The following is a 72,089-nucleotide window of genomic DNA, read 5'->3' as shown; positions in this document are numbered from 1 at the left end:
CCTTAAGACAAGGAATGGAATGTCAGGACAGGAACACAAGTTTATTAACGTTCCTAGAGATCTGAGAGCCCAGGTAACTGTGTACGATAATGGAAATGTGGATAGGGATATGTGGGAGGAGTCAGATGACGTGACAATCTGAACCAGCATGCCTCTCCAAAGGACTTCTGCTTATGCCCCTCCCTTATCCTGTGGGACTAATGTGTTAAAGTCTTCTTTCTATGGTGGTGAAGTCTTCTTCCCTAAGTACTCAATTAGAATGTGACTCAAAGCAGGGACAACATTCTACAGTAGATGATAAAGACTGCCAGTAAAAGTTCATATGCAAGAGAAAGCCTCCCAACTGACAGAACTAGATGCAGCCATATGGCTGACCACGAATCTCACTCCCTGATCAAAGAGGTAATTCAGAAAATTTATCTCCATGAGCTCCATTCATCCTCTCAATGACTTTACTATATTTGTCCAACCAAATGTGATTTGTGGTCTGGATCAATGATCAGCATATGCTCCGTCATCTTTCCTCCTTGTTTTTTCCTGGTAAAGTTTATTGCCATTATCCTGCTTTTCTTCCACTGTTGTATATTAGTATGTTTGAGAATCCACAGAACAGAATGGTTAAAAGTGTCGATTCTGAAGCAAAAATGTAAGGATCAAAGTCCAGGGTCTAGCATAGACTAGCTGCATGAACCTGGGTGAATTCTCTAATATTTTGACATCTTATTTTGTTCACCTGACAATACAGGTAATGTGGATCAGAACATAGTATCCCATGACGTTATTTCTAGATGCCAAACCTGAAAATGACTTGGTGTTCCTTGGGTCATTCCCAAACATTTATTAGGTTCCTACCATTAGAGCCAGATCCTGAGCTAAACAACAAACTAGACTCTGTTTTAATGAAGATATAAGCTAGTGGGGAAAATAGACATGAATCACATAATTGTACAAAAAAAAGAATAAAGCTACAACTCTGAGAGCTGATATTAAGACCCACAGTGTGAAGATTTTTGCTCATTTAAGGTAGGAACGTTTTTAAAATGTGTGTGTTGATAGAACACATGATTGGAAACCAAGAGGTAAGCTCTCGTGAACAAAAACTGCTTTGTCTGCCTAGTTCTACCACATTTCTGGGAACTTCTCCTTTTCTGAGATCTGTCCCTCCCTCCCTCATTTATAACTGCATGGTCGTCATAAGAGATTCTGTGTGATTACACAGTATGATCCCAAACCCTAGACACAACGAGTCATTTCATAAATTAGTGTCTCCCTCAAGTTGGGTTAATAAAAAGATACTCAGGGAAGACGAAATCCATCTAAGAGATGACAGTTAGGCCTGGCTACTCTCTTGAACTTGAGTGATGCAACCCAGAGGATTTTGGCTGCTACCGTTTGGGGTTTTTTTTTCTGTTTTACAGATTCAGGAACAGAGACAATTAGCTTTCAACAAGAGAGAATAAAAGAGGAAACATGTGGAGAGGCCCAAAGGTGAGACCCAAAGAGAGAAAGACATGGTTCCAGTGGTGGCTGCGGTGTTGGTGGACCCCATTCTTGGGTTGTGTGAGATACTCTATACCCTAATTATAACTTTCTTTTTTAGTTTGTGAGTTATTCAATTTGGGTTTCTGTTGCTTGTCACTAAATTATAGAGTCCTAACCAATCCTCAGTAAGAACAGTTTCAGTGAAGTGTTAAGACTGGAAACCAGGCTGAAGTGAATAAAGAGTTACCTGAAACTAAAGAATAGCATGAATAAGCAACCTTTCCAAGAAATGTACAAGTGAAGCTGTACAAGCGATGCTAGGGCAGAGCTAATGTCTAAGTGGTAAATTAGAGACAGCTAGTGACACCCAAGCAGAGCTGTTCCCCTTCAATGGTGTAGATTTGTTACTTGAAGCAGCTGCCTTGCAAGGATGAGCTGTGGGTTTGCTTCCTTTTGCTTGTATTATTTTATTGTGTTAAATTAATAGTGAAGACCCAAGGGCATGCTTGAATACTGATGCGAAGTATATTAGTTTTGCTTTCCTGCATAACAAGTCAATCTAAACTTAGTGACTTAAAACAATATATATATTTTTTCCATTCCTGATTCTGAAGATTGGCAATTTGGGTTGGGTTCAACCAGATGATTCAGCTAGGCTGGGCTGGTCTCACTCATATATCAATGGTCAGCAGGCAGCTTCTCATTTTCTGGGTCTGGATAGTGTAAGATGGCCACATTTCATGTGTGCCAGTTGGCTTGCTGCCATGTAGGTTGATAAGACAACTGGACTACATGCTTTTTATCATCTAATAGGCTTGTCCAAGCTTGCCACACTCAGGATTCTAAGAAAGGGAAGAGGACAAGCCCTAATGTGCAAGCACTTTTGAAGTCTTGTTTGTTACTACTTTTTGACCAAAGCAGGGCATACGGCCAAGACTGGAGTCAAGAGTCAATATTGAAGGGCACTACCAAGGGTTGTACATTCAAGGAGGCTTGAACAAATCTGGACCATTAATGATCCATCCACCACAAGAGGAATAGTGAATGAATGCAGAAGAATGAAGTGCGCTGACTATATACAGCCTTCAGGTCCATTATAGCTTGAAAATGGAAGGCAGATTTGCGAATAGTTCAACAATTTAAAAAGCATCATTTTGGGGGCATTTCAAATAAAATGTTGGTGGCCAATGCAGTATTTCATTTTCTTAGATTTCAATCATTTATTTCTCGAAGAAGGATTATACAGCTGCAAAAAGAGGATTTTCCTTTCAGAAATCAGGACAGCCCACTGCAAGCAGTGTACTCCACTCAGCTCTCTAATTACTGTCATGCTGATGGAGGTTAAATATTTATGAAGAATGTGCTTTTTAATCACCCAATCTAATTTTTAAACTCAGATTCTCTAATCTCACTGAGATGCTCATAACCTGTGTTTTTCCCCCTTTCCTTTAGATTTTTGGCAGGAGTAAAAGATCTCTCTGCTGTCATTTGTTTGGTAAAGAATCACATGTTGGTGGGCATTGTCCAAGAATGGGGAGCAATAGAAATTGACAAGAAATTACCCTCAACTCAAGCAAAAACTTGGTTCACGCAGAATAAGCAACACTGGAGAGAAGAATTTGCACAGTTTAACTAGTTCTGCCTTTCCTCAGCATTGTGACCCTTTGACAAATTAGCCTCTCTGAGACTTGGTTTCCTCATTACTAAAATGAAGATGATTTTTTTTTTATACCTGACTCCATGAATAAGCTTCCTATGGCGTCTGTAACAAATTACCACTAATTTAGTGGCTTAAAACAGCACAGTTTTTTTTTTATCTTACAGTTTTGGAGGTCAGAGGTCTAAATGGTTTAGCAGAGGTGGCTCTCTCCGGATGCTCTAGGAGAGAATCCATTTCCCTTCCTTTCCCACGTTCCAGAGCCTGCCCGCATCCCTTGGCTCATGGCCACACTTCACTCCAACCTCTTCTTTGATCATGACTTCTCTCTCTTTATCTCTGAGCTTCCTGCCTCTTAAGGACTTTTGGGATTATAGTGGACCCACCTGGATAATCCAGAATATATATCCCCATCTTAATATCTTTAACTAAATCACATCTGCAAAGTCCCTTTTGCCATGTAGGATAACATTAATAAGTTTGGGGGATTAGGACACGGACATCTTTAGGGATCGTTGTTCTGCCTGTAACGTCCCATATGGCTGTTATGAACATGGCATAATCCTTGTAAAGCACCTAACACAGTGCTTGGCACCTGGTAAAGTACGAATAAATGCTGCTCTCCCTGACTTGTCTCACTGCTGTTTCCTGAATCCTCCTATGTCTGCAGGAAAATGTCCCAGCTCCCTAGTACAGCCTGGGAAGTACCCAGAGACTCATTCTGACACTGGATGTCTTGAGTTAATGCTCCAGCTACTCAAAATTTACTATGTCCCATTCAACCCCCTTCCTTATGCATCAGACCTCCATGCTTTTGTTCAAACTACCTCACAGAATAATCTTTCCATCTTTATTAGATGATATAATTCCATTAATTCTATAAGACTCAATTCAGATATTACCTTCTTCTGAAAGTCACCCCTGAGCCCATACCTGGCCTGTTTCCTCTTCCCTATCCTGGCCAAATTCTTCCTCTGAGCTTTTCCAACCTTGAGCTCTTCCTCCTCTTCTCTTTGTCGTGGGACTTAATATCATTTCCTCAGTGGACTGCATTTTCTTGAGGGCGGGGCCATCTCTGCATCCTAAGTGCATTTCAATGTTTGGTGCACCATTTTGTGCTCAAGTTTGTTATTATAAACACCCGCCAGGCAGTGGATGAGTTGTGTTTCTATCCAAGCTGCTGTTCTAGACAATCAAATAATAGCAATTCTAGCTAGTGGCAGAGGCCACATCGGGGACCTATACTGACTTACCGAACGCTTTAATATTGAGACAAAAAACCTGAAAGACTGATACCAGCAATGTATGACATGGGGATTCCAAGGATGTCAGCAAACATTGGGACAATAAGGAGGGTGGATGGTTTTAGATGCAGTGTAAGTGAATGAAAGTCTATACACTAACAAGATGTGTTGGGATTTACCAAATGGTAAGCCCTGCTTTCCAGATAGGCAATCTTTGCTTTCCAGGTTCCTATAACCCCACTGAGGAAAATAAATATGCACACACTAAAATGGCAAGGAATGGTCCAGGTGTATAAATTATATGGAATTGACCGTCAGTAACTGAGGCCCCAGGAGAGCAGTCACATGGCTCAGTGACAACACTCAGCTTTAGCGGCTTCCAGATCTGAGTTTGAATCATGTTTCCTCCACTTGCTCAATATAAGACCTTAAAGGAGTCTCAATACTCTCTGAAAGATGATGTAATACATTTGAGCTGTTTATTTTCTACGTGCCAGACACCACGCTCACTACCTTACCTGGGTTGATTTACTTAATCCTTACCTTCACTCCATGAGATTACGTTCCTCTTCATCTACAGAAGAGAAAACTAAGGCACGAAGTGATTCAATTATGTTCCCAAAGTCATGACCCCAGTATGGAAGGAGCAGGAATGTCACCCCACACCATCCCTCTGTGTCTCTGCCTCTGTGCCGTGCTCATCTGACCACCTCTCAGAGCTGTTGCAAAGGCTGAACAGTGCAATGGATGTGGAAGAAGTTGTGAGTTCTTGGGACATACCCCAATGCAGAGAATGACTCCCATTTCCCTCCCTCAACCCCTTCCTCTCAACCTCACTTTGTTGGCTTAGGTTGATAACCTTAGGATTTGATCTGATCTGAACCATGCATAATGATATTGTATATGACTTTCCTACTTCCAGTAGCAGCTGTGAGAAATCAAGTGAGATCACAAAGGTTAAATGACTTAGTCGTAGGAGCTGAACACATTTTTATTGATGTAGTTAGGTGTTCATGTTTCCACCAGTATTCTAGCTTCTCTTCTTTTATAAAGGTTCCAAAGTTTTCCCAGACCATTCCAAAGGTTTGTAAATCAACTAAGTTCTTTCACTCACTCAATCATTCAGTCATTCATTCAACATGTGATTATTGCCTACTTTTTCATTCCAGGTACTGGGGGGTTGGTATAAACAAGACAGACAAGGTTTCAGTTTTCACAGAGCTTACTTTATAGTAGGGTGTCCACAGACAACATACAAGTTAGCAACTAGATAAACAGGGTAAGTTCAGATAAAGGCAACTGCTAGGAAGACTCTACAATAAAGAAATGTGACAGAAAATGGTCTATGGGAGCAAAAATATGTTAGCGGCAGGGGTGTGCACACGCCTTTCACAGGAAGTGACTCTGAAGCTAAAATCCAAATGGTGAGAAGGATGCCCAAGGTCGGGGCGTTTGAGGTACAGAAGGAAAACCAGGGAGCAAGGGAGATGGAGGTCATGTTGAGGTCAGAGAGGAAGGCAGGACCCAAATTAGGGAGGGCTTTGCAGCCAGGTCAGCAGAGGAGTGTTGTGATCCGAAAAGAAAGTTTAAAAACTCCCTCTGGCTTTTGCATAGATGGTGCATGTTGGCAGTGGGGTGGGGCATGGGGAGGGAGATGAAGGTACTGAGACCAATTAGGAGGCTAGTCTTATGCCCACATGAGAAATCATAGATTGGAGTCGGTGTGACAGCGATGTCTTCAACACATAGTGTCTAGTGTTTGCAAGTGATCTTTTCCTGTATGGCATGAGCTCTCGCCTGGAATGTCGAATCTGTTCCATCCAAAACCACATCAGATACTTCCTTCTGTCCCCACATAAGTATTTGAGCATCAGTCAAGAGTGAAAACTAAAAAGTTATCTCCAGATGAATTTTATACTCCCATCCCATAAGCTCAGCTTTCTACTTCAACAGACCTTTAGATGTTAGGCTTTGCCAGATGTGTATATGTTGAGCAAAAGGAGAAGCAAAAATTAACAAATCTAGTGTAAAATGTGTTGCCACCATTTCATCTCTCCTTCCTCAACAGAGCAGAGCATGCCACACTGACTTTAGAGATTAACTTTGGTTAATTTTTGGTGATCTTACCAAAGTGCATTAGTTTCTACAGTTCTCTCTTTCCCATCCATGGGATTAACTTGTAATGTTATATTTGGGGAGCAGCTCCACCCTCTACTCCTAAATTACCTGCTATCCCTCTGTGCGTGTCATTGAGGCCCTGGGTATCCCTGTAGAGCTTTGGAGACATCTTTCCTTTTATGGGTTTCGCCTCATCATCACAAAATGTATTGGTCATTCTAACCTTTCTTCAAGAGGCAAAGAAGGCAGGAGTCCCTCCAGGGACTGTTTCATTTTTTTTGTTTTTTGTTTGTGTATAATTCTCAACCTGTGGGCCATGGGGATGGGAGGCATAGAGTGATCTCAAGAGCTCTTAAACCATATATGTGGGCTTCCCTGGTGGCGCAGTGGTTGAGAGTCCGCCTGCCGATGCAGGGGACACGGGTTCGTGCCCTGGTCCGGGAAGATCCCACATGCCGCGGAGCAGCTAGGCCCGTGAGCCATGGCCCCTGAGCCTGCGCGTCCGGAGCCTGCGCTCCACAATGGGAGAGACCACAACAGTGAGAAGCCCGCATAACACACACACACAAAAACAAACAAACAAACAAAACCGTATATGTACTATGCTTTGTCTCTACCCCAGATAAAATGCTTTGCCCTTTATAAGTTCTAATATTTTTTTCAAATGCATATTAATGATTGTGAAATAAAATCCTGACACATTTTACATTTTTATTAATACATGACAGTCTTGTATTTTTTTCAATACTTGGATATTAAATTGCTAAGCACTTTCCTGCGGTGGTTGCAAAACAGACTTGTAAAAAGGTCCTTCACTGTCCAAAATGTGATCATTCTCTGAGGTACGGACTGGGGAGTCAGGCACATGGGTTCTTGTACCTGGCAGACAGTGGACTCCATGAGGGCAGAATTATGCCTGATGTTGTCTATGTTTCGCACATCGCTGAGCACAAGCTCCGTGACCACCTAGGAATGAAAACAAAATCACATTCCTGGGTGTTCACACACTCTGTGCATTAGACTTGGGAGGCTGACACAATTCATTTTCTGAAACCCAATGAAGGAGGTATTTTCATGAGGATGATTATTGATGGTGAGAATCTTCACTTTGTAGATAAAGAAACAGGTCCAGAGGAACCTGGAGCTCAGAAAGATTAAGTAACCTCCCCCAAGCTCACAGAGCGTCCCAGAAGCAGAGTCCAGACTTGAGCTCAAAAACGTGAATCAGAAGCTCTCAGTAAAACCTCATGCTGTTTCAAATAGAAGTGTGTCAAATCAGTGAACGAATGACTCACCTTACAAAGCCGAGTCCCAGACATCTCAAAAATCTCCACTTTCATAGCTGGAAACTGGGACCCTGTTCAGGGTTTCATGCCAGCCTGAGAAAAGGTGGAGATGCAAGAGGAGGGTGGGGGGAGGAGGAAGTGTGGGATGCTATTTGCTTCTCTAATAGTCCTGTGACACCAATATTTAATTTTCTCACTGAGGATATTTCCCATTGTGTCAGCAGAGCCAAGGAAATTGCTCATTGCAGAGAAGGGCCATATTTATGCTTCTGTTAGGGAAAGAGCAGAGACATGCTGTTCACTGATACAGCTGGTGCCCTCCGTTGAGAACCGACAGCAGCACTGATGTTTATTATTCACTCTTTCATCCATCCTCCCCCTGGCCCTGCAGGACAGGCAGCCGGTACTGGTACTCTCCTAGCCCTGCTCTAAATGAGGAGCCAGCTGTCCACATATTCCTGTATGCCCTTGGGCAAGTCACTTTCCTTCGCTGAGCTCATTTTATTTTTCCATCTGTAAAATAAGAAAATTAATCTTAAATGACTTGGTGATTTTGAGGATTAAATAAGACGTCAGGTAGAGAGTTCACGGTATTGCGATAGTACCTTGTAGATTTGACTGATTTTGTCATAGGCATTGGTAAGTAGTGACATGCAGGTAAAAGCATGTGCTTGGAGCCAGTTCTGCCCAAGATCAAGACTCCAGTCTGTCACTTACCAGATTTGTGATGGTGTCACATCTCTGAAACTTGTCATTTGCCCCTGGGGAACCACAGTATGGCCATTTCTTGTCTCTAGAACCCTTCACTTGCCCCCCCACCTGCAGGCCCAACTCTGGGCTAGGTCAATACTCAGGGTCCGGCATTTGGTCAGCAGGTTCTGGGCCTACTCCAACCTGCAGGTCGCCAGGTATCCGGAGTTGCTATATTTTCCCTTGTGATTTAGGTCTTATCAAATGCAGCAGCCTCTTCCCCAGAGGCTGCAGCCCTATTCTGCTCTTACCATCGGGGATACTTACTGATTGGCTAAGGAGTGTCCATCACAGGGAGGCAAAAGGTGGACAAAACATGGTGCCTGCCCTCCACAAGATCAGATTTTAGGGAAGAGAAAAATAACGGAAAAATACCAACCATTTATTTGGATGTTTACTGCAGGCCAGGGACACTATAACACCTTCCTTACAGCCAGTTCTGAAACAAGACTTATTTTTATAACACAAATGTTTTCCAGCATAATTGATATATCAGGGAACAATTTGAGCATAACACAAATTTTGTGTGTGCTTAGCAGAATTTTGTCCACAAGAAGCATTAGATAAACAAAGAAAACTGCATCCATGTGAGCAGAGACATATGAAAATTAAAAAATGAACACAAAACGTACCTCGGACATCTACCAACTACCCAGTCCCTCACGTGTGTCCTAAGCCACACTCTCCCATCCACATCCTGTGTTACGACTTTCCATCCAATTTTATGCCTCTCCTTCCTCACTTCTCCATGACTCACAGTATACAAACTTCAGGTCTTTTTCAAAGACCTTTTTCAAGGGCCATATTTATCGAAGTATTTTATTTCTTATCTACTTACTATGTGTAAAGCTGTGCCACCACTTTTATTAAGTTCCTATCTGTTTTTCCTTTAAATGTACCAGTGATGAAGTTTTTGAGTGCTGTGCCAATAACTCCATGCTTCCCTTGAGCCCAGTCGTTTTCATTGCGTGATTGAGCATGGTGTAATGATTTTCAGGGACTCGTACGTCACATCACAGCAAAATTGACTGTATATAGTCTCATTTAATTTAGCTTCATAGTAGCAGGTGTGTATTATGTCAGTATTTACTAGGCGGATATTATTTTCACCAATAACATCTGTGGGAACTAGGGCTTCGCTTAATCCAGGTTTCCAGCTACTGCTTGGTAGAGCTGAAATTAAAACCCAGGTTAGTCTGATGCCCAAGCATGGCTCTTAGCCATGGTGCTTCCAGAACTGAAGAAATCTACTTCCCTATTACTCAAGAGATTCACAGAACCAGAATCAGGTTTTCACAGAGCGTTTGAAGATTTCCAGCTAAAATTTTCAGAGCTTGGATGCTATCCAGGGGAAAGTAAAGTGTGACACAGTCCACTGCTTCTGTTTAACCTCCACACCCAGGAGTTCTCTTCCTATCCTCCCGCACCCTCGGGGGCCGGGGGCGGGCGGCTGTTCAGAGCATCTTACCCCTTATCACGCCCCTTTGCCCCATCCCCAGCAGCCAGCATCCTTTGAAATGAAAAGGCTCATGGGTGTGTGTCCCGCGTGACTCCAGCAGACTGGCTGCCTGAGCAGCCAGGTAGGACAGGTTCACCCAAGTCCACCGGCCTCACACTTTCCTTCTCATCTTTAATCAGCACCTGAAACAGGGAGGAGCCGTCAGCGAAGGCGGTAACCACGGCGAGGGAGCCCCGCGTGCTGACCATGAGCGTGATGTGTGGCTCCAGCTGGAGCTGGGTTCCCTAGTCTGGAGCCAGTTCTCCTTCCTTCTTTCCCTATTGCCCCTGCCATCTCCTGCAATTGCGGAAGTGGAAGTCTGCAAGCATTTGGCTGAAGTAAAAGCCGGGCTTCCATTTCAATCAGCTTGTGGCAACATCAGACAGAGTGGGGCAGAGACTTGGAGCCAAAAATAAAAGGTTTGTATTGTGGTCGCCCTACACCTAGACATGGCAATTTTATAGCACATAGATGATGATTTTTTTAGTTGAAGCTGAAATTCACAGAAATACAGTTAACCATATTAAAGTAAATAAATCAGTTGGTTTTAGTATATTAATAATGTTGCACAACCCCCACCTCTCTCTAGTTTCAAAGCTTTACATCATCCCATAAAAACATCCGGTACCGAGCAAGTAATCGTTCCTCATTCCTCACACCCCCTGGTAAATGCGTATCCATTTTCTATCTCCATGGATTTGCCAATTCTGGCTAATACATATAAAAGGAATCATACAATATGTGACCTATTGTGTCTGGCTTCCTTTATTTAGCATAATGTTTTGAGGTCCACCCAAGTTGTAACATGTATCAGTACCTCTTTTTTGGCCTCATAACATTTCCTTTAATGCATATACCACATATTATTTATTCATTTATCATTGATGGGTATCTGAGTTGTTTCCATTTGGGGGCTATTATGAATAATGATGCTCTGAACATTCATATATAAGTTTCTGTGTGAATATATGTTTTCATTCTTTTGGGGGGGTGGGTATATACCTAGTATTGGAATGGTTGGTCAGTGATTCTAGGGGCAGGGCAGGAATAAAGACACAGACATAGAGAATGGACTTGAGGACATGGGGAGGGGGAAGGGTAAGCTGGGACGAAGTGAGAGAGTGTCATGGACATATATATACACTACCAAACATAGGGTGGATAGCTAGTGGGAAGCAGCCTCATAGCACAGGGAGATCAGCTAGGTGGTTTGTGACCACCTACAGGGGTGGGATAGGGAGGGTGGGAGGGAGGGAGACACAAGAGGGAAGAGCTATGGGAACATATGTATATGTATATGTATATGTATATGTATATGTATATGTATAACACTGAGATCAGCTCGGTGCTTTGTCACCACCTAGAGGAGTGGGATAAGGAGGGTGGGAGGGAGATGCAAGAGGAAGGAGATATGGGGATATTTGTATATGTATAGCTGATATACATTGTTATACAGCAGAAACTAACACACCATTGTAAAGCAATTATGCTCCAATAAAGATGTTAAAAATATTTTAATATTAATTATGTATTTATTTTAATGTGTATTTTATATGTTTATATATAACACAGTAAGCCCCTAATTATATATATTGTTTCTCAAGACAACTCTAAGTAAAATTAAATCAGTTTAAAGAAAGTATCAAATACAAGGAAATACAAGTGGTAGGTATATGTGGCCCAGACTGTGTAGGTGATACAGGAATTATTTGGGAAACACTTAGGCAGACAAATAGCTCAATGGAAGATATTCAGTCTCCTCGTTCTTAAAATAGGACATAATAACTACCTCATGGTTTTTATAATGTTGAAATTAGATGACAAATGTGAAACCTCCCCAGTGTTCTCAGCTTAAGGGTACAGATGGAATCCCGTAAGCATCATTTACCTAACTTTCCAGCATAATCATATGACCTCAGTTCCCTTCAAAGTGCCCCCTATGTTGCAGTATTATTTCTGGGAATTTTTTGAGCCACTGACACCCAGGATGGAGACATCGTCCAGGGCATCTCAGACCTATAAAACCCTCAGGTGCCCAGGTGGCTTGGTGCAAACTTCTGGCTCCCCAACATGCTTCCAGAGAAGAGTTCCCTTTAGCTTCTGCTCCAGATTCTTCCACTTCTAAGTTTGGCCCATAGTCTGTGACTATGGCCATAGCTATGACTCCCCCAATGCCTATTCCTACTCCTCAGACTTCAGCCAAAAAAGGAACAAGTCCAGTGTGAGCAAATTGATGCTTGCAGCCCAACCCACTCAGCCCCTTTTAGATAGAGCCAGGCAAACCTGAGTTCCCCATAAGAGCAACTAGAGTCCTACTGGCACATGGTAGGGGCTTATCAAAAGTTCTTCACTTCCCTTATTAGGGTTTGAAATCCAGGTGCCCTGACAACCCCTCCAGGGCTCTCACACGCATGAGGCATGGTGACATCTCCCTGGCCTAATACCCATAAGTAGCACTTGGGTAGTCACAAAGTACCTTTCCATATGTCTTCAAAAATTCTCATATACCTCCTGGGAGGTTTGCAGTATGAGTTTCATTTCCTCTCACAGATGAGGCAACTGAGACTAAAGAAAGGTCAAATAAATTTGCCATCACTAGAGATAGTCACTGGAAATGCCAGATATTATAAGCTGAATTGTGTCCCTCTCCCCCAAAATCCATATGATGAAATCCTAACTCCCAGCACCTCAGAATGTGACTATGTTTGGAGATACGGTCTTCAGAGAGGTAATTAGGTTAAAATGAGGTCAATGGACTGGTCACTAATCCAATAGGACCGATATCCTTATAAGAAGAGGAAATTTGGAGACAGGTATGCACACAGGGAGAATGCCATGTGAACATAAAGGCAGAGATCAGGGTGATGCTTCTATAAGTCATGGGATGCCAAAGATTGCCAGCAAACTCCAGAAGCTGGAGTTTATTTCTCACAGTCCTCAGAGGGCAGCAACCCTGCTGATACCTTGATCTTGGACTCTGGCCTCCTGAAAGGTGAGACGATAACGATACATCTCTATTGTTTAAGCCCTTAGTTCACAGTATTTTGTTTTGGAAGCCCTAGCAAACTGATACAGCAGGATTCAATCCCAATCCTATTTTAAAGCACAGCACTCACCACCCACCTACAAGTGGGCTGAGAGCAAAGAATATACATATGTGTGCGCGCGCGCACACACACACACACTCACACACGCACACACACACTCCCTTTAAACCACCAAAAAATTTCAGAAACTAAAGTTCATGTACCTGTTAAGTTTTATTTTGCTCACAGTTCTAAGTAGTTTGACAATATATCTTCCAGCCAGTTAGGAAAGAGATGAATTAACATGTACCAGGTACTGTGTTTATGGTTTACAGTTACTGTAGACCATTTGCATCCAACAAAGCTCCTCTGATTTAAAATGTTTATTCCAATGTTTATGATAAGTTGTATCTAAGAAGAGAAAGGGATTCCAAAAAAATAGTACCCCAGAGTAAATAAAGGGAAAATATTACGTACATAAACATATCCTCAGGGGACTATGCATTTCAATGCAACTTAAGGGTACGTACGATGATTGTACAAATATCATGAACATGAAAATAATTTTCAAGGAAAAAGTTTTTCCATCTAAGAACACAGGAAAATGTGCTTCATTGCTATGAAAGAATCCATCAAGAATGGTATCATTCTAAATGTAAAAGTTTAAAGGAACCAAGTTTTACCAATTCCAAGAAAATGATTCACTCTAGAAAATGTAGTTTCCTGAGATTGAAGACGGTAAGCTTGTGTGAACTCACATTACCATGTTCTCTCCTGTATTACTTAGGCATAATCACCTGGAGAACAAGGCAAAAGAACTTACGTTACAGTGGTGTAAACAGTGTTCCTAGGAAAGTCTCACGCTCCTAGGTCTCCAAGATACCAGAAAGGACATCTCCTCCAGTCCACCATGGTATTTGGAAATAAAACATAACCCCTGTAGTCATCTTTCACAAATGTTCCCTATTTGATGAGTTATCAGGAACCAAGTACAACATAAAACAACAAAGACCCAAGAGAATGACCTGAAGAGAGACTAGGATGAAACAACACAAGACAGGAACAACTTTTCTCAGGACATAAACTTGGGTGCAAAATAGGCAATTTTATTTTTCTAGAAATCAGCTACATCTTTATACCTTTGCACCTGGTGGCTGAAAACTCCACCTAGGCACTTCCGGGTAAACATTGTTGTGTTAGTTTTCTGTGGCTGCTGTCAAAGTACCACAAGGTCTTTTTATTTTCTCATAGTTTTGGAAGCTAGAAGTCCAAGATCAAGGCATTGGCAGGGTTGACTCCTGGCTGTAAGGGAAGTATCTGCCACTAGCCTCCCTCTTTGGTTTGTAAATGGGTGCTGTCTGGGTGTCAATTGTATCCCCCCAAAATTCATATGTTGAAGCCTTAAACCCCCAGTACTCCAGAATGTGACTGTACTTGGAGATAAAGAGGTGATTAAGTTAAAATCAGGTCCTATGGGTGGGCCCTCATCCAATAATATGACTGAAAGAGGAGAGTAAGAGACAGACACAAACCGGGAGACTGTGTGAAGACACAGGAAGAAGACAGCCTTTGACAAGCCAAGGAGAGCGTCCTCAGAAGAAATCCACCCTGCTGACATCTTGATCTCAGACTTCTAAAACAGAATCATGAGAAAATACACGTCTGTTTTTCAAGCCGCCCAGTCTGTGGCACTTTATTACTGCAGCCCAAGCAGACTAACAGAGTCATCTTCTCCCTCTGTCCCTTTAACATTGTCTTCCTTTCACATGTGTCTGTCTCTGTGTTAAGAATCCTTCTTTTTACTGGGATAACAGTCATATTGTATTAGTGGCCACACTGATGGTCTGATTACCTCTGTAAAGCCTCTGCCTCCAAACAAGGTCGCATTAAGGGATATTGGGCATTAGGACTTTTAACACGTACCTTTTGAGGTCACGCTTCAACCCATAACAGTTATTTCAGCTTTAAACGCTGTTGAACTATTCTTTTTTCCAAACTACACAACTTGGCCAATAAACATCATATGAGAGAGGGCTTTAGTTTCTTCATCTATGAGGAAATGAAGGAAGTGAACACGTGACACCGAGCTCTGAATTTCTATGACCCGAAGCCACCGTGACTTTCCTTAAATGCTTGCACTGTTTCTCTTCAAGACAATGAACCTGATTGATTCCAGCTAGATTTAGGGAAATGGCCTCTGGGTTCCCCTTAACTTTAATTTAGAGTGATTCCAGTGTGGTAAAGGTCCCGTTCATACTAGTGCTTGGCTGAGGGCTACGTACAGTATGCTTGCTCACGAGAGGAGGTTAGGAAAAGTGCCAAGAACAGTATCACAGGCCGCAGGTTAGGGCAGTGAGTCAGTGAACAGAGGCTAATGCCTGCAGGAGGGATTTGTTGTAGAGTTTGGCTGACATCCTGCCATCAGTTAGGGCGGTTACCAGTGTTAATATCTCTGCTTAGCAGGGTGTAAGTGAAGGAAACCCAGGCTTCAGAATCAGGCAGCCCTTAGCCACGTTCCTGCTCTGAGATGTTTGAGGTCTGTAACTCTGTCCAAGCCAACTCCAACCAAAATGGGTTACTGATTCCTAACCCATTAAATGAAATGAAATGAGGTATGCTCATTGACTTTTAGTAAATGTCAAAAACGTACCAAAAAACAGCAAATCAAAAAATACTGTGTCCTTTCCCTCTCGCGCAACTTATGTGAGTCTTCACTGAAGAAGCAGTACAACTTTAGGACAGTTATAAAGAAAAGGAAAACACACTAGCTATACCTTCCTTGCCTCCATGTTCACTGTTCCTGTATTAAAAGTCTTCAATGAGGAACGATCAATATAATAAGCCATTCAATTATGAATTCATTTTTAAAGCAGGGAAAGCTGATTAATTTGTTAATGGATGAGTGTACTCACTGGTTAATAAATTTTATAACTTGGTTAAATTCTGTACCTATTCAATGAGGTTTTATTTTATGCATATTCACTTAGCACAGATATTCATTTTGTAAATGGCATTTTATGAATATTAATTTAGCAGAGTTTCCCTTTTCAGCATAGCAATGTATTTAGTGCCCCTGTATGAATTTTGCCATTCTATGGACGCAGTAAGAACGGGAGTTGTGATGCTTGTTCTGTGCCTCTACCCTCAAATTGAGGGGTCTGTTTTCAGAACATGGCCTGTTTCGTAAAAACAGAAACAAAAACAAAACACAGAGCAAGCTGACTATTATAGGAATGAAAGAAGGAACATCAGCAGCTAGGCACAAAGGTGGGATTCTTAAGAGAGAAGACCCAATATACTGTGGGTTCAAAGATTTATATAACTCAGTGTTGCATACATTTTGATATAAATTATTGAGTAGCAATGCTGCCGGGAAATTTTATTAAACACTTAACATGAATTATCTCACGTAATCTTTACACTGCCACTAATGATGGTATGATACCCCTTTTACAGATGAGATAAGTAAGTTGCAGATGAAATAAATTTCCAAAGTCACTAAAAGTGGTGAGGCTTAGCATGACCGCATGAACTCTGAGCCAGTGGGTCAGTCATTCTTTGTACAAGAATGGGGACAGGCTTGAAGCAGAGTAGATGGATTGTGACACAGTAGCAGGGGCCACCTGGGGGGAGAGAAAAAAACAATAATGATGAGAGTTTACATTTATTGAGGGATTATTATGGATCAGGCACTTTACATGTAATATCCTGGTTAGTGCTCAAAGTAAACCACTGAAATGGATGTTATATTCTCATTTTATAGAAGAGGAAACTGAGGCACAGAGAAGTTAAGTAACTTGCCTAGGTTCAAAGAGCTTACAAGTGATGGAGCCAGGATTCCAGGGTCACTTCCACTCTGCTAGACTCCCACTGGAGTCTGGGGCTGAGGCTGCAGACACGTTTCCTGTCCTGAGCAGACATAGCTCAGACACAAGGACAAGTCTTGTTCTTAAAGGATGTCCTGGGGTCCATACAGGAGCTGGAGTGTCACAGACTCAAAGGTAGGGCTTACAGATTCTTCTCAGGAGCTGAAAATAAATATTTTATTTGCTTTTAGTTTATTTCTCACTGGAAGACTCATGTGGGAAGAATGTCTAAAATGGCATACTATAGTATAGAATAGTACTGAAAAGCAATTAATGCAATCGTACGGTTCATTGAAAGCCACCAATTATCATAAGAGCACAGAGCCCTTGCACCCCAGCCATAAGTCCATCTCACTGTGATGCAGTCACCTACTCAAGAGCCAAAAATTCCCATACACTTAGTATTATGAAGGAATCATGGCACATCACGTGCATATACCTATGCTTGTCAACATCAGAGCTTGTCATGCAGAGAGACACATCAAGAAGTAAGCTAGAGACCAAAAAAAATTGTTAAGGTTTTTAGAAATCATGACATATTCAACAAAATCCCTTTTAAGAACATAATTCAGTAAGATGCATTGTTCTTCAGAGAATGGTATAATTCTTCCAGAACTTATAGGAACGGGAAAGAGTACCTGCTGTCTGTATTTCACAGTGCAGGTAATACCTGACGGACCATCCAGTGGGACTTTCCAGGTGTTCTAGTATATTCCAAAGGAGCCCTTTAAAGACCAGATAAGCAAAGAAATGAACACATCCAAAGGAGTACTGTGTGGGACCTAAAATTTGATTTCTCAACAGAACCTATATTTGATGGAGATAATTAATAATTATTTTAATTTAAAATAAACAACCAAAGGAACAAAAACCTATAACAGTCTATTAATTATATAAAACACGAGCGGAACTTCCAAGTTCGAACAGGCCATCCTAGACTTTCTTGGAAATTAAAACAGTGGAAATTCTTTGTTAGAAGTTCTTGCAAACCCTGAAGAGCTCTGAACACTTAACAATATGGAAAGAGAAGAAATGGGTACCAAATTAATGAAGATATCATGGACAGTACCAACAACCATTTATTTAGGTGTTCTGCCTGTCAGCAAGGAGGGACTTCATTCACAATTTCATTTAATCCTCCCAAGAAGAAATCCCAAGAAAGGGAACGTTATTATCCTTCTTCTCCAGTGGCAGGAAACAGACACAGAGAAGTTAAGGAAACTGTCTAAGGTCACACCGCTCATGACCAGTACAGTCAAGTTCTCACCTATGTTTTACTCTAAAGGTCAGTCCAGCCCCCAGGATAGCACACTGCTTCTCATTTTCGATTTTCAAAATGGCCTAAAAATTGTTTTATTTTTTTTTTAACTTTTTAAGATGGATTCAAGTAAAGAATGATTAGAAAGAGTTGAAAGTACAGTACTTTGTTGAAGATCAGATCATAATGAGAAAAAATTACCTCCATGACTCACTTTTTTCCCTTAGAAAAAGCAACTTCTGCCATAAGCTGGGACTGTAACTCAAGTGCTTGTATGAACTTGATTATCAAGTTCATAAGATGTTCTGGGAATGAGATAAACAAGTTGGGAAATCAAAATGAATTCTCTTGAATCCCAGGAATATAAGGGAAAATGTCAAATCTAGACAGAGCTTCTGAGTAGGGTGTCCCGAGTGTATTCATTGGCAATTTCATGAGGGGAGGAGTATTGCAAATGATAATATCTTATGCACTTGTGGGCAATAGATTCAAGAGCAATCAATTTAAATAAATCAAAAAGTGGGTCCAAATAGAGGAGAGCCGTATTATTTATAAATGGCTTTGTGGATCAGCTAGTGTCCTAGACCCTTAAATGTTCACTGAATCCTCCAAGGAACCCATGAGTTGGGAATGGAGATTCTCATTTTTTTTTTTTTTTTCATATAATTAAACAAAGCCTCAGGGCAGTCAGCGTGTCTGAGGTTTCACAGCTGGGAAATGTTAGAGCTGGTTACATCCACATCTGTCTAAGTTGCCTCAGGAGAATAAGAGTGAAGAGGCATCTGAACACTGCTCCATCATGAGGAATGAAAGGAAGTACCAGAGGTGTTTTCCTGAAGTGTAGAAGTCTCGGATCAGACACAAGAGATGTCTGACTTCAAGTCAGGCAAAATAGATAAAGAAAGCAGAAATGCTTTGGTTAAATGAGGATAGAAGGGGTTCCAAAAAGGTGTTCCTAGGCAGGTTAAGCTAGTCAGTAACACAAGAGGCAGAGTAGTAAACAGGTAGTTGAGTCCAACTGCCTGGGTTTGAGCCCCAGCCTAGGTCGGTGAACTTAGGCAAACACCTGAAACTCCCAATGGCGCATGCGTTAGTTTGGGTCCACTGAGAACCAGATGTCAAGATGGGATTGTAGGTGTAAGACATTTATTGGAGGAGTGGATTTGTATCAGCACAGGCTGCCATAACAAAATACCATAGACTGGGTGGCTTAAACAACGGAAATTTATTTTCTCACCATTCTGGAGGCTGGGAAGTCCAAGATCAAGGTGCTGGGCAACTGGGTTTCTAGTGAGAACTTGCTTCCTGGCTTTCAGATGGCCACCTTCTCGCGGTGTCCTCACATGGGAGAGAGAGCGAGAGAGAGAGAGATTTGGAACAGGGGAAGGGGATACAACAGAGTCCATAGCATGGAGGGAGCAGAAAGTAGGCAAAGCCTTCCCCCTATGTGGATCTGATATCTGTGAAAGAAGAAAAGGGAGGAAGGTTTGAGTAGGAAGGATCTTTTACTGCAGCCCACTTTCGAGAAAGGCTTGGCCAGGCTAATAAGTATTTTTTTGTTCTTTTTATAGCTTTATTGAGTTAAAATTGACATATAAAACTGTACGATGTCTAAAGTATACAATGTGATGATTTGACATACATAGACACTGTGACAGTGCCCCCATTAAGTTAATTCGCACATTCATCACATCACATATATACCTTTTAAAAATTTTTTAAAATTTTATATTGGAGTATAGTTGATTTACAATGGTGTGTTAGTTTCAGGTGTACAGCAAAGTGATTCAGTTATGCCTATACATATATCTATTCTTTTTCAGATTCTTTTCCCATTTAGGTTATTAGAAAACATTGAGCAGAGTTCCCTGTGCTATATACTAGGTCCTTGTTGATTATCTATTTTATATACTGATATAATAGTGTGTATATGTTAATACCAAACCCCTAATTTATCCCTCCCCTGCAACCTTTCCTCTTTGGTAACCGTAAGTTTGTTTTCTAAGTCTGTGAGCCTGTTTCTGTTTTGTAAATACGTTCATTTGTGTCCTTTTTTTTTAGATTCTACATATAAGTGGTATCATATGATATTTGTCTTTCTCTGTCTGACTTACTTCAGTTAGTATGATGATCTCCATGACCATCCCTGTTGCTGCAAATGGCATTATTTCATTCTTTTTTATTGCTGAATAGTATTCCATTGTATATATGTGCCACATCTTCTTTATCCATTCATCTGTTGATGGACATTTAGGTTGCTTCCATGTCCTGGCTATTGTAAATAGTGCCGCTATGAACATTGGGGTGCATGTATCTTTTTGAATTATGGTTTTCTCCAGATATATGCCCAGGTGTGGGATTGCTGGATCATATGGTAGCTCTAATAGGTGTTCTTGAGATAGTCACTCTCTGGAGGAGTCTTGCATCTCACTATGCAGTAGAGTGTCCTGTCATTGGGCTGGGAGTAGCCCAAGGGAAGTGTGCTTTTGGCACTCATGGTAGTGAAAGCAAAGGGGCAGCAGCTGGGACTATCGGCAAATTGTGCTCTTACAGAAGAAATCTTAGTGGTACATTTCCTTGGCTGCTTCTGGGCACAGATTGGAAGATACCAACAATAGAGCATAGTTCAAACAACACTTGGCAGGATGAAATGAGTTAATATAAAGTACATGGCTCAATGCCTAGTGCATGGTGGCCATTTAATATTCATCAGCTCTTATTAAAATGTACTTCTCATACACCCTGGTCTTTGGGTGACAAATGTAAAGAGGGCCAGTTACATATTCATCCCAGGTTGTGTTTGTTGATCATCAACACCCACACTTCAATTAAATATATCATTGGTTTTATTGCTTTGTAAAAATCTTCCAAAGATAATCAGTGTGAATGCTGAAAATTGTTATTGCACTGTAAGAGGAATAAAGACCTCAATTTTCCTGACTTAAGGCTGGTGATCATAATACACAATTGCAGCTGCATTGGTTATTTATATGTTTCTAGTTCAGTGGAGGTACCTTAGAATTACAAAATCTCAGAATTAAATGGAAAATTTTAAGCCATCTGGTCCCAACACCATGCTCTGCTTGGATTTCCCAAAGAAATGATCCTTCAGCCTCTCTTCACCAACAGCAATGATGAAAAGCATACTCTTTTATATGGTTCGATATTCCTTTTTTGACATGCTTTTCTCCATGAGGATGATCTCTAGGGACCGTATTCTTGTCTCCCGTTAGATTGAGCCAATAGGTTTAGCCAACATCCAGTAGGATATTGGTGGGTGAGAGGAGAGGAGTCAGGCTACTTCTCTCCTTGGGTCCTGTCCTAGGGGTGATGTAGGACAAGCGAGTCCCGGATTGAAGTCACCGCTCCTCTCAAGCTAGTGGGTGCTGATATCCATCTCATCGTGCTCTTTTACTAGCCGTGGTTATCACATTATCCTTTGTGGTTCTCCCATACCTTTGTAGTTAGCTCCATTCATAAGCCCATTTCAAATAACCCCAGTTTGAATTTGCCATGTTTTTCTCATTGGTACCCTGACTACCACGGACTGTTCTTTACTAATAGAAAGGTCTCCCTTACCAAGGTGATGGGACCCCTTGGTCCATTCCTTGGAGTCAGGCAGAAAGGGTCCCATGTATCTTTCCAAATAAAAGTTCTTCAAGTCCACAAGGCAGATCTTAATAGAAACCTAAAAATCTGGACACGTTCAGTCTGAGGCTTTTGTGATAAAGATTTCGAAAGCATTTCAGGAAAAATCAAATTTGAAGCTAAGTACTTTCCTTAAATATCCTGCTGAGCTCAACAATCCTTTGTACACCTTCCATTCAAAAAATGTCTAAGACTTTTAATAGTCTACTTATATTTTCAGTCTTCACATCTTAGGAAAACACATTCCCTTTGCTCATTCTTTTGTGATGCTAGATGCTTCCTCTGTGTTGAATAAAGTATTATAGCCTTTAATTTGCCCTCAGTTGACTATGCAAAAGCTTCCCCTGAAGACAAACTCTACATCTTTAATATTATTATATGTTTTCATTTTAAGAGACCAGTAAAAATCAGGGTTGGGGAGAAAAGGAGAAAATGGAAAAAAAAAAAAAAAAAAAAAAGAAAGAAAGACAACAACTTCACTATGCAAATCATCCAGTTAATAGTTTCCTGAATAATTTATAGTCCTCTGAATGTACAGAGGAGTATTTTTTACATATAGTAATCATATATTTATTTTTAGCCTGCATTTTCTATTTAACTTTACAAGCATTTTCTCATATTTTCATGTAGCTTTCTGAACAACTGCTTAAAGACAACATAATACACCATTGCGTGTCTAGGTCACAAGTTACTTGACCATATCCCACCATTTGATAGGTAGGTTGTTCTTATTTGATTTTTTAGAAGCTTTGAGTATTATAATATTTGTTACAATGAATATTTTTGTAAGTAAGACTTTCCGTTGTTGTTGCCCTTGTTTTTAGTTTTCTTCCTCAGGTTTCATTCTCAGGATTAACACTAAGTACCAAAATGTTTAACCAATCATCCATCTCTCCCTGGAACGTGTAAGAATTTCTGTACAACCACATCTTGGCCAGCAAGATGTTGCTATCAATGCAAACTCTGCTAGTGTTTCAATTCCAATATTTCTGGAATTGTTGTGGTCTTGGCTAATAGTGAATCAGTTACACAAATGATTACTGACCCAGAGGCTTGAAAAACTAATGGTTAGAGAGTGTTTTCTTCACATCAAGATTTATTCAGAGCTTATGCCAGGTGGGCTGATGTTTGTAAAATATTCAAGCAAGATCTCTCATTTTATATATTTTGTAATAAATACATTTTAGATTGATAGATAGCACATGTGTGTCTTAATAGACACACTTATTTGCTTTCAATATAACTTTTACAATATCTGTATTACAATATCACTTCAATGCAATCTTTGTTCATAAGTCTTTGCTTCAGGTATTGCTATTTTCTTCAAAAAGATTTATTGCAGCAGAATTAGTGAGCAGAGGACTCTACTCATTATGAAGGACTTTGATATATATTGTTCAATTGCTTTCTGGAATGTTTTCACCATTTGAACTTGAGATTGTATGAGCATGTCCTAATCTATCCATAGATCTCTATCAGTGTTAAACATTACATACATATAAATTATATATGCACATATATATTTAAATATTTAATAATTTGGTGGGTGAAATCGTCATTCACTTTTATTACAATTAATTTAAAAAATATTCCTGGAGTGTTGGAGCAATTATCTATATTTTTGTTTAGTAATTATTTTACCTCTAGGGAGTATACATTTTTCCCTCCTGCTCCTGGAATTATAGGTGGACCTTGATAGAAAGTCTCCTTACTCTACATATACATTTCTTAAATTTGGTTACACAGCCCCTCAGTTTCTCACTTTTCAAAATGAAGAGAACAAATAGCATAGGAGCCCCAGAAGGAGAATGTCCAGCTTGCAGCTGGCTGGTGGTTTTCAATGCATGTCTTGCTAATATTCTAATTCCTCCCTCTCTGGTGCTGTTTGTGGTTTTAGCTAATGCTTGTTCACTTACACAAATGGTTACTGACCCAGAGGTTCAGAGTATCAAGTTTTGAAGTGTAGCCTATTGTGGGCTTGGGATGCCCCTGGATTCAAAAGCAGGTCCTTCTCTCAAAGTGGAGAGAGAAAATATTAAATGAAGGCAGGTAGAAGAACACCAGTATCTATGAACTATCTATTAACTATTCAGATATTCTTTCACCAAAACTTTTTTTTTGCACTTCTGCTATGAGGTCGTTGCTGTGTGAGGTGCAAGGGAGACAAGGTGACACAGGAATATTGATGGACTTTGTACTTGGTCAAGGCCCCAGAATTGACCATGACACTGAATGGTCAAGCCGGCCCCACAGACAATATTCTTAGAAAGTGCTTTGAGAATGCCATGGAGGTGCTAAGTCCTTCCACCAGTGAGGACCTGGGGAAGTTAAATCCAAGAGGTGGCATATCAGCAGGGCTCTGAAAGCCATGGAGGCCACTGCTGGGTAGCAAAGGGAGGAGCATGTTTTGAACAAGGCATAGAGGCATGAAAAATTGTGGCCTGTTTGGGAATCTAGGCTAGCGTGTCTGAAACCCTTGTGTCTTAAAATGTGGCCAAGTAAGTAGACAGGTAGAGAAAGAGGACAAGAAGGTAAAGTTGGACCAATCTTGCAAGAGGCTTTAAATGTCACATTTAAAAAGCAAAAAGCAAACTTACCTTCCATCAATGGGCAGTCATCAAGGTTTGTGAGTGGGAAATAATTAATACCCCTCCAAAGATCACAGTCAACATAGATAACTTGAACTCCATGCAAATGCCAGCCAGCTACAGAAATGGAGCTCCTAACACCATCCACCTGCTTTCTGCATAGAGGTTCCCATCCCTTTATTTACTGACTTTTATCTAAACCTCAAAAACACATTCATGTTTATTAATGACTGTCTATAGTATATCACTATTGTGACATTTGAAAATCTGAAGTCATTTGAATTATGAGATTGCCAAGGAAACAACAAATTCCTCTACATTTGAAAGCTTCCCGATTCTATCAGCCCCCATGCTGTTGGAACAAGGGCTAAGGGTTTTCAAACTCCAAGCATGTTTCATAGGAAGAGGAACCAAGCATGAAGTATTTCAAACATTGTTGTTGTTTTTTACACTATGAATATGTCAAGGTCTTTAACAGGAAAGGTCCATTGTCTCTAGTGTAGTGATAGTAAAATACATAATGTGATATGATTATGCATACATTAAAATGATGCATGTGCAGGACAGGGATGAGAACAGAGCAAAAGGGAAGACAGACTCAGTGCTGTGTAATGGGGAGAGTTGACTGCAGGGTGAGGAAGTCCTGGCTCAAACCCCAGCCTCAGCGTCTTCTCCTCTAAGGAATCATTGTCAAGGTTCAAGGGGACAGAATATACCAAAGACATTAATGCTGAATCCAAGCAAGATCTCATTTACATGCAATCTAAAACCATGGTGTCATGAACCCTACTGACTTGATTACAGGCTCTCATTTCCTCTCATCAGCATCTTCCAATTCTTTATTGGACCCCCAAAAGGGGTATATCATACACTCACAATTATCAACTAGTTACCACAGCCTGGTGGGTTGTTTGTCTGGTTAAGCTTAGGTTGTATCATATAATGTAAGGTTTCTACAATAGCGACACCCCTGAATCTTAAACACTTGACACCCACTGTCTGTATGGCTGGGGAGGAAAGGGTTGGGATGTGGACACTGACATCCCCCCCATTCAGAGTCACGTTTTCACTGGATCCTAAGAAAACCTTGCTCCACCCAGAATTCCACAAAATCTCCCATGAAATCAACTCCTTCAGCTACCCTCTTCCATGTCTCTTCTCCTGCATGCAAGTCTCAGAAAACAAACTTTCAAACACCAGCTCCGTCTCTCCAACGATAAGGTATGGTTTGCAGAACATTGTAAATCCATTTCCTCTCACTAGTCCCTTGCCAGACTCCAACTCTAGACCAAGACAGCCTAACTTAGCCACTCACACCTCACCAGTGACTGACCAACACAACATGTGAAATGGAAAATTTGCATTTCTAAACCCATGCTGAAATCCTGTCTCTAAATCCTATCAGGATGGAGGGGTGACTTTTCAAGAAATAAGATTTGTAAATAGATGCTCTCAGGACAGAGGCAGCAAGGTTGTCCCCCAGTTTCCTCCTCTAAGAGCATAACAAAATGGTTATGGTTTTTAAGTGATTATTTTTCTGGCTTCTACCCAAGACAATTTCAAAAATTTAAGGTACTAATTTCAGCCAGAGCAGCCTGTTACTTAAAATCTTGGCACAAAGAAGAAGAAGAAAAGACAGAAAAAAGAAAAAGAAAGAAAGGGAAATGAAGGAAGGAAGGGAGGGTGAGAAGACAAACCTTTCTTCTTTTTCTTACCTAGGAGAAATTATAGCATGCCAGAACTTGTCAGGAACATAAAGGTCATCTAGTTCTATGACCTTTTTCAAAGAAGGAAATCTGAGGCTCACAGAGGTGAAGATATGTATGTAAAACCACAGAACCAGTGAACGGATGAACTGAAGTTTTGTACAGCAATTTCCACAGCCCCCTGTTGCCTAGATAAACAACAGCTTAGGTAAGAGGTGATTTTCTGGCCCAAATTTGAATTGCAGAATCCAGCCGCACATTTGTATAATGGTACTTTATTTTTATGCTCAGAGAACCGTGCTTGTTTGAGCTCCTGGCCACCGGCCAGAGGAGCTGGGCTCTGGACAGGCATCACGGGACTGCAGTGAATGGGAGGGAGGCGCCCAGCTGGGAGGAGAATCTTGGCTCTCTACTGAGGAGTGTGTAGGAATACTGCACAAGAAACTATTGAGAAATCCCTTTAGGATGGTAAACAGCATCAAGTGCAGAATTGTAGGCCAGCATGAAATACCGATGTGAGCAAATAGTCAGTTAAATGCCCTACTTTGTTACTCTCTTTGTTCTTCCTTCTCTTCTTCCTCCTCCTCCATCTCCTCCCCACCTTCCTCCTCCTTCTTCTTCTTATTTTCTCTTTCTTTCATAAACACTGAGGTGATTTATACTTTCAGGTATCTAAACCTTAGCTCTTTCGATGTCTACTTTACATGGAATGTGTGGTGGTAGAGTGTAGAGAAACTGTGTGTGTAACTGAGGTCTTTGCCAATCCTTCACTCTTTCTTTTAGTCACTAATCGGTAAGCTTGTGCTGCTCTGAACGGATACAGTATATAGAGCATGGAACTGGGGGTCACATAGACTCTGTCCCAGTCTAGCTATGTGTCATTGAGGAAGTGATTGGATGTCTCTGATTCCCACTTTCCACAGCTGACCATAGGGACAAACACAGACCACAGGAAATCATGAGGGTGAAGTATGAGATGCATTCCATCCCTTCATTCTCTACCTGCCAGAAATCTTCAAAATTTGTCCCCCTTTTCTCCCTGGGGTAAATTTCGATGTGACAGATTTGAAAGATCGTTTGTTCATTCATTCACTAAGTGTTAACAGTAGGGCTGAGGCACTGTTCTGGCTCTGAGGGTTCAGGAATAAACAGAAGATGCAAAGTCCCTACTCTCATGGTGCTGGGATTCTAGCAGGGAAGGGTGGTAAACCAACACCAAAAGAAAGCTTCATGACAGAAGAAACTTTACTTTTTAGTTGCTGTTGTTTGTTTTGTTTTGTTTTATTTTTGTGGTACGCGGGCCTCTCACTGTTGTGGCTTCTCCCGTTGCGGAGCACAGGCTCCGGACGCGCAGGCTCAGCGGCCATGGCTCACGGGCCCAGCCGCTCTGCGGCATGTGGGATCCTCCTGGACCGGGGCACGAACCCGCGTCCCTGCATCGGCAGGTGGATTCTCAACCACTGCGCCACCAGGGAAGCCTGAAACTTTACTTTTTATCTACTGTGGCATTCCCTGTCCTGTGAACAGTGCCTGGCCCACTAGGTGCTCAGCTAATATCCATGGAATAATTGAACAAATTACATTTGGCACAAGAAAACTGAAATAAGAGAGATGAGTAAAATATATATATTTGGGGGGGCTTCCCTGGTGGCGCAGTGGTTGAGAATCCGCCTGCTGATGCAAGGGACACGGGTTCGTGTCCTGGTCCCGGAAGATCCCACATGCCGCAGAGCGGCTGGGCCCGTGAGCCATGGCCACTGAGCCTGTGCGTCCGCAACGGGAGAGGCCACAACAGTGAGAGGCCCGCATACCACAAACACACAGACACACACACACACACACACACACAAAATATATATATATATATATTTAACCTACAAATAAATGTGTATCATCTCCAGTAATGATCAGTTCTATGACAGACTTCTAGAGCCCTGTGGTAAGCTGAATAATGACCCCTAAAGATGTCCAGACCCTAATCCTCCAGAGTCTGTGAATATGTCACCTTCCACAGCAAAGTGACTTGGTGGATGTGATTAAGTTAAAAATCTTGAGATGAGGAGATTATCCTGGGTTATCTGGGTGGACCCAATGTCATCACAAGGACCCTTGTAAGAAGGAAGCAGAGATCACCTGAATAAAAGGTGAGGTGATATGGGCCTGCTCGTCAGGGAATGAGGACCGTCTCTAGAAGCTATAAAAGGCAATTAAATGGATTTTCCCCTCAAACTTTCAGAAGGAACAGGTCCTTGACAACAGTTTTATTTTAGCTCACTGAGACTGATTTTGGACTTCTGAGTTCCAGAACTTTGAGATAATAAATACACATTGTCTTAAACCATTAATTAAGCTTACACTAATTTGTTATAGCTTCCATAGGAAGCAAATGTAAGCACCTTGATGGGTCTTCTGGCTTAAATCCACATGTAGGTGAACAACCCGTTCGTATACAAGGCAGACACTCTGATTACATATATTATCTGCTTTTGCTTGCTAAGGAGCTTTTTTTTTTTTTAATCATTTATTTCCAACTGTTTGGTCAGTTAGGCTCAACTCATGATGGGAAATTTTTGTCAAACAGAACTGACAGAGTCATGGGTTAATTTTCACTCCAGAGAGATCTGACTGATAATGCTGAGACCCCAAGTTTGTGATGTTGAACATTTCACAGGTAGATTGGGGACAATAGGATTTAGAGAGGCAGTAATGTACTTCTCAGGATGGGAGGAATTGAAAACTGTGTACAGTAGCTTAAATTATAACTGTAAATAGTTTATTTTGTCTGAAGATAAGTCATAAGTTAGGTACATGAAAAGTGGGGGTAATTAGGTCTGCTTTACATTAAGTATCATGTTGATTTTCCATCTATAAACTGATAAATAATGCAGTAATTGGAAACTAGAATTGTCATGCAATTGTTGGTGACTCCTGAAGTTAACTCTTTATGAAGGTCCTTCTGCATAAACTGCAGATGAATTAAGAACACAGCTGACTTGCTTGCAATTAAGTAAAAAGTTAATATAGAACCTAAGGTTGGATTTGTGTCCTTTTCTATATGTATCTCTCTCTCTCTCTCTCTCTCTCTCTCTCTCTCTCTCTCTCTCTCTCTCTCTTTCTCTCTCTCTCTATATATATATGGTGAGAAATAGAAATATAGCAAAACATAAATTTTAACCATCTTAAGTATACAATTCAGGAGCTTTAATTAAATTCAAAATGTACATCAGCCACCACTGTCTCTTTCCAAAACTTTGTCATTACCCCACCAGAAATTTTATGTTTATTAAATAACAATTCTTCATTTCCCCCTCTCTCTTCAGCCCCTGATCACCTCTAATTTACTTTCTGTCTCTCTGAATTTGGCCATTCTAGTTATTTCATATAATTGGAATCATACAATGTTTGTTCTTTTGTGTCTGGTTTATTTCAGTCAGCATAAAGCTTTCAAGGTTCAATGTTGTAGCATTCATTCATCAGGATTCATTTGTTTCCATGGCTGAATAATTTTCATTGTATGGATAGACCACATTCATTTATCCAGTAATCTGTTTATGGACACTTGAGTTGCTTCTACCCTTTGGTGATTGTGAATGAGAGTAAGACTGGATTTTAATAAATAGGTGGTCATGGCTAAAATACCCCTTGAAATTTAAAACTCTTTCGTTTCCTTTTCAAATTTGCCATACCCCCTGGGTCAGGGTGGAAGGGGGGAATTAAACAGGACATTGTACATTGGGAGATGGAAGAAACTGAATTTTAAAGGAATGATTTTGGTACAGATGAGAGAAATGACAGTTAATTGAAAAAGTCATTTTATGTCCTTGGCAAATAGTTAGGAGCCTGCTCTATCAAAACAGGTAAATTTACAAACTATTTAGTGGACTATATTTTCTTTTTAAATTACCTTTAATCTGCATCTGTCATGTATAGAAAAGAAAGGAAGGAAGAGGCCATTCAAACTTATCTTCTTCATTATTTGAATATTTCAGGAAAACAAATAGACTTTTATTATTCAGATAATTGTCTCAAAAGCTGTGTTTGCTTGTCAATGGCCTGGATTTATGTGAATGTTTAGGTTTAGAGGCACAACAAGACCTCAGTGATTTTGGATGTGTTGCCCTTGATGTTCATAATGGGCAGTGATACCCCAAAGGCTGTTCTATGCCAAAAGCCAGTTCTTTATCGCAGACCCTTTGGAGGGGTCCACAAAGAGGGTATTAAAAGAACAATGAATGCACATGTGTTGAAGACCTACTACACACCTGGCTGTGCTCTTGGCCTTTAAGATAAATAAATAAAAGGCTGTGCTCTCGGCCTTTTACTTAAGAACTCCTTAAATAAAATCTTATTCCTATTTAACATATGAGCAAACTGAGCCTCTAAAATAGTTAATCGAATTTGTCAAGTATTACTCACAACTAAAGTCAAGATTTAAAACCTAGTTTTCTTACTGGGAAGCAGGTAAACAGATAAACAGAGGAAAAAAAAATGTAAATCACAGCTGAGGTAGAGTCTTTAATTGTGTGGAAAATGTAAATTGTTACTAAAAATAGAACTTCCAAATTAAAGAAAGTAGGAATGGAATCTGCCATGCATTCTTTTCTGAATGTTATACACAGTTTCTAGTATGCAGTGTTAAATATCTCAGCAACTTTCTTTTGTGTTTGACAGATTTTCTAAGAGGTTCTGTAGGTCTACCTACATTAGAGGACAAAATTTTCCCTGCTGACCAGAGTCCACAATTTGTTCTAAGTATAACTTTTTCTCATATGGTTTCATTGGGCTATAATAAAAATACAGTGTAAGCGACATGGAACAAATGATTCATGCAAAAATCACTTAACACCATCACATGTGATCAAAAGATTGGACTGAAAATAGGCAAAAGCTTTAGGTCAAATTTGCTGAAATTATATAGTAGGCCCAAGGACTTGTAATAATGATAGCTTACATTTGTATAACGGACTCTAAGGTTCATGAAAGCTCATACCTATATTAATCTCCCTTTTAAATATGACCAAAAATCCATTAAGTAGGTGTTCTGTCCATTTTATTGTCAAGGAACAACCAAGCATGGCAGCCAGTCCCCCCAGTGAACTACACCTCCTATTATTCAGCTCCTTATGTAGTACTTTCCTACAGAATCTGGGCTGGCCCCATTGGAACAATACAATGTAGCAGTAGTTTCACTATGTAACAGTTGCAAATTTTGCTTCATTCTTCTAGAACAATCACTCTCATGGGAAAGTCAGGTACCATATAAAACATTCCACCAATGACATTAAGAACATGTAATAGGAATCCCAAGTTGGCCACATGGTGTGTGTGTCTGGGGGGCCGGGGAGGATGCCCAGCCAGCCCCCAGGCATTTTAGTCATTCTAGCTGAGGCATCAAACGTGTAATTAAAAAAGCCATCTTGGGCCTCCAACACAGTCCAGCCTTCAGTCAACTTCAGTCCTAGCCACCATCTGACTACAACTGTGTGAGCACCCAAAGAAGAACTGGCCACCCACAGAGCTATGAGTGATAATAAATTGTTGCATTAGGCCACTGAGTTTTAGAGTAGTTTGCTACATAGCCATGGGTAACTGTAATACCACATCTACCTAGCTTTTATTGTTTTTCCCATTGCACTAAAAACACTGCTAAATGAGGACTATAACTTTAATCAGCCACTCTCACCTAGATATCAGCTTCCTGCAAAACACTGTGAGGCACTGGTTTCATAGGAAGCGCAGGCCTTCACCTGGGGACCCAACTGTCTGGTGGGGAGTTAGACATACAGTGTGGAAGGTATTAGGAAGTAGCTCTGAGTTCTCATATAGATTCAGCATGAACAGTGACTTGACTCCTCCAAACCTCACATCCTTCTTCCATAAAACAAGAAGATCAGCTTTAATGACTTCTAAGATCCATTTCAACTCTATCGATGGATGGATAGGTATCTGCTGATGTTTACTCTCAGGTTGCTGAGTTATCAAAAAGATGTCATTTATTTTTTAATACACACACACACACATTCATGTGTTGGAAAAATCTAAAACTATACAAATCAAAATGTTGACAGTGATTATTTCTGAATAATCTTACTTGAAGAATGGTTTTCATATAATGGACATGTATTCCTTGGGTAGCAAAAAGTCACGCATTTTGTTTGTTTTCAAGAGAGAGTTATAGAAAAGTGAGTATAAACTGAGAGGATGGCTAAAAAGTAGATTTAAGTCTTTGCATTAGTTTCCTATTACATAAAAAATTACTACAAACTCAGCAGCTTAAACCAACATACTTCTACTATCTCACTTTCCATAAAACAGGAGTCCAAGCAGGCCCTCACTGGGCAACAGTCAAGGTCTCAGCCAGAAGTGTTTTCATCTGGAATTTGGGGCCCTCTTCCAAGGTCACAGCTTGTTGGAACACTTGAGTTCTTTGCAACTGTAGGACTACGGCTTTTGTTTCCTTGCTGGATGCTGGCTAAGGGACACAGTATTGGGGGCCACTGCAATCCCTCTGCTAGTCCTCTCACATAGCAGGTGAGTTCTTCAAAACTGGTAGGAGGGGGCTTCCCTGGTGGCGCAGTGGTTGAGCGTCCGCCTGCCGATGCACGGGACACGGGTTCGTGCCCCGGTCCGGGAAGATCCCACATGCCGTGGAGCGGCTGGGCCCGTAAGCCATGGCCGCTGAGCCTGCGCGTCCGGAGCCTGTGCTCCGCAGCGGGAGAGGCAGCAACAGGGAGAGGGCCACGTACTGCAAAAAAAAAAAAAAAAAAAGAAAAAGAAAAAAGAAAGAAAAAGAAACAAACAAACAAAAAACTAGTAGGAGAGTCTCTCTCCCTCCCCAGTCTGCTAAGTTGGAGTCTTAGATAACCTGATAGGTCACATCCCATCATCCTTGCTATGTAATATAACCTAATCAAGAGGGTAAACATCACAGCTTATTTACAAGTCCTGCTCATATTTAAGAGGAGAAGATTACATGGAGTGTGTACACCAGGGGCTAGAAATCTTGGGAAGACATTCTTGAATTCTGCCTACTACGTCTTTTTGCTGATTTTTATCTTAAGTTCCTAATCTCTATTTTTTTCTTCTTTGTGCTCTAGCTCTTTTCATGGGCAGATATGTTGGAGAAAGGGTTCTCTTTTGCACTGAAAGGTAGGGTAGCCAGGAGGTTAAGTATGCTAGCCATGAAGACAGACAGCCCAGGGAACAGATCTGGCTCTGCTATTTACTAGCTATGTGACTTTGGGAAAATTACTCAATATCTCTATGCTTTGGATTCCCCATCTATAGAAAGAAGTTATTACAGGTTGACCTAAAGATAAAATGAGATAATACACACCCAACTTTAATTAATACTCAGTAATTATCCCATTAGCTTCTATAGGGCATGACACCAGTCATAGGATCTGAATTACTTTTCAATATTAGATGAATTTTTATAGAATTATGATCTCTTATATTTATACATTGGTCACTAACCATGCAATACTCACAGAACCTCTGTGAAGAAGGCAAGATTTATCCTGTTTTGCAGCAAGTTACCAGAATTTCAGAGAAGCTAGTGAAATTGCCCAAGGTCACATAGCTATGAAAAATCTCTAAGTTCAGGACTTCAGAATCCAAGGCCAGTGTTTTATCCAGTGTGCCAATATGAAAAAGTGGAATGAGACTTGTTCTTCATGACACCCTGTGGTAGAACTCATTTCTATTGGAGGAAGCTATGGGAATAGAGATTTAGTTACAGGAAGTGTGAATTTTAGTAGCCAATTTGGAGATGTAATGGGTTGCCTTAGAGAATACTGGATTCTCCACTAGTGCTATATTCAGGAAGTAGTTGTATAGTACTGCATAGTGGAGAGAGCTTGGGCATTAGAATGATTCATTTAGTTAATAAATATTTGCAACTCCTATTTCAAGCATTGTTCTATTTGCTGGGGATATGATGGTAAGAAAAAAACAATGAGCTTGGATTGATTATTTCCTTAGGGTTTTCTAAGGATTAAATAAAGCAGTATATTGTGAAGTGCTAGCAGTGCCTGGCCCAGAGAAGGTGTTCCCAGGAGGTCAGATCATGAAGCTGGGATATAGTAGAGGGGATTTTCACATCAGATTGACAACTGGGTTAGAATTACAATTCAATCCACAAACAAGTACTTTCTGTCTACCATGTGCCAGGCACTGTGCTAGGTGCCAAATTGTTGCAACCAAGAGCAGAAAACATTCATGCACAAGCTCGAAATGAAATACTTATCAAACAATAGTGATACGATATCCTGTAACATAAGATAGCGTGATGCCCTTATATTTGTGAGAACCAGAAATCTTTCATGAAGTTAAAGTTTGATGTTGATGCATGAATACTATGTTGATAGTCTGATAAGCCAAAGAAGAGACAACTATTGTACTTGGTAACAATTGTGTCTATTATTGTATTTAGCTCTTTTATGTCTCAGAGAATAAAACAGACTCATTCCTTATTGTCTGTTATTTAACTGGAAAAATTATAATAACCCTGTGAGCTGGTCATATTACTCATATGAAATATAGAGAGAATAAGACATGTATGCAAGTTTACTATCTTAGGTTGTATGCCCTAGAAGCAAACCTGAGATGGGGATTCCTGTATTCTTGGGCAAGTCATTTACTAAGAATGGGATTACAGAAGAAATGGGTAACAAGGGACACAGGATAAAGTAGAAGAAACTAAGCAAAAGTGTGGTTTCAGAAGTCTAGCCTCAGCCTGATCCCAGGAGGAGTTCTGGAGCATAAGTTGTACCATAGAGGTTGCCCTGCCCAGAAACCAGGAATCTGGGCTGCTTCCCTAAGACCCAACTCCACATCCCACATCAATCAAGTGTTACTCACAGGCAACCTCAAGAAGAGTAGGAAAGAAGGGTGGGGATAACTTCCAGGTACCTCCAGGGAAGGCAGCAGCTGACAACTGAGAGAAATGCTCCAGAACACAGTACACGGTGAGCTTTTAGTAGCTAACTCTTCTGATGGTGGGGAATGGGGACACTTCCCTGGTAAACGGGTTCTGGATGGTGTGCCAACAGCAAAGGCTACAGTCCCGAAGCTGGGAAATGGATGGAGAAACCAAGGCAGTGGGTGCCTGCTGACAGTTTCAAAACCAGTTTTGGTCTACTTCCCAAAGTTCTAAATGCTCTTAACCACTAAGCCACATACCCACAGATTTTACAGTTTTTACTTATCTCATTGAATTCTCCCCCAAACAGAGTTAAGCCCATTTACATTGAGAAACAAATTGAGCTTCTGAGAATTTGAACCTAAAAATTGGTAGAGGTGGGTAGAGCCAGGTCTCCTGGCTCTACTTAATTTTTCTCTCAGGTCACCTAACTTGGAAATTTGAGGAAAATGGAGTAAACATATTGACATCAGGGTGAACTGAAGAACCAAGGCCATTTCTTACATCAAAATACTTCAGTCAAGCATCTCAATCAGAGACAGTCTGTAGCTTTGGTCCTCACCCCTTGCTTGCCATTTGGAGAGCTCCATTGTGTTGCTTTGGTCTTTAGCTCAAGCTTAGACTTTCTAAATGAATATGTGCCGGTAAGGAACATGCTTTATCATGTGTCCCTTGTATCAGGTCCCAGCCACTCTTGGCTTGAAGATGATATGATATAACTCTCCCTGTGCATTCTGGCATTCTGGATCATTCTTCCAGGCTCTGCCTAATAGACAGATGCCTATGCTTTATTTCTTCCTCCCCTGTCCCACAATTGCATAGACTGAAAAGCAGCAGAGCGTGGACATTAGACCCTAAATTCCAGTCATGGCGATCAATGGCTCTGGCATCGTGGGCAAGCCCTTTAGTGTCTGAGTTTGAGTTTCCTCCTTTGTAAAATTAGTACTATGCCACTTCCTGCTTCTCAGAATTGTCACATGGATTAGAAGCGACACATTTAAACTGCCAAGCACATAGCAGGTATGCAAAAAATGGTAGTTATTTTTATATGACAGATATACCTGCACAGGAGACAGAGACACATGGGTGCCCTCTAAGCAAGCTTCCACCACTTGGAAAGCAGAGGTCAAGGCCACAGAGAGAGTTCCCAGTGTGCTTAACTCACTCCCAGGACCAGGAGACAGTCTCTTGCCTGCATCTCTCTATTTCCTTCCCCTTCCTTATCACCACTGTCTCGATTCCTCAAGCTGCCCTGCTCTGGTTGTATCGTTTGCCTCCTGTGCTCCAGCTCTAGGGCAATTTCACCAAGAAGACTTCCTGTGGAAAGAACAGGGTCCTGTGGCCCACAAGATAAGTGATCTGGTCCACAGCTTTGCCATGCGACCTTTGGGAAGATTTCCCATCTCTTCCTACTCCTGAGTAATGGTGTAATGAAACATGTCTCTGTCATCTCTCACTTTCTGTGTATGATCCTTAATTCCAACATTCCCCATCTCTGGGACAACCATCCCCCTATTTTGAGTAGCATTCCTCTATTTATTCTAAAACAATGAGTGCAGGTCCGTTTCTTATGCCCAGTTTAGTCCTCTCTATCACAGGGCTAGCTGATTTCTCCCAGGGATGTTCTTGAATTCAATGAGAATGACTGCACCGGTCAGTCGACACACAGTTAATACTACCTGCCTGTCTAGCCTTTCCATCCTTTCCATGTGTGTCTGTTTGTTTGTTTGTTTTGTTTTTAATTTAAACCCAGAACAGCCTTCCTAGCCCTTCCATATTGCTGTTGCTGTTTTTAACTTAAACACAGAACAGTTAATGAGTATTCTTTCTTGCATTAACATTTTCATACTCCTGAGAGCTTAATACCATGCTAAGCACATAGTAGGGGCTCAAAAGAAAAATACAATTTTAATGAATGCCTGAACTCTTGGCTGTGATCTCTGATTCCACCTCTGTAAGTAGCAGGCACCCTGAGCAATGGCCTCTTCTGCCTCACACCTCCCTTCTGCTAACTACAGCCTCCCAGGATAGAAAGAGCAAGGCACTCTGTTCAGAGGCACATCTGGCAAATTTTCAGGCTGTGAGCTGATAACCAAATAGTGTTACCAGGGTTTCAGCGCTATCCAATTCCTGGAGGATGGGAGGGGGCTGTCCTGACTCAGAAGCATCAAGCGAAGTGAATATTCCAAATATCACAGCTGAGGCCCTGCTCAACTGCCCTCAGCCACCTCTCTGGGAGGCTGCTCCTGAGCCTGGACCAGTCCAGGCAGCAACCTCACTCCCTCAGCATCTCTCTCTTTGTTAATAGACTTAGTATTAGGTGTGTTTGGAGAGGGATCAGGTGCCCATCTGGCTCCTGAGTCATTGCATTTGGCGCTCTATGCAGGTGGTCTACTGCAGGACCTCCTCTGAATTTGACAGAGCTCAGATGAGATCTAAGTGCTTGGGCTAGGTCTGGAGCGATAGGCTCATACTGCTTATCTCTTCCAAATGGCTGGCTCGGGTTGTACCATAAATAGATGAATAGAAATAGCTACTGGGGCCCCCGACCCCTTGCCAATGGTGGACCCCATGAATGCATTTTTAGTCAAGACCCATACCTCCAAACCAACAATTATTGAACTTGTACCTTCTGATCATTTTAAACTGGATCATCCCCTACCATCAGCTGTGTGAGCCACAGCAGCTAGATGTGTCACCAGTGCTCGGTCCTCCCCTCCCCTCCTCCATCCCCACTCACCACCTTTTACCCCAACAGTGGAGGCTTTAAGCACACCATCCTTATCAGGGCACAGGCATGCATAGGTATTTTGCAAAGAGCACCCTCGTAGGAGTCAGAAAACACACATTGGAGTCTCTACTCTGTCACCCAATTCCTGGGCAAACTTGATAACTCAATTTCACCTTTGTTAGTCTCTCATTTTTTCAGTCTTGAATGAGTGTGATAAAAGTAAGATCCAATGATGGGCTACAGAGAGAAACACTCTGCAGATGGCCAAGTACCATGTCAACAGGAAACCTGCTATGTTTCTGCCACACCCTCTGGGGTGTTGGTTGTTTAATGACAACCTTAATAAAGGAGGAGAGAAGACATTCTCTGCTGTCTGTGCAAGGTCCAGGCTGGGGCATGGGCCATGCTAAAGTCAAGCCAGGGTGCAGCTGCAAAGCATAACCAAGGTGACTCATTTCCCTGATAGCACTGCTGAGAGAACCTCAGGCCCATTCTTGCCCTTTTCCTCTGGCTCAGGCTCACCTCCTGGGATGGAAGACATTTGGCACCAGGGAAGGAATATCTCAGGAAGAACTGTCTCTGAGTCTGGGCCTTCCCATTTGAATTTAGAAAAAATCGGGTAGAAAAAAACAAACCAACCAAAAACCCTGTGCTTTGGCTCTAAGTGGACTCTGAACTCTGGCTTATAGCCAGTGTGAACTTGAGCAAGTTCCTTATCTTCCTCATGCCTATTTCTTCCTCTTTGAACTTGCTGTAATAATTCCTTCTTCCTCGGGTTGCTTGGGGGAAATTTCAGTGAGTTCCTATATATAATGTCTATTTCATTCATAATAAGAAAAAAAATCCGATTTATTGAATTCTGTAAAAGGCTGACTGAATGAAGAATGCATGAGAAAACTGAGGCATAGAAGGGCTTATTCTATCACTTCTAACAACCCAGTTGTTCAGGGCAGAAGTGAAACTGAAATTGGGCCTCTCCCTCTGGAGGCAGGTGCAAGGGATTCTTTACCTTTTACCATTTGTTTTGCACTTTTCTCTTTTCAGTTTCAACCCTTGGGAGTTTAAATTTCCTTTCACCTTCAGGACTCCAGAGTTGATTTTTAAACATACATACACCTATGTCTCAAAGTATATGGAGTATAATATTTATATTTCAGGAAATAGATTAATAGGCTCCCAACTCAAGGAAACAGTTACCCTTTTAGTCAGCTTTTTACAAATGGGGACATGCTTAGGTTTTACAATTCCTCTTTTCTATTCTAAGTGGCTTTCCAGAGACCCACTGCCACCTGGGGCAAAGTACACAGCCCCAAGATCGTTCTGAAGGCCAATGGTTTAATTCCCTTTATTGTAGTTTCACATATTGCTGCAGTCAGAAGTAAGTGCAAGCACTCTCTGAGGCAAGTCTCTTGCTGGCTAGTAACTACTTCTCCAGCTTAATTTCTTTGTCCACTTGGAGTTTACATGGGGTTAAAATCCACATTCAGGTACTTGCTGAAGTTGAAAATAGATTAGACTATCACCTCCAAAAATAATAGGGGATCTCAATGAAGAGAAATCTCACCATGCATGACCACAGTGAGCCATTAAAATTTTTAAAAGGTAATGAAGAAGGGAGAGAAGGGGAGAGGAGTATAATAGCTATGAAAAACTTTTTTTTTTTTAAAGTAATAAAGAAATATGTGCAGTGAGTGAACACAGACAGCTATCTTGAGTTGGGGGCAAGTTAAATTACATTCAAAAAAGACAGCGTCTCCAGAATTTTTTTTTTTCTTTTTTGCAGTGAAATATTTTAGTTCCTTCATATAGAGACATATTACACATGTTAACAACCATGAAAAACAATACAAAATGCCCTCAATTTAACAAGTAGAAAAATATAACTAGTATATATGGCAATTGTGAATCTAATACTGTACAGAAGTAATTTATGGATTTTACAAATAAATTATAGCTTAAATGCCCTTTTAAAATTCTTTTTCCCCCCTAGATGTACACTAGAACTTACAATAGGAAAGGTTCCGGGCCTAGCTTATCGCAAATCAGTGCCAGTCAAATGTTCTGCCGACAAGCTCGAAGAATTTCTTATTTGGCTCGTGAAAATATTCATGCAGTTTATTGAGGAGCTTGGGGTCGACTTGGGGGTGCGCCCGGCCTTTGGACTCGTGTAAGCAGCGGTCCCGGCCGCTGTCCCGCAGGCAGTAAAAGCCCTTGGTTTTGTTAAAGTAGAAGTTCGAGGCATTGATCTGCGGCGACAGCCTCAGGAACCTCTCGACCTTTTGGATCTCGGGGAAGGGGTCCCTGATGAGGCGGTCGCCGTCCACGATGTGGATGCGGCGCAGGGAGAAGAAGCGAAGCCAGTTCTGCATGTGCACGTGGTACAGGCTGCGGTTGAGAGCCTTGTAGCCCACATTGAGCCGGCCATCACGCACCAGGAACTCCTCGATGGACGGGTAGGGCTTGTGCTTCTGCACGTGGTTGTAGAACACTTGGGTGTAGTCGGACAGCACGCGCTCTGACGGGTCCCGCAGGATGAGCAGCAGCCGGATGGACGGGTTCATGCTGTGGACCCGCTCAGGCACTTTGGGCGATGTGAAGTACGCGGGGGTCTTTTCCACCGTGAGCTGGTGCGGGGAGGAGAAGGGCATCTGGCTGAGGTACCAGCCCAGGCCTTGGCTGTAATGCTCCTCCCAGTCGAAGAAGTGCACCTCGTTCTCGGCGGCCGCCACGTCGGGATGCAGGCTGAGCATCTCCAGCAGCGCGCGTGTGCCTCCCTTGCGCACACCGATGATGATGGTCTGCGGCAGCTGCTGGGCGGAGCCGTTGGGGGCCGCGCCTTCCCGGATCTCGCTCTGCAAGGTCGCCGCTTTCCTCACAAGCTCCAGCTGGCCCAGCTCGGCCCCGGGCACGGCGGGGCGGGAAGGCACTAGCTGGAGCTGGACCACCAGCATCACCGCGCCCAGGAGCAGCGCGGCCATGCTGGACACCACGGTGGCTTCACTGGGTGGGGCGCCGCTGGGTCATGAAGAGCTGCCGCGAGGGATGCCTCCAGATCAGTGACACATGGGTGTCGCAGGCTTCCGATTACTAGGAAACAAAGGGGAGAAGTATTAACCCCACAGAAATACTGGGCTTAATCAAGCTGACAACTCTGTCGTCTTGGGCACAACATTCACCTCCTGGGGCTTTCTCGGTTCCTTTATCCTATGAAGCAGGGGCGGCAAACAGTTTCTGTACAGGCAAGAGAGTAAATGTTTTAGGCTTTGGGGGACATATAGTCTCCATGGCAACTCCAACTATGCTATTTTGCTCTAAAGCACCCACAGATGATACACAGAGAAATGGGTGTGGTAGTGACACTGACATTTGAATTTCATATAATTTTCACGGGTCATTAAATATTCTTCTTCTTTTAATTTTTTTCAAACATTTGTATTTTTACTGCTCTGTTGGCACTAAAAGCAGGCCAAGCTTTGGCCTGCAGTCATGGTTTGCCAACATCTGCTATAAAGGAAAAGGCTGGGAAGGACTTTTGGACCTCGGCAAACATCAGGGAATATCTACTAGCTGCCAGCCCCAGGCAGAGGGGCAAGTGAAATGGAAGCAGGCGTTGTTTCTGTTCCCCAACCCACTAGGGGCTCCTGATCTAACAGGGCAGATGAACCTGTTTGAAAGATTGAATGATTAACTCCAATTCTTTACTCTTCCCTGCATCCAATTCTTGCTATAGCCTATTTATAGGGGGAGTGTACTTCCCAGAAATTTGATTTTGGGTTTTTATAAATTTGCCACGAGAAGAATATGCCCTGGCCAGCCAGCTGCTGGTCCCAGGATGAAGACGAGAGACATGTGCAGTAGAGCTGCCCCATCAGTCCCCTGTGTGCAGCCCAGCCATCTCCCTCAGCAGTGAGAATGCATGCTTGTGGTTTTAAGCCAGTAAGTTTTGGGGTAGTTGGTATTACAGCACCAATTTGGCAAAGGTTAACTGATACAACCGGACTGCAAGCATCAGTGCGATATATGTTACGATCATAATTTAGGCAGAGAACTGTGAGGGCCTATGTTCATTCATTTTGCCTGAAATGATTAGGGATGTCTTCCTAGTAAAGCAAATGTTTGAAGTGGGCCTACAGGGATAAACAGGCGAGATTACTGGAAAGAGCAAAAAATCTGCATGCAAAGGTTTACTATTTATAAAGAACAGGTCTTGCAGTCTGCTCAGTGCTTTGTCATTTTAACACTACAGTGTAAGGAAGAAATGCAGGACAGTTATAGAAACACAAGGATACAAAAATTTAGTCCATTTCAAAATTCACGGTCCAAATTTAAAATTCGAAATTCAGGGCTCTTCCTGTGAACCGCCTGCTTTATACCTTTTTCTGTTTAACTGAGATTTATCACATTTGGGCATTAAAGTCCCTCAGGAACATGGGCACTGCTGGGCTAGATGGCATGGAGTTCCCAAAGACACACGAGCTATGGTTGTTGTTTTTAGGGGGCTGATAAGCAGCAATCCGTGTTCGACCCTCTCCGGAAGGAGCAGATTGGAAGCTCTCTCTTTTTTTCTTAAAGTTTATTTATATTTATTTATTTATTTATTTATGGCTGTGTTGGATCTTGGTTGCTGCGCACGGTCTTTCTCTAGTTGCGGCAAGCGGGGGCTCCTCTTCGTTGTGGTGCGCAGGCTTCTCATTTAGGTGGCTTTTCTTGTTGTGGAACACGGGTTCTAAGTGCGCGGGCTTCAGTAGTTGTGGTGCACGGGGCTTAGTTGCTCTGCGAAATGTGGGCTCTTCCCAGACCAGGGCTCGAACCCGTGTCCTCTGCATTGGCAGGTGGATTCTTAACCGCTGCGCCACCAGGGAAGTCCTGGAAACTCTTTTAAGTAATCTCTGTCTAAACACAGTTCATGAAGAGTTGCAGAGAGTCACAGTTTGGGGACTATGGGATTTACAGAGCCAGAAAAATGTTTTCTATCAAGAGGGCCCGTCATCTTCTTTATTCCAGGTTTAAAATTCACTTTATTAGCTTAAAACTTGTCTAGAATGTGTAAATAAAGAACAACAGGCAGGACTTCCGTGTTTATGATCAGATCAATTGATCTACCTCCCTCAGATATTAACTGTGATAGCCACTTTGTAAAATGTATATTAAAGATCAAGCAATTAAAAAGCTGAAACCTTTGGAAAATCACAGAACTCTAGAAAAGGGACTTGCCAAATTGCCTGACATACTTATTTAGGAAAAAGAAAAAGATTTAAGGAGGGATGGCCAGACAAGATGGGACTCAAGGCTGGTCTTACTGATTGGATGAGCCCAATTTAATGGGCCATTTGCTTCAGTCAAATGAACGTTTTAGTATGTTTCAGTGAAATTCTATTTCCTTCTCAACTGCCCATGTGGGTTGACCAAAGGGACCAGTTGTGCTTGCCTTTTACATGTTTGGGGTATGTGTGTGCATGTGCAAGTGTATGCTTGTGTGTGTTTATGTATGTATGTGTGTACACTCGTGTATGTGTGTATGTGCACGTGTGTGTGTGTGTGTGCGTGTGCAGGGGGTGGGGTGGGTGAAGTGATGGAGAGAGGAGCTTCTGCACACTAAACTGCTATACTCTCTGTGGTGGGTATTGTCATCCCCATCACACAGCTCTGCATCCAGACTTAGGAAACAACCTGATCCTGCAACATCTAAGGGTTAGAGTCAGAGCCCAGATCTGAGATTCATATTATCTGACTATTCATGCTCTTTCCATTCTGTTATGAGGCATCTTGATTAGCACAGTGCACATCTGAGATCTTTTTCCTAAAGGGAAATTACCAGCAGACAGCAGAAACAAGAAACTAAATATAGTCTGTCCTTTACAAAAAGCAAAAAACAGAAAACAAATACCCTCCAAAACAACCAAAAAATTGGGCAGTCTGTAGTTTAAAAGCTCCTCATTTATAATGTAATAGTTTCTAAAATGTATATTTACTTATTCTAAGCCAGCTACATTACATTCCAAAAATACTTGAGGTATATGGAAAAAAAAAATCTTACCTAAAGTCTCATATGTACACGTGTATGTGTGTGTGTGTGTATGAAACTTAAGCTAAGTTTTATGTATATATATATATATATACACATAGATATTATGTATGTATACACGGATATATTTGTACATCTAAATATATATAAAATGTAGTTACACACAGTGGCCACTGAGAGCCAAGTTCTTCCTGTTGTAGTTTGACAATGTGAATTTCTCAGTGGTACAGATACAATTTTTGTGCCTTTTAGTGACATTCTCAGAAAAGGAAAGATCCCCAAGCTCAGGTGAACCTGTAAGCCAGACGTCTGGGCCAGCTGATCTTGACAATGGAATTATGAGCATCAGAGCATCATGTCATTAAGTCCCTGCTTTTCATTTTATGGGTGAGGAGGCCCTGAGGTGACAGGCCCAAGGTCAGGTAGAAAATCAGAGCCTAGAACTTGTGGATCCTGAGTTCCAGTTCTGCACTCTCTCTGCTATTATTGCTATCTCCCTAGCATGCGGTCTTAAAATAATGGCAGTGTTTTCGGGATCCTAAAGAAGAAAGCCCCCCCAAAACAACTACCTAGCAGTGACAAGCCCTGGCTGCCAACTCCAGAATCAGCTGGTACACAGGGGGGTATACATATAGCACGTGGGTGAAACTCATTCACTTGTTCTACTCAGTAGAAGAGTTAAGGGAATCACACAGGCTATGGAGTCAGGAATCCTGTCTCCAGTTTTGACTTTGGTCCAAGTGCCTTAACCTCTCTTAGCCTCAGTTTCCTCATCTGTAAAGTGGTTACAATTCCACTTGCCTCAAATGGCTACTTTAGGACTGAAGTGAGATGGGTTATCAGCACTGTCCTATAGAAATGTAACATGAAGCACATATGCACTTTTTTTCCCATTTACCAAACAAATATTTATTGAATTCATGCTAAATAGCTAGCATTTTAGCTAAGCTATGGGATGAATTCCCCACTTTCACCAATACTTTCTCCCCTCCATGGCTGGAAGGCCAACCACGGTGCCTTCCCCATAGGAGTTATTCAGATGAGTTGTGTAAATAAAAAGGGTAACACACAGTTTTACTACATTCTGAGAAAAAACTCAAATCTCCATAGGTGATCAAGAGATGCTCAGGAAAGAAACAACAACCCCCCTCAAAGGTAATAGAGCAGCCACTATTTATGTAAGTCTCTGACACTTAGTCATATCTTGCCCAAAGGCAGATCATGTCTTATTGTTACTTTTATTATAGGTGTTAAAATGACCCATATATGCACTTGTACATTTTCCAGGAGCCCCTTTTTAAAAAGGCATCTTTTATGTAAGCCAGTATTTCCAAAATGTTATCACTCCAACACATAATCACTATATAAAATTAAGGAGATATTTTGCATTTTTTTTGTCTTCAAAATCCAGTGCGTATACGTTTACTCTTACAGGACATCTCAAGGCCACATGTAGCTACTGGCAACTGAAGTGGACAGCAGAGAGATATTAGAACACTGAGCAGTGTTGCAATTCTTACTCTGAAATCTCCTTAATTGTGGAAAGTGCTTTCTTAATAAGTAAGATACTCTACCCCATTCACAAATTAGGAGCTTCCCAAACAGGAAAAGGACCAGGAAGGCAAGTTTGAACTTGCAAGCAGCACAAAGATAAATTGATTATCCTCCCTCTGGGAGTAAACCAGGTATATCAAAGGAATCTTCTCTAAGTCTGGAGCCCTGAGCTGGCATAGGCACAGACAAAGACTGTTCAACAGAACCTGGAGCCCCAGCCACATTCCTCCCCAAAGCAAAGATGGCAGCTGCCATCTGCGGCCCTCGCTACTAAGCGGACACTACGCTGGCAACTTTGCACACAGGACCCCTGTGATGCTCACTGCATTCTCGATAGAACAGATATCATTATAAGAAAGTGAGGCTCAGAGAAACAGAGTGGTTTGTCTAGAAAGTTAGAGACAGTACTAGGACTCAAACTCAGTCTGAGCAGGCAAAGCCAGGAACCTCACCACCCCTTACACTAGGTGGCAACACCCAGAGTTAGTGTATAAGTAGTTACTGGGCTCCTTGGTTTGTCTTTGGTCTTGTTGAAACATCATGCCAGGCACTGATTCTTTGATGAAGAACAGAATTCCTTGGAATGACCCACACTTGCTAGAATGAGCATAAAATGAACCCCATCCTTCCCTTTGTAGATGGGTTAAAAGGTCCCCAAAAGAGATCCAGCCCACTCTCTGTTCAATCCCTTTTATCTGGGAGGCTGTTTGCTTCATCCTGCGGTGATAAACCAAGCCCTGAGTTTCAAGAATTCCAAAGACAAGAGTGTTTCCCATCAGCAGCACTAGGTGTCCTTGGGCCCCACCATGAAGATGCTGACCACACACCAGGCATTGGGAACACGTGGGAGAGGACACAGGATTTTCCAGATGGAGATTCCCTTGAATTAAGAATTAAATAGAAACTCCTCTTCAGGTCAGGGAGGAACCTAGGATGGGACCTGCCTGCCCCTCCCGCCTCACTGCCCCTTTAAGCCAAGCCCTGAGTTTTCTGTTCATTTGAATACACCAAGCTCACACCAGCTCTGGGCCTTGGCATTTACTGCTCCCTCTTTCCAGGATGCTAGCCCCAGGCTTTGCGAGGCTGGCTCTCTCTTGTCATTCAGATTTTATTTCAAATGTTGGCTTTCCGGCAATGTCAGCCCACCCACTCTCCTTTAATCACTTTCTTTGCCATCATCTTGTTTTATATTCCTCATATACTATCCAAAATTGTTTGCTTGTTTTACTGTCTGCCTCTCCACCCAGCAATGTTAATTCAGAGCTTCCTTATCGGTGTCCTGTCTCTTTTTGCTGCATCCTCTGGGGCTGGCATGACTGCTTGTACACAGTGGGTGCTAGAGATGCTATTTGCTGAATGAACACATTGAATGTTGTGGAAAGTCAGGCAAATGACTGAAGGCACTGAGAAAGGCTTTTAATTCACCAGAAAGAGAAACTTAACAGTCTGTCCATTTATGAAAAAGACTGTGTCGAAAAGTAGTGAGTTTTCCCTCCCTAGAGGGTCAAGCAGAAACCAGATGTTAAGAGGGGGCTCAAAATTTCTCATGGCGATTGGACAAGATCACCTGAGAGTCTAAAACATATTTTTATTACAGAAGGAGGGGAAGCAGTGAAATAACCCTTCAAAATATTTTAATATTCTCCTTAAGTCTTCTTACTACATAATTCACATCATGACCTAGATTTCAAATGTAACTAATAAAATATATTTGCTCTCAGTCCCACCACTGGAGTATATTCGTGGGTAAAACGAAATAACGAGAATATTTAACGGGAGGGAAATTCAGTGCATCGGGAACAGTGACGCCTTCCGTCCCTGTGTCTGCAGGTAAAACTTCCCAGCCTCTCAACAAAAGACAGTGACCCAGCTGGCACAGGTGAGAATCTCCTCGGATAACAGGGAAGGTCAAAACATGGGGACCCAAGTCGTCTAAGGGATCTGACAAAAGGGTTGGAAAGAAATAGATTCCTCCCTGGGTGCCCACTGTGTTTCAGGCGGTAGGCACTCGTGTATAAATTATCTCCTCTAATACTTGTAACGATAGTAAGAGGTGGTTAGTCTCCTTTTATTTTATATATATTTTTAAGCAATGAAAAGGCAGTGTGCAGTAGTAGAAAAGCAAAGAAGCTTTTGTATTGGACAGATCCAGGCTAGAATTCTTTTTCCTTTTTATAAATTTATTTATTTATTTAATTTTTGGCTGTGTGCGGGCTTTCTCTAGTTGTGTCAAGCCGGGGCTGCTCTTTGTTAAGGTGCACGGCTTCTCACTGTGGTGGCTTCTCTTGTTGCGGAGCACGGGCTCTAGGTGTGTGGGCTTCAGTAGTTGTGGCACGTGGACTCAGTAGTTGTGGTGCCCGGGCTCAATTGCTCCGCGGCATGTGGGATCTTCCCGGACCAGGGCTCGAACCCGTGTCCCCTACATTGGCAGGCGGATTCTTAACCACTTCGCCACCAGGGAAGTCCCTAGAATTCTTATACCTAACTGACCTCAGGTAAGTTTCTCACCTCTCTGGGGCTCAATGTGCCGTTCTGCAAAATGGGCTAAAATCTACTTCATAGGGGTGTCATCGTGACTCAATAAGATCACCCGTGCCAAAGAGACAGTGCAGTGCCTGGCACTCAGTGGGCATTCAACGAATGTTAATGGCCTGTTTCTCTCCCCAAGGCAGACATGGAAACATGCTATTAAGGTTAAATGACCTTCTCAAGGTCACAGAACCAGGAAGTGTGATGACTAAAATTCCACAGGCCATCTGTAAAGCCCACTGTGCTGCTTTGCCTTTGAATGGAGATGCCTTCTGTGGGCAGCGCAAGTGCATTCCAGGCAGAGGGGGGAGCTTACTCCAAAGAATGATAACATAGCAGGAAGGACAAGAGCTCTTGTGAGGCTCTACAAGAATTGTTTCTCTCCAAGCATCCCCGAGTACTGAGTGATTTAATTTTCTGGAATGCACAGATACCTGAGCCAAGACAGTTTGATCAGAACTGTCATTTCCATATCCAACCAAACTTCTGAGCAATCAACAGTATACGATCTTTTGTTCATCTTTAGGAGAAAAAACTGTCTTCACTTTTACCTTTGCACTGCTAACTTAACAGCGCATGGCAGAGCTGTCAAATTTCCATCCTTGGCAGATCATCTTGGAAACCAAGAAAGAGGAAACAGATTTACTCACGCCTGTCAGTCTACAGAAGGACAGTGAGATCTCAAGACTAGCATTAATATTTATTGTCTTGAAATTGCCTACACATGACACTTGTCATCCAGTGTTGACATTCACTTTTGTTTGGATTTACTTATGGTAATTGCTGGGAGGTAGGATGGGGTGGAAGGAGTCCAGGGTAGAAAAGACCCCAGGTCAGTCCACATAATGTTAATAAGTTTCTCTGGGCCACATTGGCTATCTGGGAAAAGGAGGAGTAATTGGCCCTGTTTTCCCCTTGAAAAAGATCAGGACTCTTCCAACACTCCCTCTTCCAGACTTCCTATGCTCTGTTGCTTCCATGGCACGGCAGGGAGGTTCCATGTATACAAAAGGTTACCTGCATAATGAATGTAATTCTTCAGGACTGAAGGAAGGGGGGACCTGGGCCAACCAGGGAGGGCAGCATGGTGGGGGGGGGGCAAGGCTTTAGGGCCAGAAAATTTCAGTCACAGTGTTTTGCTGAGCTTCTGAGAATTCCATGATACCATGAGCATGATAAAGGCAAACTGCCCCATAGGTAGTCTGAAGTCAACCCATACAACATTGTTTTCCCAATTAGTGAGAGATTAGGGTTGAAGCATCTAGAAAGGAGTTGCTAGTGGGAGGTGACTAAAGCATCCCCCTAGGAGCTCTGTCTGCCTCAGGACAATCACCAGAAACAGTGCTTTGAAAACTTTTACGTGCACACCGATCCGCTAGAGATGTAGTTCAAAATGCAGATTCTGATCCAAGAGTTCTGGGGAGAGGCCTGGGAGTCTGTGTTTCAATAAGCTCCCAGGAGAACTGGTCTGCCCACCCATAGCCCTCGGAATGGCAAGAACTCAGCGAGCTTGGAACAACTGTGTTCATTCACATTCAGATGATGACGCCCTGGGCCTTGGGCTGTGAAGGCTGATGCGCCTTTGGATTTTGTTTCTTACGATTGTTAGGGCAGTTTGTTTTTAAATCCAGGTTTGGAACCACCTGCGGTAGACAAAATAGAGAGGGATCAGTCCGGTCACAGAGGTGGTGTTATCTGTGGAGGGTGGGGGCAGAGGGGAGATGTTGGAATTCCGAGGATTAGAGCCAAGAACCCAGGCTCAAATCTCAGCTCTGTAACTTAAAATCCACAAGACAGTATTGGAATCTCAGAGCCTTAGATTGAATGCCTTGGCCCAATGTATACCAAGTTTGAGGATTAAATAGAACAGTCTGTGTGGTGCTTACGAAGTTGCCATATTGCCTGGCCCAAGGCAAGCCCTTCAATCGTGGTAGCTATTTTTGTCCCTAAAAAAAGAAGGCTGTGTGGTATAAATGGGAATCAAGGATGATAATTAGTCAAACGCATTTGTTCATGATCCAAAGTACTGCGGTGACTCAACCAGACAGAGGCTTACGGAAGGACAGTGACACAGAGAAGCAATCCAGGCTCTCGATCTGGGGAGGGGGCACACAGAGGGTCCTCTATGAACACCCCCTGCCTGAGGGATGCGCAGCCATATGTGTGCAGTGGGGAGGCCCCCAGGAGGGCTGAGGAGGAGGGGTTACTTCCCCTCAACATGTTTAATCTGCGGTGCTGTGCACAGAAGGCAGCAGTGACCTAAATAAATCCTTCATTAGAAGCAGAAACACACTGGCACAGGCAGAGTTCTGTGACAGGAGGGCGGACAGGGCCTCTCTTGTTACTCAGTGCGGCTGAGTGGAAAAGAGGGCTGTGCTAGCAGACAGGAGACAGGAGCCGGGCTGCCTCAGTGCACTCGGATATGCATGGCTCGATCCCTGCTCCAGGTGTGACCCGACCTCCCAACAGGTACCATCTGACTGTGAGAACCTCCCTGGCTGAGGTGGACGGTCATCATCACCCCACAGATGGCCAGCAGCCATGAAATCCATACATTTCCCCCAGAAATGGCAAGGAAAGACACACACAGCCTCAGAGGCCAAAGAACCCTGTGCTGTCATCTTGTCCTGTCCATATCCCTGTTGATGGGGAAACAGGTGGGCACAGAACGGGAACCCCAAGGTCAAGTGTGTAGGGGCTGAAATGAATCAGAAAGCAAGGTCTCCTGATTCCCATGCCACCGGGGCCCGAACACATGGGAATCTGTGTTTCTTTTGTGTTGGGACAGGGATTAGAATACTTTGCAGCTGAAAATACATATACACAAGCCAAAGTAAATTCTTACCCTGGGTGGGCAAAGGTAGAGGGCGGATTTGTCTCATTTCTTGAGCCAGACTGTACAGAGTGAATTTTGTTTCCCCCCAAAATTCAGAGGTTGAAGCCCTTACCCCCAGTGTGGTGGATATTTGGAGATGGGGCCTTTGGGAGGTAATTAAATTTAGATGGAGTCCTGAGGATAAGACCCACAATGGGGTGAGTGTCCTTATGAAAAGAGGAAGAGAGATTGGTACTCTGTCTGTCACTTGAGTACACTAGGAGACAGCAACCATCTGCATCCAGGAGAGAGCTCTCACCAGGAACTGAATCTGTTGGCATCTTGGTCTTGGACTGCCCAGACTGGAGAGCTGGGAAAAATACATTTTTGTTGTTGTCTAAGCCACCCGGTCTATGGCATTTTGTTACAGCTACCTGAGCAGACTCATACATAGCCCTTAGAAGAAACAGTAAAGAAAAAGAGTCTGCTTGGGACTGCTTCCACTGTGTAATAAGTTTTCCCAGGGGTAGCACACAGTGGTCTCCTGGATCAGGCAAGTGATATCAACCTAGGAAGCCTGCTGGCCAGTGGGGACTGCAGCAAGCAGCCATGTGTGTACGTGGTCTCTCTAAGGAGCCAGCCGCTGCCAACTCCGGCAGAAGCGGTTGGAGTCAAGAGACCCGTGTGGGCTGGTCTTTGGATTTTTCAAGATTGAACTATGGATGTTTATGTGAAAACTCATGAGTATTATTATTTATGAATGTAATAAATGGCTATCAGTTGCCAAGACAGGTGAAGATGAAAAAAAGAAAAGATTAGAAAGCAAGTCTGCCAAGACTGATGCCTCAGGTCTATACTTCACCCACAGGTGCCCCCCCACCAAACTTTTACAAGGCACCTATGATGTTTCTAAGATTGTACTCAGCTCCCGGGGACACAGAAATAACCCAGTCACCGTCCTCAGAGCACCCTGTAAAGTAGAAGATACAGGTGGAAGGGGACTTATTACCGCGTTCAGTGTGGGCGGGGACCAGGCACAGTTGCATCAGGGCCCAGGGGAGAGAGGCCACACAGGTAAGACCAGCGAGGGCCTGGGGCCATTCCACCAAAAGGTGATCAGTGGCCGGGTATGACCGGGGAAGAAGCTTGGGGTCTGCTCAGCAGGCAGTACCCCAGGGACAATCATCCCAAATGGAGTTTGTAGCAGAATCAGGGCAGGGCAGGTTGCGGGGACTCGGCCCGTGCTGGGGTTGGCTGTGGAGGTCCAGTCTATGGGGGAGGGTGACAGATATGAGGCTGCGGGAGCCAGCAGGGGTCACAACTTGAGATTCGGAAACACAGTGGAGGGAAAAGAGCCATGGCAATGGAACAAAGCAAAAAGCGCTGAGCTTGAACCCCAGCAATGCCCCTCACAGATTCCAAGATGGGGCAAGTTAATGGAAAATCGTGGAAACTACTGCTCACTTTTGGTCCAAGAGCTTGATTTTGTCTTTGCTTTGGATATGCATGTTCTTGGCTTCATACGATCATTTGAAGGCAGACATTTAAGTGAGAGCTTAGTACTGACCTTGAAATACACCAGGGGTGCAGTGAGGACTAAGACATCCCTGCCTGCAAGTCTCTGAGGGGGAAACAGGCATGGACAGAATTAAAGCATGGTGCCATGGCTGGTTTTGATTTTACATTGTCTGTATTTTTTTTTTTTTCCTTTTTTGAATTAAATTGCTGCTGTTCCTGTAACAGCACTGAATACAGCAATGGTGGTGCATGGTTTTTTCCTGCATCCCCCCCGCATACACATAGGGCTGTGATTTCTGTTCATCCCCTACTTAAACATTTCTTAAAAACACTATTCAAGTTAAATATTCCTTTATTCTTAAGCTTCAGGATTTACAAAATGAACTAGTGTCTCATTTGTCTCTGATTTGAGCTTGAACTTATCTATAATGAATTTACTTTAAACAGGAAACACCTACCTTATTATCTCAGTCATCTTGAAATCTTTAAATGCCATTTGATCTATTGAAAAGATCTTGCACTTGACACAAGCTTCTCTGTGATCTCTTGTTATCTCTCGTTATAATTTCAGTATCTTCAGATTAAATATAACACTCTACAATAAGTTCAATCATCGTCAGCCTGGTCATTTATTCTTTCTGAATGTTGCTGCAGAGTGATTTATGGTTTCTTCTTTTAAAACATTTTCAATTTATTATTACTTAAATAACATATTTGAAATGATCTGGCATCTGAGGGAGACATTCAGGAACCCTAAGATGAATTACAAGAGCTCAGAGGGGGCAGGCTGGTGGTTAAGAGTGTGGGTTTGAATCCCATCTCCACCCCTTACTCCCTCTGTGTGAGCAAGAGCAAGTTATGTGTTTTCTGTGCGCTTTGGGTTTTTTTTTTTTTTTTTTTTTTTACCTGAAATGTAGGGATATTAATTTTGTAGGATTGTCATGAGGCTTAAAGGAGATATTTACTACATGAGTGCTAAGAAGAGGGCCTGGCATATAGAAAACCCTCACCAAATGTCATCATCAGCCCTGGCAGGACTCTGTTTTCCACTGTAGTGGCTGATAAAGGTCTTATTCAGGTAGTCAATATTGCTAACATTTCGGGCACATAAAATGCATCTCCACAAAGTCACCTTTGCTTGAAAGGACCAGTGCACAAGAGTGAACATGGTGCTGAGCTGGGGTCAAGAGCTGGGGTCTAGTCCCAAGTTCTGTCCTGACTTCTGTGTGACCTTGGCCAAGACAAAGAAATACTCTAAGCCTCTTTTACAAAAGGAAACAATCGGACCACAAATGCTAAGAACATCCGCCCTCTTATATCTATTTACAACGCATTTTTGACTATCAAAGCAAGATACTATTATCCAAAATGCCAAACAAAAGAATTACTGTTAAAAATAAATCATAAAGTTTTGTCACTTGGCATCAGTCTAACATTTCATGGGTTAAAGGTAGCAACATGTCTTGAATTTCTACACTGCTAAAGTCCTTTTGATACAAGGGAAAATAATACAGCTTCTAGCAGGAAAGACTGTCCCCTTGGGTAGGGTCTCCCAAACTACCTGCTGCTCTGGTTCTATTCAGAGCGTATCCAGCATTCATTCAACAAATATTAATTGAACGTAGCACCTGATTAAGAGGTGGATCAGCTAGATTAGAGAACCATCTCCAAAGGATGCTTAGTCACCACCAGAACAAAACGAGATGAAGAAAAATAGCATTATATAAAAGGCTTCTCGGTGATAAGAAGATATACAATTAAACCAAGCCCTTCAGGCTGGGGTAGGGGCTGAAGGGTTGTGTGTGGTGAGATAAGCCTTCCCCACACCCAAATCCAAAGGGTCAGCTTCGGAACCTTCTAGGCTGGATAGAAGCAGTGAACTCTAGGGCTTTTGCTTGTGTAAGAGAGGGATGTAAGTTTGGGAGTGAGCAAAATTGCTTAAGACAACAGAAAAGGGCCGAGGGCTGTCACAGGGGTCCATTTTCTTGGTTCTGACCACACATAACACGCAGTCTCTCCCTAAATAAATGAAGATGCAACCTCTGAAGAATAGTAGGACGTGCAAAAACCCAATCATCAGCCTGCTCAGGGTAGCCACAATCCAGCCAAGCCCTAAACAGACTTGCTGTGTAACAGGCACTGGGGAATTGGAGATACTGCTTGCATCCTGTTCCTTCCCTCAAATAACTCAGGTACGCGCAGCGGTGCAGGGTGTACTGGGAGGCAAATGGAGGGAGAGGGGGCAAAATATGTGAGGACTGCACTAAGGTTAGGGCTGAGAGATGGCTACAGATATGCTGCTTATTAGCAGAAAGATTCATAGATAACAGAATAATGGGTAGACATACATCATACATCAAATTACTTTGGTTTTATTAATGTGTCAGGAGACGAGAAGAATTGTAACAGAGTTACATTTAGAAATAGTTTGTGTTTCAAAGTCAAAGATGGAAAATGGGGTGGGAATGAGTTATCATGTCCCAATAACTGTATTTCTTTCTCCAATTCTTAGTGAACAAGAAGGAAAAAGCAAAGGTATTGGAAGAGGGAGGGAACAAACAAGAGTCTTCATGTGATTTTCTACATTGCTCTTTGTTTTCTGGTGTTGATTAGATTTGATGGAACTTCAGTAGGGCTCATCCATGGGATTCCCCATTCCAGTTCCTTCTGAAAGGAATTTGCTACATAAAATTGTGTGTGTGTGTGTGTGTGTGTGTGTGTGTGTGTGTGTGTGTGTGTATGAGAGAGAAATAGCTCCAATGATGAACTAAGTTTTCAAGACTTCCTGCAACTTTCACACCCTCTCAAGGCCATCAATGCACTAATGAAGCTAACACGTGTCTTGAGGTCCTGCCAATGTGATGCTTCCATGATAATGAGTTTTCAAAGTTGTCAAAGAAAAAATGTGACTGTGTCCCCCTTGATCATTGAGTCACATTGCTTTCCCACTTTGACAACTACCTTCATTCCCCCATCAGCTGGTAGGAACATGCAGGCCTGACTTTATACTTCAAATTAGGACCAAACTCAAACTAGCATTGGTGTCCAACATGCCAGGGAAAAGGAGGGTCTTGGCCAAAGCACAAGGGTTCAAATCAAATGAGGTTTTGAAGATTGTGCTGAAATTCATGGTTTGGCTTTCCACAAGTCTCCTTCAAATGTTTAGAGTCATAGGGAGAAAGACATTTAGTGTGAGTCATTAAATTAGGTTTCAAGAAGATTTCTTTTTACACATATTACTCTCCTTCTTCCCTCAGACACCACCCAGGAGTCTGTGTGATTTGCTCAGGACACAGACACCAGGCCTCCTGAGGGCAGGTCCCTTCCGGGCATTGCCCAGGGGTACAGGAAGGAGACAGGTCCCCCCTCAGCCTCCAGGAGACCACTGTGGAAGGGGAAAGATGGATGTGGCAATATATACTTACAGCCCAATGAGATGGAAGAGGCTCTGGGGTAGACACTATTTTAGCAACTTAAAGGAGGCCATGAAGAGGAAGTTTGTGACATGCTTCATGAAAAAATACCTAAGAAACATTCAGAGGTCTGATGAGGACAAAAACGAAGCTCAACGGTTTTAACTGACATCCAGGGTAAAGTATATAAACAGAAAAATAGAGAAATAAATAGAATGGTGTGGGAAGATCAAAGCAAGTGAGTTGATATCTGCTGGGGTTTGAATCCTGGCTTAGTTATTTGATCATGGAAAAGCTACATGCTTCCCTGGGTCTTATTTTTTCCCATCCAAAGATAGGGTATGCTTCCTACCATGTTGAGTGGCTATAAGAATTACATGAGATATTGCAGAAAAATACCTTAGTCCACCTGACACAGAGTTAGACCCTCAATACATAGGCGTCCAATAAAATTAGTTCAATCAACAGTAGTATGATGAACTAGCTTGAAGAGAAAAATAAAAGGGCAATAATAGCAATTAAAATTCAGATTTTTATAACAACTAGGCTGCTAAATAATTGTCGTAAGTAAAGAAAGGAACTGCAACATCCCCAAAATTGACAAGGAAAAGCACTCTTCAGAAAAAGTGGAAAATTTTGAGTATTGAGAGCTATGCAGAGAGAGATAGATGGCACAGAAAACAGCAGAATGAAAAGCACGAAGTGGCTCAATCTAATGTTTTTAAAGGACAACAATTATGAGATAATTACCCTTTGCACCATCTTTGCAGAGGACCGTAAAGAACTATTTAAGCAAGAAAAGGTGGCAGGTGAAGGCAATTCTGAACACATGAGGTTTGTTTAAATCAGCAGGGCCTGGTGGCTTGTGTAATCAGAACCCTCACTAAGGGCTCCATGCCAACCCCAAGCCCTTCTGCTCCATCTGCTGGAATTTGTGTGATGGAGGAAGCTTGGCTGGGATCAGAGCAAGGCCAAGGCCGGCTCCACTTTCAAGACTAAACAGTGTAGAGCCGTCCCTGGGACAGGGGCCTCCCAGGCTTATGCACACAGGGCTGCCTGCAGTGAGAGGGCTCGGAAAAGGACAGATCGCCGGGTGGCACTGACTTTACACAGAGGACATTTTCTGGGGTCCCTTTCATTCCTTGGTGGGTCACTAAGGACAGCTGCCCACATGAGCTCAAAAAACCTGAACTAAAACATCAGGCTTCTCTCAAAGACTGATGTTTCTGTTTATGATAACGGTACTTTCACTTCCCAGCAGTACAGTCTGTTAAGAAATCCTGCACTGAGATCGGGGAGCAGGTGGGAGCGGGTGCAAAGCTCTAAGAGCAGTGGTTTATCCATTTCTCTGGGGGCAGCTGTTTCCTGAGGGATGCGTTTAAGCCCACAGCAATCACAGCAACGTCACAGCGCCAAAAGGAGCCAGGAGAACTGAGAATTGATCCCACATCTCAGTGCCTCCTCCCTCGGCGGCTTGTCCCAGCTTAGGTTGGTGGCAGGACTCTGCCTTGAGGCTCTCAGAGACCTAGAAAGACAGTGCAGGCCATCACGCCAGAGTGAGGAGAAAATGCACAGAACCTCAGCTGGCCCTTCAAGATCCAGGAAGTGACACTTCGCTTCCTCTTACTTTCACTGCCCACAGCAAGTCACATGGCCATCTGATCTTCAGATAGGGAAAATGCAACCCTACTTTGTGCCTGGAAGAGAGAGAGGCGCAGAGCTGCCACATGCACGTTATTTATTATGGATGGAGCTGGGTGGTGGTGGTTGGAGAGCATCCAGGACAGATCTAAGAGAAGGACAGAGTCTGGAGCTAATAAAAAAGGGGGAAGGGCTTCCCTGGTGGCACGGTGGTTAAAAATCCACCTGCCAATGCAGGGGACATGGGTTTGAGCCCTGGTCCAGGAAGATCCCACATGCCGCGGAGCAACTAAGCCCATGTGCCACTACTACTGAGCCTGTGCTCTAGAGCCTGCAAGCCACAACTACTGAGTCCGGGTGCCACAACTACTAAAGCCCACGTGCCTAGAGACCATGGTCCACAACAAGAGAAGCCACCGCAATGAGAAGCCCGCGCACCGCAACCAAGAGTAGCCCACGCTCGCCGCAACTAGAGAAAGCCTGTGCGCAGCAACAGCAACGTGCGCGGCAATGAAGACCCAACGAAGCCAAAAACAAATAAATAAATAAATATTTTAAAAAGCGGGGAGGCTGTCAGAGGCAACAGCATGGGCAAAGGGTGGAATGTCCACATTCCTGATTTTTCTGGAGAAACAATGGGCAATCCTGTGGTCAGAACACAAGGTGTGTGTCAGAACGGAGGATGGTGAGGGACGAGGCTTGAAACATTAGAATGTGAATGCCATGCTGCAGGACCTGAATTGCATCATTACTTGTATTATATTTTTTTTAAAACTAAAACAGCAAAAGAAAAGCTAGGTTTTGAGCACCCACTCTGGGCATTAAATGTTCCCTATGCACCACCACATTTAATCCTGACAAATCAGAATTAAAAACAGAATATATTGGGTTCTTAGGTTTTTTTAGTCAACAGTTATTTCCTGGGTGCCAACTGCCTACCAGGCATTGGTTCAAAATTGATCCAGGGTTGAAGCCTCCATCCTCCTATGATTGAATCTACTGGAACAGATTAAACATTAAATAAGTGTATGAAAAAACTCCATAAATAAGAATCACAGAGTATGTGAGGTTTCGAGAGACGATTACCTTGCCCAAAAGGATATTGTGATGTAGCAACATGGCTGAGCCGAGATCTCATCTATGTTTAAGTGTCCTGAACTCAAACACTAATGCTGTAAATTAAGGGGATCCATGGGACATTCTTCATCAAGGGACAGGGCAGGGACCTGATTATATTTGTGTTTTGCAAAGATTGTTCAGGTCAGGGCTGGAGAAATTAACATAGAGAAATACTGCAGATGCAAATGGTTGTAAAACTTATGGAGCTGGGGAGGGAAAGAAAAATATAACCAGAAGAATACAAGATTTGCATTTCAACTGAAGACAGAAATAAAAGATGTTATGAAGCGGAGCAGGATCCATTGCCAATTACAAGATACAAACATAACTGTAATAGTTGCTCAAAGGCAAGAGAGGGGGGGCTTCCATGGTGGCACAGTGGCTGAGAGTCCGCCTGCCGATGCAGGGGACGCGGGTTCGTGCCCCGGTGCGGGAGGATCCCACATGCCACGGAGCCGCTGGGCACGTGAGCCGTGGCCGCTGAGCCTGCGTGTCCGGAGCCTGTGCTCCAGAGGGATCAATTCGGGATGACCATATTCGATTAATTGGCCTCTTCCACAGTTTCAAATGTCTGTGCCTTAGTTTCTCCTTCTGTAATTCTGGCCTGTGGGCAAATTTTTGGCTAATGGGACCTACCAGGGAATCTTCTGCAGGCTTTTGAGAAAGGTTTCCTTCCCCGATTAGAAGAGTTCCCCAACCTTGCTCCCTTCCTACGTTAGAGCAAAGGGATGAGGGAGGCTGCTGGGGACACCACGGGCTTCGCACCACCTGGACAGGGAATCAGCGGAAGGAGGAAGTGATCTGGAAGGCAATACACAGCTAGAGTCTTAATAACATTCTTGATCTGCTTTTCACACAAAATCAGGCTTACCAGCAAGAAAAGCTAATGATCACTACTAAGTGCTGCATTATACACACTTCCTTGGTACCAGACTCTCAAATCAGTGTTTCACGTATGTTATCAAATGTGATTCTAGCAGCAAAAGGTCCATGAAGAAGTGTAATTCCATTTAACGAGGCAACCAAGGTTGGGAAAAACAAAATCGTTTTCCCCAATGTCAAACACCTCAGATAATATACTACCTTCTGGAGAAGGGGCAGTTCTTTTTTGTGACCTCCAAAGTGCTCTGGCCCCAAGGATGCTCCCACCTTGCTGAACAACTGAGGAGGACCGACCTGTCCCCCCAGAAAAGGTCAGTTCCTCTGATATGTGGTGTGGAAAGTACTTGAAGATCAGAAGGGAGGGAACCATTTCACAGGGAGAAATAGGGGCAGGAGAGATGCCACCCTGAAACTCTCTCTAATAAGAGTCCATGTTTAATGAACGGCAATGTAAAACTAAACCCAAAATAACAGACCCACCCCTCGCAGCAAGATGGGCACGGTGGCTGTCCCCTCCACACAACGTCACTGGGTTCCCTTGTGTTCAGCTGTCATCTAGGACTTTATGCTGTTACAGAGCAGGGGGAAAGGTTCCAGTTTCTCAGTTTCCATCACGTTCCACATTCTTTCCAGTTTCACCATTACAGTTCTTGCCTCCTTCCCTCAAGGTCATAGGTATTAAGTTGAGGTCCTGAGAAGCCTTGGGAGAAGGAGAAGGAGTGGGATTTACTTAAATGACTGCATCGGGATGGGATTTAACCAGGGACTTACTGTTACGAGACGTCACTGCACTTCCCTGGGCTTCAAATCCTCTGTCTTACAATCCTTTTCTGCCCTGCTTCTCTCCCTTCTCTTCCCTTCCCTCCCTCTTCCCTTTTCACTCTCTGTACTTTGTGTCTTCCCCTAACAGTAATACCTTTTCTACATTACTGCTTCTAAGCTACTGGCCCAGAAAATGAAATAATAAGATTTGTATGGATTATATAAATAAAGACTAAAGAAACAAAGGGCAAAAGACTCAGAGAGTCTCCCATGAATATGATGCATGAGATTCAGTCCATGGTCTCTGTGTCATGACACTGAGTTTGTAATCTCAAGGTCTACACTGCTTTCTTTTGTCGACTCATTAATAACATTTTTTTAAAAAGCTGACTATGAGCCAGGCACCATGTAAGTGCTTGACATTACTTGTTTGGTTTAATGTGCACTAAGCAATCCTCTGCTATAATTTTAATTGTGCCCAATTTGAAGATGTGGAGACTGAAGCTTAGGGAGGGGAAGTAACACCTCCTACTGCGTGGCCGAGAAGTAGCAAAGTAGATCTATCCAGATCTCTCTGGCTGATTAAGACTACATCCTCACCACCATGAGGCTTTGCCTTCTTTCTGGTCCATATTCCGTACAAACATAATGCTAGTAAGCAGCTCAGGTTAAATGAGGAGTTAGTAATATAAGATGCAACAGAAACTGATTATTTTGGCATGAGCAGTATCTCACTATAGAAGAAAGCATTAAATTCTGCTTGGGAAAAGTCTACAGGCAGCCAAAGTCTTGCTTATTGAATTTCCCAGCAGGTTATTACTTGAAATGGAAACACATTTTCATGGCCATCCTCAGAACAACATATTCCAGCAGTCCTGGGGAGATCTCGGACTCAATTCATAACCTGAGTTCATCTACTTCGGAGGAGTGGGTCTGAAAGGCCCTCTCACTGTTTTATGAGCTTTGGATTCATCTCTGATGAGGGAGAAATTGCAGGTGTGAGTTTTCAAAGCACAAAGTATTCCTTCAGTGTACCCAGTGGAACCCTTGTGTGTGCCTCTTAGTTCCAACTCCAGCCCTGCAGTAAATGAGCTCGGAGCAATATTGCTGAATAATGTGCTGCGTTAGTGGACTGAATGCTCCCCTGGTAGCCTCATGGGATTAAAATACCTGCTTCCCAAAGGGTATTGGGAATAATCTGGTGCATGCATGGCTTGTGTGTGCCTCTTAGTTCCAACTCCAGCCCTGCAGTAAATGAGCTCGGAGCAATATTGCTGAATAATGTGCTGCGTTAGTGGACTGAATGCTCCCCTGGTAGCCTCACGGGATTAAAATACCTGCTTCCCAAAGGGTATTGGGAATAATCTGGTGCATGCATGGGAGATACCTGACTAACTTATTAAATGCACTCAGAGATCTGACTTATCCACAATTCTGCTTCTTTTAGCAAACAAGCAAGCTTGCCTTGGTTTAATCTGTTGCTAAGCTCATCAGAGAAAACAGCCCTTCCTGCTCTCCTTGGATCCCTGGCTAAGTCATTTCACCTCCAAATTACTGTATTCCCCTCCCTGTAACTGCCTACAGCTCTGGAACTTTCACCAAAGGCATCACCCAGAACTGTCACTGCAAGAATAGAGATGCTTAATAAAATACAGGACTTCTTGGGCTTCCCTGGTGGCGCAGTGGTTGAGAGTCCGCCTGCCGATGCAGGGGACACGGGTTCGTGCCCCGGTCCGGGAAGATCCCACATGCCGCAGAGCGGCTGGGCCCGTGAGCCGTGGCCGCTGAGCCTGCGCGTCCGGAGCCTGTGCTCCGCAAGGAAGAGGCCACAACAGTGAGAGGCCCGCGTACCGCCAAAAAAAAAAAAAAAAAAAAAAGACTTCCGGTTAAATTTAAATTTCAGAAAAAACAATCAATCATGTTTTAATATTGAGTATCTGGGATATACCTATACTAAAACAGTATATGCTGTTCATCTGAAATTAAAATTTAACTGAGTGTCCTGTATTTTTATTTGTTAAATCGGGCAACTCTGCATAAGATGAATAGAAGTTTTCTTAAGCGTTATGCTAGGCATTTGATATGGGCAATCTCTTTTAATCCTCATTAGAATGCTGAAAAATCTGAGACCCAGAAAAACTGTCTATTTCTCAGGGTGATACAATCAGTAAGGAGGGGATCGGAAATGCCAACAGACATGACTTCAAAAGCCATGCTGTTTCCACCTCAAGAATAACTCCGAAATCTAATCCCAGAAATCTGTAATTGACACCTTTTCTGTCCTTCCTATCCGGGACACTGGGAAAAATCTGGTTGAAGACGTAATTTACATCAAGTGCAAGTGAGTTTTCCAGAGACAGTGCCAGCCTGCTTTTACTCCATGGCACTTGAGTATGTATTTTTCTGAGCACCGCTAGAAGAGCATGCCTTTTCATTTCAGCTGCATCTGCAATCACCTTTCTCCCACTGTATTTTAACTGCTGATGCAGGACTCTGATTTACTCTCCTAAAGAGTGAAGACATTTACATAAAGCAACCCTATTGCAGGGTGTACCTAATCTGCAGAATTCTAGGGGAAATTCAACAAGACACAAAACGCATCTCAGAAAGTGCTGAAATGGAAGTTCTTAACGAATCAAAGGAGACGTGAATGTTTGAAAGCTAAATATATTTCTTCGCTTATAGAAAACTCAGTCCTCCAGGGATTTAACCAGTCTCCACCTTGAGCGATCTGCTCACTGCGGGCGGAGAAGCACAGCCCTGGATCCAGGGTCTGCTGCCTTCGTTCTGAGGATCTAAGAAAAGTCGCTTCACTTCTGGACCTTCGTTTCCTTAAATACAAAATGAAGATGCTAAGAGCTCCCTGTCTGCCTTGAAGGACTGGGTACAGAAGAAAAGGAGACAGTGGGTATTAACGTACTAGATGGAAGTAAAGAGTTATCATTTTCACTCTTTTTTTTTTCCCATTTTTTTCAGCCTTTTAAAATCATTTTCATGCCAGAGTGCTTTGGAGCTGCCAGGATCTAATCAGGGAAGGGTTTGTGTTTAGCATGTCAGCTCGTCACCTGGGCTGACCACACTTGGAATCCCTAAAACCCACAAATGAGATCGTACCTAGGGCTTGGGGCCATATTTGGATTATCTTGTATCACCACCGTTCTTTGGCTTTTCTCTGCAAGCCTCTCTCTTTCCCCCGTGAAGCCTTTCCTAATTCCCCCAGGCAGAAATGTTGCCTCTTGTTTCTTTTCTGAGCAACTACTTGGAACCAGACACACTGTTCTGGAAGCTGGTGGGAGAAACAAGCCTGCACCTCCAGATGCCTGCTCACACAGGGTGCATATTCTGATGGGGGCGTGAGAGATAGTGAGCAAGTGAAGCAATGAAGTAATGAGAGGACTCCAGATAAACATTATGGCTACAAAACCATGCTGTGGGAGAGAGTACTGAAATGAAATAAATAAATAGGGTGATTGTAAAGAAGGTGTTCTCAAGGACAGGCTTACTTGATGACACAGGCAAAGGCTCAAACAGGATGCATTTCTCAGCTCATAAGCGAAAAAAAAAAATTGCTAATTTATCTGACTGCCGTACTAAACTGTAAGTTCCTCAAGAACAAGAACTATTTTTTAAATTTTCTGCACAGCTGCCCTGGCAACAACAGTCACTATCAATGGCTGGGCCGACTGGGGAGAGGGTGTACTAGAGTTTCAAAAATCACAGATTTTTTTAAATACTTTGTTTTCTTGACACAAGATGGAATTTGGTAATAACACAAAATGTCATGGCCAGGTAAAAAAAGCTTTAAAATATCTTCACTGATGTTGGGGTCCAGGATTCAAATAGGTTGAGAAGCACAGACCTAAACTGTTCCTGACACATATCACATGCTCCATTAAAAAGATGCTGAATGCCAGCATTCTGAATGTCAAAACTCAATAGTTATGACACCCTTTCCACCCTCCTTGCTCACTTTAGCCATCTACTCTTTTGCTATCATTTATTCATGTCTTCTATGCTCATCTACAATTTCCTTGAGGACTGTCCCTTGATTAGTTTTGTCTGTTAGTAGATTCTAGCACCTAATCCAGTGCCTGGCACCTGCTGGACACTCAATGCATGGGCTCAGTAGTTGATTTCATTAAAATTAAGATAACAGTCTGTTATTAGGGGTTTACCCGCAATAGCAACTCCCAGAATATAATCCATGGTCCAAATTCCCACACCCCAAAATCTTTTCTTTCCGACAGTGAAACCTGACTTTGGTTATGCTGAGTCAGAGACTGAACTTGGAGATTCCTGCCCTGCCTACCACAGATCTTACCCCAGCACCCTGACACTTCCTCTGATTTATTTTTATTCTTAGCACATCTCGATCTAATCTAGGATAGATTGTCCTCACCCATCTTGCTTTTCACCTGTCTCTTCCACTAGAAGCCAAGCAGAAGAGCAAGGCTTTCCCTCTGTTTTATTCCCTACTGTGTCACCAGTGAGAACAACAACTCTTGGTACATGACTGGAACTCAATAAACATATGTTAAAGGGATAAATGCAACTGGTGTAACTGCTTACAGGACAAGGAAAAGGAATACTGCAAACACAAAATTCTATAGACATGAAATTTGACTCACTGGAGCACTGTCTACACTACACTCCCAATATACCCTTGCCTCAATACTCCCAAGAACTGATCTTACTTAGCCTCATAGTCCAACCAATTTCTTTTCTATCCCCGGACCCCAGAGGCCATAAATTGGAGGCCTGTGGGATATAGATGAGGAGGCCTACTTATAGAATTGTTTTGAATTAGCGGCTGGCACTTAAAAGTCAGTAGATTCTACATAAAATTGTGAACTTGCAGCCTCTCTTGGAAAAAAAAAAATCAGATGTGGCAAGACAGGGCCTGAGGTCCCAACTTGTGTGCTGGGTCAGAGCTGCAGCCCCCAACCCGACTTACCCTGATTGTTCCCAGGCCTGTTTTCCTCAGGCTATTCCTTGCCTGGCTGCTGAAGGCACTAGAGTGAGCGACCCCTGCTGGAAAGTTACCAAAAAGCATGTAACATGAAAAAAAAAAGAAAGAAAGAAAAGAAAAGATGCCCACTGGGATCTATTTCCGTTATGTTTATGCTATTTCTTGGAAGAATAATGTATTCATTTTTCTAGAACTCTGGTGGTATCACATAACAACTGACAAACTATGGCCCAGTAAATATTATTCTAACGGCCTGAAAAAGCTATAAGCTTAATTCCCTGTGGGTAGAGGAAGCTGAGAATGCTTCATGCCAGAGGCAGGCCTGAAGACAAACTGTGAACGGCTGAAAATCAGCTGGTTACAATTCTGGCTAAATCAAACAGAGAAAGAATTTACTTGAAGACTATGAGTTACCTCTAGGAATTAATGAGAAGCTGAAAAGCCAGGCTTGGAAATGAAAAGGAATGGAGGGAACCTGGCACCAGGGAGCATCAGGATAATGCCATAGGAATGGCATAGCTGGGACATCCAGTGACATTGAGGGTGCTGCTGACACCACCTGATTCATGACCCACGGTCATAAATAAATGCTCAATTGTCTTTTTGCCCTTTAGTTAGTCTCTTGAGATTCCAAGTCTCCAGTGGTATCATCCAGCTGAGCCCCAGTTCAAGGCCTGGAGATGTGGACACAGAGAAAGAGCCCCACCCCTCCATGGAAAAGTCCCTCCATGAGGGGAGGGTGGTACGCCCCTGAATAAGAAGGGTGTTTGGTTGCTGGGAACCTTCCAAAATGCAGAAGTCCACTATGGATTAGGAGGAGATTTTAAGTGGTGATGGGAGAGAGAGAGCAACACAGGCAGTACAGTGGAATGGAATGAGAACAGACAGACCTGAACTCCAATCTGGAATCCTTTGTACCCTCAGAAAATTAATTAACTTTTCTAATCAGCAGATTCCAAATCTTTAAAACAGAAATGATGCCATCTGCCTGGGTACAGCACAGGGTTGCTGTGAAGATTCAGTTCAATCGTTCATTCACTCACTTCAAAAATACTTATCGAGCATGTATTAGCCACTTAGCTAGGTCCTGGGGACAAATTTTTGAACACCAAAATGCAATAGAGAGACACTTTATGTTGATGACAGAGGTAGACAAGGGAAACCCAGGTCATCTCCTGAAACTGATCATGTATCACTTTTCCCCAACTGATACACTCATCTGCAAGTTCCTCCTTTTTTGGTTAATCAATATCAGGGCCCTTCCTGAAACATATATTTCCTGAAGACATATGAAATGCATTAAGATAAAAAAAAAAAAAAAACACTCAAAAATTTAACTCTGGTTCTACAAACAAGAAACTGATAGTTCTCAAAAGCCAGGAGCCCTGATGCTGGTGAATTTCAGGTGGCATAATCACAAGGAGATATTGGTCCATTATATGGAATCCTCTCCCTCATTTAATGTTTAGCATAGGTAATTCACACAGACATTCACAAATTATAATGAAATTTAGCATTAAAATAGACCAAATGCAATTGGCAGGAAAAGCAAATTAAGTAACCTTGTACATTTTTCACCAGTGTTTGAGAACTGCCCAAATGCTCTTCACATACATTTCTCACTTTCTCATAATCTTTCAGTCTCTATTTTGCAGAGGAAAAATCTGAGGCTCAGAGAGTAAAAAATAATTTGCTTAGGGTCCTGGGGCAAGAAGCTGGCTCCAAATTCAGCTAGCACTCTTGCCATTCCCCACTGGAAAATGTTGGCCTTTCTAAGAAGCACTGGGTCATTAGTGAGGTTGAAGGAAGATACTTACATCAAAGTGATGGGGAAAAACACAGATCTTTTCCAACACCAGCGGGAAAGTTACTGCATTTCCCACAGAGCAGCTAGAAGGTTGCTACTCTCCAAAGTTGCTACAGGCCTTTACTCCTCCAAGACTGTCTCTCACACAAGGACCCTGGCTTAGAAGCATGCCCTGGAACCTGGATTCTCAGCTGTGACCCTGAATACAGGCTCAGTTCCATCAGGACATCACTACCGTTTACTGTTCCTCTCTCCAAACTGGCCTCAATAGAGAAAACATAACTCTGTACTCCCTGTGGGTATAGGCCACCCTGGGTAGATGCCCTGTTCTGGGAAAGGCACTGCTTACCCATCAAGCAATTTTACCTGAGCCAGTCCACATCCCTAGCCCATTTCTATTCGCCATCAAATTTTAGTTCAAGGTAAGAAAAGCTTCCACTTTGTGTTTCCCTTCAAGGAGAACTCCAGACTTCTCCAGTAAGAGGATTTCTTCTTTTCACAACAAAAGTGCATCTCCAATTATATTGTGGCGTCCAAGTGTTCCTGAACATCTACAAAGTGGAGGACTTGAAATTTCACACGAAGCACACCACAACCCAGCTAAGAACCACGGGCTTTTTCTGATGCCCTTTGCAAGTTCAAGGTAGCACTTTCTCACCAGTTTCCCAAGCAAGGAATTTCCCATCTTAAAGCTACGGTGCCCTGAACAGCCCGCAGCTTCAGCCTGGATCTCTAGCCTGGAAACACCGCTCAAGATGCCTCCGTAAGGGTTCCTCACTGGATGTTACCTCCGTAATTAACTGCTTCGACTTAAGAGTGCTTAGTCACGAAGTTGCTGATCCCAGTCAAATTCGGCTGAAAGAGTTAGAAAGGACCCACTGAAGCCCTGAAAAGCTTCTTGAGAAGCTGATCTTTCTCTGCCTAGCGCTGGAGAAACCTTATGTAACACAATGTTCCATTTCAATGTTATTTCTGCTATCCTATGGGAGGGAAAAAAGACAAAAATCTAAGCACTGGAAACACAAAGAGTAACTCGGGGATTTGTAGCAGAAGCGTCCATCTGGGATTTCACTGGGTCACGCTTATTCGAATCGCACTCAATCTTACTGAGAGAGCAGAAGGCAACAATAATTCCGAACGCCAAAGGAGGGGCGTTGGGTTTTAGAAACCCATTTAGAAGTGCAGAGAGGCAGAAGTTGGGTTATCTACCCCTCTTTTTTTAACATGAAATTCCTGAAATTAACACTTGAATGGAAGTTGGTAATTACATTTTCAGCAGAATAAGGTAAGATTTTGCAGCAAGGCGAGAACGCCCGTGTAGGACCTAAAGGATCCTGCGTGTAAAAGGGCTGTGGCCACTAAAGTCGGTCAAGCACCTGCGCCCAGGCCCTAAGGAACCCTCCGGGGATCGGCTCCCGCAGCGAGAGGCGGGCGGAGCAGCCGAGCCGGTGGCGCCGGGGCTTCGGGAGCTCAGGCTGCAGAAGGCGGAGTGGGAGCACTCCATCCTCATGCCTTGGCTGCTCCTCGCGGCTGCTCCCTGCGAGCAGGGGACCGCTTCGGGGAGCGCAACGAGAAGACAGTAGATTTGGAGTCGCCTCCCTAGAATCCCCCCCAAAGCATCTCTGTACAAGTAGTGGATAAAAATAGCCGGCGGACAACGCTGTGGGGAGGAGCGAGACTCGCGCAAGACAAGGAACGGATACAACTGGTCTTGCAAAGTGGAGGGCGGAGGAAGAGGGATGCAATCCCCTCCCGAGAGAGGGGCCTGGGAGTGCGAGGAAGCGTGGACTCCCGCCCGGCGGAGGGGATGAGACGGAAGACTCACAGAGCCGGCAAACGTCCGCGGGGCAGAGCACACCTCACACCCCGCGCCCTGCATCCCAGCTCTTGCCCCCGCTCGCTTCTCCATCCCTTTTTTTTTTTTTTTTTTTGCCGGCTCTGGAAGCGGGCCTCCGGCTCCCGGCACAGGCAGGGGCCAGAAGGGGGAGCAGCGCGCAGTCGGCCGCCTGCCTCGGAGGGCGCACCTGGAGACACCAGGCTCCGTGAGTGTGCCCCAGGTTCTGAGCTGGGTTCTACGCGTTCCCACCGCGGGTTGGCGCCCCTCCTCCCCTCACCTTCATCTGCCGTCACCACCCAAGGTGCTCGAAATAGAAACAGACGCAAGAAAAAAAAGAGTAGAAAGTAACACGACAAATCAGAACCGTGCATAACTGGCATTAGGGGAAACGGGTACTTACTGTCTGTCGCCTCGATCTCTCTCCTCCGGAGCATCCCCGCCCCTCGGGAAATGCCCCATCTCTGCTCCGCTCCAAAAGCAAACCAGACCAAGGTTTCCCCACCCTGCATGCTCCCTCAACAGACTGACTTTTTGCTGACTGTATCCGCGCCCCAAGTTCTCAGCCAGAGTGGTACCCGGGCTCCGCTGCGCTTTGAGCTCCTGCTATACTCCTCACGGTCGGTCCTAGAGAGAAGCCTCGGGCAGGAGCGAACCTCCTGACTCTGCTAGGGGGTAAGGAAAAACAAGAATCCAATCCACCAAACCAGAAACCCGGATACCTGCCTGTAAAAACCAGTCCCTGAAGACTTGCACAGCTGAGAGACCAAGTCAGGAGGTTAGGAGGATGGGAAAACCTCTGGCCTCTCCTTCCTTTTTCCCCCAATGTACACTCCACTTGCTCCAGCCTCAACTCACCTTGGGCTCTGCTCTTGCCCTAAGTCCGGGCTGCCAGGTCAGGGAACCTCGACGGCCCCTGGTCTTGCCACTCCCCAGACTGACGGCCCTCACCTCGCGCGCTCCTCACTCACCTGAGCCGCGCCACCTTCCAGCCGGTCTGGCGCCCGAAGTCGGCTCTCGGGCTTGGCCATGGGCAGCGCCGTGGAGCACCGGCGGCCGGCGGGGCGAGCCTCGGGACGACCTGGGCAGGCAGGCAGGTGAGGCACGGGCGCAGGCACCCACTGAGACCAGGCAGTGGCGGAGGTTCGTGGCTGCCCGCGAGCCGGGGACTTTGCAGGCGCGAGGCTAGGATATCAGACCCGAGGAGGGGAGGAGCAGGAGGAGGAGCAAGGAGAGGGAGGAGGGGACGGAGGAGGCGGGCGCTGAGGGAGAGCGCGCTGGACAGAGGAGGATCGCGAGCGCCCACTGGTGACTGGCCCGCTCTGGTGCTGCCCCGAGTCGGGTCCGCTCGGTGACCTGCTAGCTACTTAGCGCTCGGGGCGGCGGGGCTGGGCTGAGGACGCCCGCTGACAGGTATTGAAAGAGTCAGTACCGCCCATCTGACACGGCAGTTCCTCGGGTTTTAGTCCCGGGAGGCTGGGGCGGGTGGGGATGGGGGCTTGGGGAGGGGACCAGCGCTACCGGGAGGGTGGGGCCTGTTGTGGGTTGGGTGACTCTGCCGTCGCTGCAAACCTGGGAAGTCCTGTCTACTCCGTCACTCTTGCTAGGGAAAGGTAGGTCCGAACCCCGAGTCCACCTCTTCCTCCACTTTCCAGCCTTGCAAGGTCCCCGGTACCTGCGCTCCTCCCACGTGCGTCAGCACCGCCGGTTTCCTTCCCGGCAGGTGCCCACTTTAGGCGTCGGTGCTCTCTGCGCCTCCCAGGAAGCAGGGGGAGCCATCCTCACACACCGCAGCCCAACCGGGACGCTAGTGGCTGGGCACGCCGGGCCGGGATCAGCGCGAGGAGTCGGTTCCCAGGCGCTCCGTGTCGCCATGAACACGCCCTCCAGCTTCGGTTTCGCGTCCGCGAGCGGATGCCGGTTCACCAGAGGAGCGCAGAGCGTTGAGCTCTGCCTTTGCTAGTGCACCAGGATTGCAAATGTCAGCTCTGAAATTAAGCAGGTCTCCCTGCCCCCTACCCCGCGTTCCTGTAGCTGGGAAGTTTTGTGTGAGAACTAGACCGGCCTTCAGTTCAATTTCAGATTTAAGATTTCCAGGGGCCTGGAGTTGGAATCTCCTTGGGGAAGCTGGGCTTCCTGCCTAGCCGAGCCAAAGCGAATCGCCCTTAAAGGCAGATCAGCAAACACGTAAAAAATAAAAAATAAAAAATAAAAAAAGAAGGAAAGAAAAATGCCAGATGAGCGTCAGAGTAATTTATTTTAGATGAAATTTCAGCAGCTCTTCCCTATCTTAAATATTGGAAGATAAATACTTGGAAGAATTCGAATTTGTCCTTTAAGTTAAAAAAACATCATTAACTTTTCTTAGATTAAAAATACTCTCCCATCTAAGTAATTAATGCTGTAGGAAATTGACCCCATTCTCACGTACTGTTGTTACCCAGTGCCCTTTTACAATAGAAAACAAGATAATGACCAACGTTATCTGGCTGTCTAATAAAGCTATAGTAGCATCTGGGAGGCCAAGGCCAAGTCTTATTTTGGAAAATAAGCTTTTAGGGGTTTTAATGACCCGGGTTGCTTCTTTGAGCCAGACTAATTTTAACATGCCTATTTTAGGTTGAAAAAAAAAAGAGGAAAAGAAAAAATATATATATATGTATTTATGTTTTAAAAAGTCACTTTAATCAGACTTGTGGTTAGGGGCTGGGATTGGAGGAAGGTGGTCAAAAAGTACAAACTTCCAGTTATAAAATAAATAAGTACCAGAGGTATAATGTACAACATAATGACTATAGTTAACACTGCTGTATGGCACATAGGAAAGTTGCGAACAGAGTAAATCCTAAGAGTTCTCATCACGAAGTGAATTTTTTCTTTCATTCGTTTCTTCTTTCCTTTTTATCGTGTGTATATGAGAAAATGGATGTTAGCTGAACCTATTGTCGTAATCATTTCATAATATACGTAAATCAAACCATCAGGCTGTATGCCTTAAACTTACACAGTGATGTATGTCAAACTTATACAATGATGTATGTCAGTTATTAATCAGTAAAACTGGAAAAAGCGAAGTCAGTTTAAAGCCCCGCTTTGAAAAGCCTTAACGTTCAAATTTACATTAGCTTTAAAAGAAGTGCTTTTTTCCCCCTATTCTATGAAGCCGTGTAAAATCTTGTATGAGGCTGTGCGGGTCAAATGGTAGTTTAAGATATACCCTTGCCAATTACTGGTGTCCTTAAGCTCCTACCAGAGGCTAAGCCCAGCACAGACCATGAGTTCTTCAAAATAGGGAGTGGCTTTATGTTCTAAGTTGGCATGATTACTTTTCCTTAAGAGTTCAAAGTGCTTTTGTCCATAGTCTGAATTTCACAACTCATTTGTAAGATGCGAAGGGAGGCTGTCAGTGATTCCATCTGTACCCTGGGAGCCAAAGTCAG

General features: G+C 43.3%; 1 protein-coding gene across 2 annotated transcripts; it reads right to left on the bottom strand.

Annotated features, from left to right (window-relative positions):
• Window positions 1–39,405: 39,405 nt before the first annotated feature.
• HS3ST1 (heparan sulfate-glucosamine 3-sulfotransferase 1) lies at window positions 39,406–70,617 on the bottom strand. Of its 2 annotated transcripts, none has more exons than XM_059066335.2 (3): window positions 70,325–70,617; window positions 69,621–69,834; window positions 39,406–40,868 (listed from the first exon to the last, which is right to left on the bottom strand). In XM_059066335.2, the coding sequence occupies exon 3, from the start codon at window positions 40,757–40,759 to the stop codon at window positions 39,824–39,826; it is 936 nt and encodes a 311-aa protein (XP_058922318.1). In that variant the 5' UTR covers window positions 40,760–40,868; window positions 69,621–69,834; window positions 70,325–70,617; the 3' UTR covers window positions 39,406–39,823. The 2 variants fall into 2 exon arrangements, with proteins under 2 accessions (XP_058922318.1, XP_066892482.1); XM_067036381.1 differs by having other exon boundaries at window positions 69,621–69,730; window positions 70,325–70,525.
• Between the last annotated feature and the right edge of the window lie 1,472 nt (window positions 70,618–72,089).

Source organism: Kogia breviceps, chromosome 6, assembly GCF_026419965.1.
Source record: "Kogia breviceps isolate mKogBre1 chromosome 6, mKogBre1 haplotype 1, whole genome shotgun sequence".
NCBI lineage: Eukaryota > Metazoa > Chordata > Mammalia > Artiodactyla > Physeteridae > Kogia > Kogia breviceps.
The sequence above is the reverse complement of the archived record's forward strand: the minus strand, read 5'-3'. Positions and strand labels throughout refer to the sequence as shown.

What these genes read in the sequence shown, in the direction of transcription:
- HS3ST1 (XM_059066335.2), bottom strand. Translation starts at nt 40,759, where the DNA reads ATGGCCGCGCTGCTCCTGGGCGCGGTGATGCTGGTGGTCCAGCTCCAG.